Source organism: Leiobunum rupestre, chromosome 8 (assembly GCF_980474605.1).
Source record: "Leiobunum rupestre chromosome 8, qqLeiRupe1.1.hap1, whole genome shotgun sequence".
Lineage (NCBI taxonomy): Eukaryota > Metazoa > Arthropoda > Arachnida > Opiliones > Sclerosomatidae > Leiobunum > Leiobunum rupestre.
The window spans coordinates 7,538,262-7,589,718 of NC_143391.1; the positions used below are offsets into that span (position 1 = coordinate 7,538,262).

General features: G+C 36.2%; 2 protein-coding genes across 2 annotated transcripts; one reads left to right on the plus strand and one right to left on the minus strand.

The window, feature by feature from the left end:
* Positions 1-43,627: 43,627 nt before the first annotated feature.
* On the plus strand, positions 43,628-48,096 carry LOC149932270 (uncharacterized). Its single transcript, XM_090156609.1, has 3 exons — positions 43,628-43,963; positions 44,052-44,224; positions 44,295-48,096. The coding sequence occupies exons 1-3, from the start codon at positions 43,730-43,732 to the stop codon at positions 47,935-47,937; spliced, it is 4,050 nt and encodes a 1,349-aa protein (XP_090012735.1). The 5' UTR covers positions 43,628-43,729; the 3' UTR covers positions 47,938-48,096.
* A 958-nt stretch (positions 48,097-49,054) lies between these two features.
* On the minus strand, positions 49,055-49,789 carry Cox17 (Cytochrome c oxidase copper chaperone COX17). The gene is made up of 3 exons (XM_090156863.1): positions 49,672-49,789; positions 49,413-49,513; positions 49,055-49,197 (listed from the first exon to the last, which is right to left on the minus strand). Exons 1-3 carry the CDS (start codon positions 49,678-49,680, stop codon positions 49,113-49,115), a joined length of 195 nt encoding a protein of 64 aa, XP_090012989.1. The 5' UTR covers positions 49,681-49,789; the 3' UTR covers positions 49,055-49,112.
* Positions 49,790-51,457: the final 1,668 nt, after the last annotated feature.

Genomic DNA, 51,457 nt, shown 5'->3' on the forward strand with positions numbered 1-51,457 from the left:
TTCGAATTCCCATAACTTCGAATTCCCATAACTTCGAATTCCCATAACTTCGAATAGTAGTTTTTTGGGTACGGAAATGCTAATTATTATTCTCAACTCAATGGTGAAGTTTGTTTTCGTTGTAAAGCTCTCTTGCGGAAGTGAATAGGAGAAAGCGTGTTGATTTCAAATAAATGATGAAAAAAGGACTATAATTAACGGAAATAATGGAAAGATTCAATAGGCCATATCATAAGTAACATAATAACAGTAAGTATGACAATTAACGAAATTTACAACGGAACTGATTTTCATAGCTATTGCGCAATCCAGATGTTTTATCAGCACAGAGCCCCCTAGTGTCTAAAACACGCGAGACTTCCGCCTAAGCCAAAATATCTGGTTTCCGATAGATCGGCGGAATATTACACTTAATTGATAAAATAAAAAATAAAATTCGGTGGCACGAGCCCAAATATGTTTTTTGGCACACGTGATTCGCACGCGGGTTTCAAAACAAAGGCAAAGTTCCTCACGACTCCAGAACGGCCTCTCCGATATTAGGATTATATTCTTAAAGAAAATTATTCACCAAGGACGGTAACTTCAAGAGAGTATCTTTGTCGCAAAAAGGTTCTGTAAGGAAATTAGAATTAAAGCAATAGAAAGTGTCCTACTTATTGTAGTTATGGCACCTATGGCTATATCTAGTTATATATTTGAAACTCAGGTATTATAAATATCATACGTCTATAATATTTTTCAATAAGTATATCACTTTGGAAAATATTTTACTAACGTCTCGTAAGAGCTAATCACAGAGTGACGTCATCATAGTACGAAAATCGCCCCGCTAGACCCGATAACGAGCAGAAGCAAAACGTCACCGAAGTCCATTATAAAGTCTCTCGTATCTAGCTCTCAGTAAAAGTTTTGCATGTAGAACATAGGAAGTGACAGACTTATGTAAAATATTATAAACTGATGTAAATATGTACTGGTGAAATAACATCACCCGAGTTCAACTGATAAATTACCTATACTTGAAAATTATCATTAATGATTATTTGTAATTTAAGATTAAATCTTGTCACATCAGGGCCGTGCCGAGCTTTCGTGGGGCTTCGATTTGCACCCCCGCCCCCTTGAACTTTTCCCGTGGGCACCTTCAACTTGCGGGCCCCCTAACAGTCCCTCATGGGCCCTTTTCAACGGGACAATGCGGATTTTGCCCCCCCCCCTTCCACTTTCCCCACGTCTGCACGGCCCTGTGTCCCATATCAACTCAATCTAATTATCACCCCGATAATCAACCCCGATCATTGCCAATTTATTTGTTGATAATTTGGAAGACGTTTTATGGACGATATTTTCTTTGCGTGGTCAGGCAATAGACAAAATTTAGACGCTTTTGACCAATCTATTAATAATATTAATTCGAAAATTAAATTTACTTTAGAATTAGAAAACTCTGGTTGATTATCATTTTTAGATATTAATATTGAGAAAAAACAAAATGGCTTATGTTTCACGATGTACCAAAAACCCACTCATTCAAAAACGTTTCTAAATTTCAATTCCAATCATCCTCACCAGGTGAAAACATCAGTGATAAAGGGTCAAAAAAGCCACATTGAGAAAATATCTGATAATCCCATTTTAGATAAACAAATTATAACTAATCAATGAACAAGCTCGGACTATCCTAAAAATTTGGTGACTTCTATTCTGAACCAAAATATAGTTCAAAATTTAAAACCAGTTGATTCGGAAAAATTAAAAACATTGGTTCTCCCATACATGAAGAACACGACGGAAAAATTAAAACGTATTTTAAAACCATTTGGTATAAATATAGTTTCGAAAACCACTATCACATTAGGAAAACAACTTTCAAAATTAAAACCAAAAATTTCCGAAGAAAATTTACGAGGTGTAATTTATGAAATTCCCTGCTCGTGTTCTAATGTATACATTGGAGAAACCAAACGTTCAATTACCGATAGAATTGAAGAACATAAAATTTGTATAAAGAACTGTGATTTGACAAATGGTATTGCGAAGCATATTTGGGAAAATTCTTAGAAGGCATATTTATTCGAAAAAAGGGTACTTTAAATTTAGATAGAGGCTGTTCAGAAATAACTTAATAGGTAGTTTTTTTTCGCCTGTCCCAGGACAAAAAGTGTAAACTTTTTACCCTAAAATGTTTTATTCGCCTGTTCTCGGGGTAAGATTTACCCTGTTCCGAATTTTGTTCGCTTGTTCCAGAGCTCAAACGTTACACTTTTTACTCCTCCTTGAAAGGAGGTGTAGAGGGACTAATCTAGCTTAAATATAAAACTAGCTGAGAAGCCCGCCTTACAGGCGGGCCCTCAGCTAGGGAGACCTTAAGTGTGTACCTCCGTGTACCTTCGGCGACGCCACGTTAGAGGCGCTTATATAGATTCGTCTGCTTAAATTTCATTTCACGAAAACATAACGGGTTTTGAAGCTTTTAATAACGAATATCCAATTGTTAAATGCTATTCAATGACTATAAAAGTTGCTTGATGACTTAGACCTAAGGTGGTGTCTTCTGTATCAGCCTAGCTGATTATTATTATTATTAAATAAATAAGAAAAATGAGTCCTATATTGATGATCTCACCACCGGTCGCCATCTTAAAAACAAAACAAATATATAACCTTTAACCTCTAACTTATCCCTTCTTACTCCAACTCGTTTTTTTCGTCAAGATAGAATTGGAATAAAATGACGTCATAGGGTTACACTTTTGAACCTGCTCAAAAAACCCAGATCAGGCGAAAAAAAACCACCTAATGTTATATAAAATTATATTTTTAATAGGTGGTTTTTTTTCGCCTGTTCTGCGTTACGTATTATTTTGTACCCTTTGACGTTTTCAGTATAGGGACGTCACCACTGCCTTAATTAGCGAAAACGCATCAAGGACCGAAAGTCCATTTCGAGAAAATCATTGAAATTCATTTGGAAAAACCATTTAATACGTTTTTGCTTAATTCATTCAAACAAATGCTATTTGCAAATTTGTTACTATCTAGTTTATACCAATTAATGTGTTATTGCACAGTAATTTTAAAATATCATGACTGATGACGCGTCTATATCTAAAAAATATTCAAGCTAGAAAGGTTTGTTGATTTAATAATAATAATATTTCGCAAAATAAAACTCTGCGGGCAACCACAGAGGCCTATACGTGGTGGTTAGATTCCATACAAAAAAGGTTTAAATAGATAAAACCAAATTTAAAAAAAATTAAATTTAACATAAGAAATTAAGAATTTTGCGGAAGCCAAATGCCAAAAAAGAATTCCGATACTCAAGAACGAAATAGCGGAATTGAATTCTGAGTGACATTCTCCCGGATTCCAGCCCAGCACCGTAACCAGGATTTGATTTCGGAGATAGCACACAATGGGAAACAAAAAAAGCCATACGTTTCGGGGGAGGTGGACTTGCCCCTTGGCCCACCCATCTGGCTATACCACTGCATGCTCCTCTCTATTTGAACTCTGTTTGAGCCCAAAAACCAACCTTTTTCTATTTGACTAGGCAAAAACCTAACTTTTCACCCTACCCCTCTAAGACCGAGGGGTAAGACAGTCTCATATAATCGGTACACCGAGTTCGTGCATTTAGCACTGTTAAAGGTACATATTTTCAAGAGTTCGTGAGTTCCATTTAGCACTGTCAAAGGTACGGCAGTTTACACCGAGTTCGCAGAGTGTCTTACCCCTCGTCTAAGACGAAGCACTTCATTACATACGTTCCTGATTTCCATACGTGACAAGTCACAACGTAACTAAAACCAAAAAAGAAATGCCATAGCACCCACTTAAAGGAAGAAACAACTGGACCATGATTATCCAAATTATAGTTCGACTATTCAAATTTGTTTAATGCTGGGAAAAGGGTGGGGCTACTACCTCTCTGCTGAGCGGCCTGACACGTAGTCACAGAGTGGATAAGAGATTGGCTATGTAAGGTTACAAGGTAGTCGATTTGGTACGGTTTTACCTCTATAGATCACCGTAAAACGAAATAGATGCTACGCGGTACCGTATTTCGACTTACTCGAATTCGTTTTTTAGTGTTTTTCGAAAGAGTATTTCATATTTCGTTTATACTATAAATATGAAAAATAGAATCAATATAGTTTCAAAGTTATTGGTTGTTTTCATTTTGAAAAAGCATGCCGTAAAACTGTTATTCAATTTAAATAAGCTTAATGTTTTTTTTTTGAACTAGCGTATTGACGTGGGATCTTTCGGGGCCCCCTGATCCAGGAACTCTAAGTCCGCCCCTTTGCGTCTTTGCGTAATACAGCAAACCGGAAGCTGTCAAACATGCATTGAAACCGGGTAAATCGATATTGTTTCCACATATTACAATTAAAGATTTTGTAAAATTGCCATGTTTAAATCGGGCGTCGAATTCGTGAGGCTACCGGCGAGCCGCGATCGGTGGTTTTTCTCACGCAAAGAATTGCTATTGCGGTTCAAAGAGGGAACGCAGCATCAGTTCTTAACTCGTTCCCCCCAGGTGTTTCGCTCGCCGATTACCTGGAAACCTTGTGCTAATTTCTTTTATTTTATTTTGGTTCACCATAAACATTCTATGTAACTTTGTTTAAGTGCTTAAAGTGAATAAATCTATTACTAATAGTACGAAGCGCTCTTCTATCACACGTTTAAAGAAGAGTAAAAAATTCGCCATTTTGGAAAATGACGACCAAAGTTATAAAAAAGCTACGTATTCACAAACTGCTTAATACCATAAGTAACATAATACTGTAAGTATGACACTTCCTATTCTCCTAATGATAAATTTATTGATGATAGTCTGTCTCGGCATGACCATATAAATCATTAATAATAATAATAATAATAATAATAATAATAATAATAATAATAATAATAATAATAATAATAATAATAATAATAATAATAATAATAATAATAATAATATTTATTTCGCTACACAAAGTTTGCAGGCAACCACAGAGGCAAAGCCTATACAGGGTGGTTACCAAAACAGTACAAACAATTAAAATAAATAATTTAAAAACAAATACACAATATAAATTATACCAGATATTAATTAAATTATAAATAAATAAATTAAGAATTTTGAAAAAGCCAATCCGAAAAGAAGACCAAAAATGTTGAATTGAATGAGAAGTGGCATTCTACCGGATGTCAGCTGGCAAAAGATTCCAAATCCGTGCACTTCTGAAGAAGAAGGAATTTTCTAAAGCCAAGCATCTAGCAAACTTTAGATTATACGTAGGGCAGGTCTTCCGGGTGCATAATGTCATTTTGTCATCTGTATTAAAGGTCGGTGACTTGACAATTTTCAAGAGTGTGACCATATCCGAAACACTTCTACGAACGGAGAGTGGCCAAAGGTGAAGATTTCGTAAGCGTTGGCTATATGGAATATGACCAGGCAAATACGACCGAGGCTACTTAAGGTAGTAACTCGGGAAATTACGCTGTACGCATTCCAGTGCTGCAATATCCTTATTGAGATAAGGATTCCAAACTGGAGACGCATAGTCCAGCACTGGCAAGCACATCGAACGAAAGAATGTGGTAGATGCAGGCGTAAAACCAGTGGTTCTACGAATAAGACCACAAAAGCGGTGAGCTCGATTGCTAGCGTAATTAATGTGGGAGGTCCACTTTAGATCTCTTGAAAAGACGACACCGAGAATCTTCATAGAGTACACACGGTTAAGTGGAACGCCATTAATATTATAGGAGACATCATCATGGGACTTCCTCCTTGTAATTACCATGACGTTGCATTTTTTAATATTGAGGGAAATGTTGTTGGCCACACCCCAATTGAAAATACTAGTGATGTTATCTTGCAAGTTCAAAAGATCCGCGGAAGATCTAATTGCGAGATATATATAGCTGTCATCCGCATACTGATATAGATAACATTTTGAAGTCAACACAGATGGCAGATCAGACACAAAGACGTTGAAAAGTAATGGTCCCAAAATCGAGCCTTGAGGCACTCCAGAACGCGCTGGAAGGTACGTGCTGAATTCACCACGATAGGTCACTCGTTGAAAGCGATTGGATAAAAAATCCCGAAGCCAAAGCAATACCTCACCAGTTATCCCGATTCTTTGAAGTTTAAAAATAAGCCGCTTGTGGCAAACGGAGCCAAAGATTTTGACCAGTCAAACGACACCACGTAAATGTCAGTTGGGTTACGCTCATCGAGAAAGGAAGACCACTCGTGGAAAGACTTCAGAAGCTGGTGCGTGCAAGAGCAACCCTTCGAAATCCATACTGCGAGGTAGGTATTAAGGAACTGTCTTCCAAGAACTTATTCAGCTTCTCGTAATCAATCGATTCCAGTAATTTTCCAACGACAGACGTGAGTGATATAAGTAGAGAAGGACTAAAACTTAGCGCTTTTATTTCCAAGATGGCCACCAAAACAACCCCCCCACCCCCAAAATATTTTCAAAAAATTTTTGTCCTTGGAAAAAGTCAAAAAAAAATTTAATTTCAATCTCAAATTTCACCTTGAAGATGATCTTTGACCTTGACGCCTGACACCTGTCCACAACCACTAAGCCTCGGTCTATCAAATCAACAAGTTTGGTCACGATCGGACAAGGTCGAACCGAGATATCGGCGGTAATATGTGACCCCACCAAATACTTATGTTAATTTACTTTTGGTGTCATTTTTTTCGTTTTTTCGTTTTTTCGCCGTTTAAAATGCTAATTAGTTATTTGCGAGATGGGGAAACGAATTCGCGACCTTCGCTTTATACCGTTGGTGGTTTTGGCCCCACCCAAAATACTTTAAATAATTAAACTAATATAAATAAGTTTTTCATTTTTCGCAAATATTTTATTATTTTAAAACAATGCTATTTTAAGTAATCAAAAAAACACAATTAGTTATTGTAATATTTAATAACTATGATATTTCAATATATTTTTTAAACACTTAACAACATATGAAACACTAACATTAAAACTAAAATCTAACAAAATTAAATAATAAAGAATTAAAGAAGGTTGTATAAATAATTTGAAGGCTTAAAAATAAAAAAACACAAATGTTAAAAATATTTTAAGTGTATAATTAAAAATAATTATAATTACATCAATTCGTAGAAGATATTTTGCCTCTTCGGTACAAAACGAGATGTCGGGTTGGAAATTCGGGCTAGAATTTATAAATATAAATAAATTAACCTATTAAAAACGAATATATCTAAATAAATATTTACCACAAGAATTCTTTTTGTTGCTCTAACATCGCACGAATAAAACACTGGTTTTTGGTCTTGATCGCTTCGGAAGTATACAGTTCGAGAATGTCTGAATTAAAACAGATCGAACGGTATGTTGTACAATGCCAACATGATGAATTTGATCTAACACATGAAGTTCAGACTTTAAATTCTTGTGATTCCACCACGAAATTTGACGGAGTATTACAAAGATTATACATTCTTACTACTCGAAGAGAGAGAAATTTTAAAGATCGCGGCAAAGAAAGTACAGGCTTTAGATGTAATTCACCAGACATCTTGATTATAGATTTCTCCTGGTAAAATCCTTTACATTGAGATTTTATAGTTTAAGCCTGACATATATTTTTAAAATTTAAAAATATTGTCTTTGGGAATAATTATTAATTTTTAATACAACTAAGGTTAACTAATTATCACTATCCTTCTTAAACCTGTTTTTATAAATTAATAAAAACAATTATATTCAATTTTTAAAAACAACCTAGTACAAAATGTACTTATACATTTTTTCAGTTAATATACTAATCAATTACAAAAACAAACATAAAATATTAAAGTTTAACCGATATTAGTATAAAAAAGTACATAGAATACATGAAAAAAACCAGAAAGAATAATAAATAATTAATGGGTCGTTTGATATAGGCGGTTAGGCTCAAGGGTATATAGCGCAAGAGATGAAAAACAAAAAAGATAGCGCAAGAGATGAAAAACAAAAAAGATAGCGCAAGAGATGAAAAACAAAAAAGATAGCGCAAGAGATGAAAAAAACAAAAAAGATAATAATAATAATAATAGAAAAACATTAAATCTAGTACAAAGCGTACTAATAAAGTTTCTTGAAAATGCGTTGGATAAAAAAGATGAAAACAAAGGATTTTTAATATAGAGAAAAAAGAACTTTACACCAATCCCAACATTAAATTAATAAAGCTAGTTAAAAAAGAAAAAAGTAGATTATGAAATATTAAAAACAACCTCCACCGCCTGAATTAAATTAATAAAGCTAGTTGATTTGGAAAACATATTTAAAAAACACTTAAACTTTCTAAAATAAAAACATTTAAAATAAAAAATATAAAACATTTTAAAAATTAAAATCTTTCACCAAAATAAACAAATTAAAAAATAAAAACACAAAAAAGTCTTTAAATAAAAAAATTAAAATTTTATAAGGTTTGAGTCCTATTTCAAAAAATAAATAGTTTTAGTTTTTTAAAAAAATGAATAAATTATTGTAAATACCTTGAGTCGCAGTTGGAAAAGTTGCCGACGATCGTTTAAATTTTGATTCGGTCGAGATAATTTGCAACTAAAAATAAAAATATTTATTTTAATTATTGTAATTATTTTTTTAAAAATTAGTATTCCTTACTCTAAAGTTGTAACTATTTTAACTTCTTGTCGATCCAAATCATTAATAAAAAATAAAACGATCATGCCTAATTCTAAACGGATGGTATATCTCGTTAGGCGAAAGTCAGTTGTAATAGATAAATGTTTTTTTCGAAAAAAGGAAACTTGTTGTAATTGAAAGAGTATCAAAAGATCACGTTGAAAGCTCCTACGATTTTTATGTTGACGGAACCATGGGATCTTATTTAAATTTTTATATAGGCGCATATGTTTTCCAATTAGGCGTAAAATTTCGTAAGAAAACCAGCCTTCAAGAGAGGATTGAGTGTGGAACAATAAGCCGTCAAACTCAAAAGCCTCGTGGGGACAGACAAAATTAACAGAATGAACGTCAAATAGACAAGAATTGTTATTGATTCTTCTAGAAAAAACCGAAGCGAAAACAGCTGGCGATAATTTGAAAGAATTTTTTATAAAGGGACAGGCAAAAACAATTTTTTTAAAGGGTTCTATTAATGCTTTACACTCAAGAAAGACAGTTCTCATACAGTAATTTTCAACTCTAATTGAAATATCGTTAATTTTAAAAAGGTTATAATTCCTAACTTTACGTAAAGCTAAATATTTTAGTGAAAAAGGGTTAATAGCGAGAGGATGAGAAATCTTACCAGAAACAGTCAAAACTTCGCGAGAGCCCATGGTTTATAAAAGGAATACGTTGAAAATCACGCTTTTATAAGAAAGATTTCAGAATATTTAATTTTTACATCCTGATTTTAACCTGTTTTAAAATCAAGTCAAAAGACAATTTTTTATCAAATACACCCTGCAGAAATATAATTTTATCCCTTCGTTTAAATTTTATACCTCGCAGAAATATATTTCTTCCCATAGAATTTTAAAACATCTAACCCTGTAATTACCAAAATTCTTACATCTATAATCGATTTTTAAAGCAAAAATATTAAAACTCTTAGGGCGTTGTCTTTTTTTGTCACGAAATTAAATATAAAGTCCTTCAAAAAAAATAATTAATAATTTTATATTTTTTTACATGTCTACATATTTAAATTGTTATTCACAAACAATTTTAAATACCGTTTACATACTGATAAATTATAACTGGGTTCTATCCTTGTAGTATTAATCACTTTAATATTCAAGGTTTTATATTTTGAAAAAAAATTAATGAAAAATACATTTGGTATAAAAGGGCAAAATTTTACTATTGAATCATAACAGGCTAAAATGGCTTCCACAAGTAATAGTCAAATCTCCGCGAGTCAGGTAGTTTCAGTTTTTGATAGGCCTGAAGAGATGTTATTAGAGTCGGACGAATCGGATGGGGACTATATTCAAGAGATTCGTCGCATGTCAAACATCGAAGAAATTGGAATCGAACAATCAGTGAAAGTCAAGAAAGGTGGAGTGTGTTACGAAACTAAAACTCCGAGAAAAAAAGCGAGCGACAAGGGATTATATCTAGATATCCAGATATATTCATATAAAAACATCAAACATCTTCCCCAAGATGAACTCTGGAAGGGTGATTATAAGAGGGTGAAATTCTTAGCTAACACCCTATCCATGGATGTTATTCGAATCATAAACTCAACAAACAGGCTGAAAAAATTAATTGAGCAGACGGAAGGAAAAATTGTTGTTCCACCCACGAAGGCAAGTTAAACTCATTAATTAATTATTCGTAATAGTAATTAGAATAATATTTTAGACCTGGAAACGAAATTAGAACATGGACGACTCGAGTGATTACGATTCGGACTCTCAATTAGACTTTTCATCGTTAAACAGTTTTTTTAATTATAAAAAGTTTTATAAAATTAAAAAATTAAGCCCTAGAAATTCAAAAAAGTGGAAATGTAAACAACTGGATATTGACCTAGAACTAATATACTTAAACGAAATCCCCACACATTTATTTTTTACAGTATTTGAAAAGATTCTGTCCAAAATTATCAAATACGTAAGACAAGAAGCACCCGGTTTCGATTTCCTCAGATTTGCAATTCAATCGGAAAATTTAGAACATCCAATTAACATTAAATTTATTAAAATTGATCAGTTAACTGTTTCTCGAATATTTAACCATATAGCTCGCGTTGCTCAATCGAAAAAAGATTTCTTACTAGATGGAGAAATTAAATTTAGTATAATTCTTTTGAAATCCCCACAGAAAATGGGAAAAAAAATTTTAGCTTTAAAAAACAGAGACATTATCGATCTTGATGCTTTCTTGAAATCTAAAGCCAATTTCTACTATATCAATAATATCGATAATTTGTGCGTAGCAAGAGCCCTTACAGTAGGAATAAAGCTCTGTGAAATTGCCGAGTACAAAAAGAAAAAACTTCCATTAACAAGTGTTCTTAAAGAATATCGAACCTTAACATACTTTCGTAGTAAATTACAAACTAAAGCCGCTAAGAAATTACACGACGATGTAGGAATTGCTCAAGGCGCTGTAGAAATTGGCGATATAGCTAATTTTCAATCATATTTAGCCCCAAAGTATCAGATAATAATATTTAACGCCACGGAAAATTTTCAAATTTATTTCAAGGGTTTTCCCCCTGCCGAACACAAAATTCTACTTGTAAAAATTGGCACGCACGTTCATTTAGCTAAAAATCTACATTCCCTTTGGGGCGGTGTAGCTTCATGTTTAGATTGTGAAAAAAAATTTTATTCTACCGCTCGTCGGAACAGACACCACTGTTTTGACACTAGAAATATTAAATGTAAAAGATGTTTAGGTCGAGAATTTCACGAAATTTTAGAAATTCCTTTAATTCGTTGTAAACTTTGCAATAGATATTTAAAACAAGGGGAATGTTATAGTTTTCACCTTAAAAATGAAACTTGCAAGCTTTTCCACAGATGCGAAAAATGCTGTGTTCAATTTGAAACTTCAAAAACTCACAAATGTGAAACAACTTGCGAGTCTTGTAAAATCGATCATCCTCCAAACCAGCATTATGTTAAACAGTCGACCTTTAAAAAGAATCCAAGATCCTATGTATATTTCGATATTGAAACCATAATCGAGAATAATGTGCATAAACCCATTCTCTTAGTGGCCCAAAGTGAAATTTTAAATCAGCCTGTGGAAACAACGGTTTTTGAAGGACAATATTGTGTAAATAACTTTCTCAATTTTTTGTTTCAACATGAAACTATTTTACTTACTGATGGGAAACGAAAGAGAAAAACTATTAGACCAAAATTTACCAACCTCATCGTAATGGCCCATAATCTAAGATCTTTCGACGGAATGTTTATTATTTCTAAATTAATTAATCATGTCATTCCCGAGGTTATTTACGATGGAGCCAAGATACTTACTATTTATATTAAAGGGGTAGACATTCGTTTTGTAGATTCTTTGAACTATGTTAGTGCTCCTTTAAGACATTTTCCTAAAATGTTTTCTTTGCCTCAATCTAAAGGATATTTTCCCTATATTTTTTGGACGAAAGACACTTTGAACTATTCAGGTAAAATTCCGGACGAAAAATACTTTGAACCCCATAAAATGAAAGAATTTGAATACCGAGAATTTAAAAATTGGTATTCACACAAACAGCTCGAACCGGTCTATTGTATTAAATCAGAATCCAGAGCGTATTGTCTTTTAGATTGTAATTTATTACGCTTAGCTATGCAGAAATTTCGCATCTTATATAAAGAACTAATTGAAATTGATATCAGTAATTATGGGGGTATTTCTCTTTCTGGGGCACTTAATAATGTATTTATCGACAAGTTTTTAGAACCATATACACTATGTACTATACCGGCTATCGGTTTGGCAAGTAGACAGAATCAAAGCGAGATTGCATTAAAATATTTATCTTGGTACGAGAAGGAAAATAATTTAATTTTGCAAACTGTCAGATCCGCGGCTGGGGAACAGGCTGTAGGTCCGTATTTTGTAGATGGTTACTGTGAAAATCCACCCATAGTAATTGATGTAATGGGTGATTTCTGGCACGGTTGTCCAAAGCATTTTTCTGGCTCGAGCTTTAATTCAATTGTCGGAAAAACATTCAAAGAAATTAGAGAAAGAGAATTAGATCGAAAAGAATTTATTGAACAAATATTACCAAACCACACATATATTCAAATTTTTGAATGTGAGATATTAGAACTGTTGAGAAAGAATGTCGAGGCGAAAGCATTTTTTAATACAATTAAAATTATTCCTAAAATTAACCCTAGAGATTCGCTAGTAGGTGGCCGTGTAGAAACAATCAAGCTGTATCATGAAGTAGAGCCCTTACTTGGAGAACAAATCCGATATTTTGACTTTTGTAGTCTGTATGCCTATTGTTTACAAAAAATGGAGTACGGTTGTAAAAATGTTAAAGTTATCACACACAATTTTGATTATGCCCCAGACGCGTATTTTGGAATAATTAGCTGTCGAATCCTCCCCCCCAGAGACCTCTACTTACCCGTTCTTCCATACCGATTTAATAAAAAACTTTATTATCCTTTATGCAGAAGTTGTGTAATAAATAATGATTACAAATGTACACACAGTATTGACGAACGCGCTATAACGGTAGTCTTACCCTCGGTGGAAATCTACTATTCAATAAAAGAATGTAACTACAAACTATTAGAAATTTTCGAAGTATACCACTATAGTATTACAACAAATGTTTTCAAAACATATATTGATATTTTTTTTAAAGCAAAAGTTAAAAATTCAGGATTTCCACCCAATATTAAAACATATCAAGAGCAAAAAGAGTATTTAGACGCGATATACGAAGCTGATGGAGTACGGTTAGAGCCTGAGGAAATTGTTGATAACCCATCCTTAAGAACTTCCGCGAAATTGGCGCAAAATTCGTTATATGGCAGAATGGCGTTAAGAATGGACAAATCATCAACTAAAATTATACATAGATACTCCCAATTAACCGAGATTATAGCAGACACATCGAATAAATTAACAGACTTTCATTTAATCAACAACGATGTTGCCATGGTAAGCTATAAAAAAAAAGTGAGCTTGCCCCAACTTTTCGCAAAGGTAATGTTATTGTGGCTTCCTTTGTCACCAGTTACGGTCGTATTCATCTGCATAAGCTAATTAATAGGCTGGGGAAGCGTGTAATTTATTATGACACGGACGGAATAAAATTTACACATAAACCACACGAGTGGCTACCCCCCCTTGGTGGTAATTTAGGTGAACTTACGTGCGAGACTCCGAATTCATATATCACAAAATTCGTATCAACTGGACCAAAAAGCTACAGCTATAAACTTGAAAATAATCGGACAATTATAAAACTTAAAGGAATAACTCTTACCAGGGAAAATTCAGAAATCATACATTTCGACGCCTTCAAACAAATGATTTTTGTGCCAAATACCGAGTTTAAGGTGAAAATTCCCTTTAACGTAATAAAAGATAAGTACAAAATGCTTTTACGTGTTGGCAACTTAAGTAAAACTTTCAAAAAGACTTTTTGTAAACGTGTGCTACAAGATAATATTTCCAGTGTCCCCTATGGTTATTTAGAATGTGAAAATGGCGAATTGTAAAATAAAGTTGTCTTTTAATTATAAATCTAAAAAACATGTAACAAAAAAACTTGCAAAACAGGTGTCATTTAACCACATAGTTATCGTAAATGAAATCTCTTCCGAAAATCGAGTAAATACTTTATTTTTAAATAACCTAAGATTTAAACTTTTAACTTCCAAAATTGAATTTTTACTAAAAAACGGGAATTAATTATTTTTTGGTGAAAGAGATATTATGATTTTATTTTTTTATTCAAAATGTTATTTTTGTATGTTATTTTGAAACTTTATATAACTGGTGAAGGGATGGTTTTGATAAGAAACATTAATCTTTAATAAAATAATTTTTTAAATTTAAAAATGTGTTTGTTTATTTTTTCATATATTCTATAAAACAGGCAATGTACTAACAAAATACGTAGTATGTTGTCTTTGTTTAAACAGTAATGTCTTATATAAAATTTCTTTCACCGTTTCGAATGATGGTGTCAGGCCCTACTATGTCGGGCAAGTCAGCATGGACGAACTCACTAATTAGATGGAGGAATGAATTAATTGATAAACCTCCTATTAAAATTATTTATTGTTATTCTGTTTGGCAATCAGGTTACCATGATTTATCTCAGTTTTTAACCGATATAGAGTTTATTCAAGGACTTCCGCCAATGGACAGCGAGTTCTGGGAATCAAATAGAAATTCTTTACTTATTATTGACGATTTAGCAGACGAACTTTACAAAAATGATCAAATTGCTAAATTAGTTACCGTAGACAGTCATCATTATGAAATTTCAGTTGTATTAATCTCACAAACCCTATTTCCTCGAGGCAAACAATCTCGTTTAATCTCTCTTAATATGTCATATCTAAATCTGTTTAAATCTCCTCGAGATCTAAGTCAAATCCAATATCTGGCCAATCAAATATCTCCAAATAACACAAAAATAATTAAAATGGCCTACGATATGGCTACTGGAGAACCTTACAATTCACTATTTATAGACACATCTGTAACCACTCCAGATAGCTTACGATTAAGATCGTACACATTTAATCAAATCGGACCACAAATGGTAGTTTTTTCCAATAATAAATAATTTACTATATTATTATCAAGTTCATTAAAGAAAATGACACCAAAAAAGACAGTACGTAAAAAAACTACTCCTATTGCAAATCCCTCTGACAGGTTTAAAACACACTATCCATATTTAAATTTATTGTATAAATCTAAAGGAGGGATACGTAAAAATTTATTAGCTAACAGTTCTCCAAAGCAATTAAAAGCCTTACAAACCGTTTGCAAAAACTTGAAAGGGGGTGGAATTATATTATCTAAAGCCAAAAAAAAACAACTTTCTAAATATAAAAAAACAATACGGTTCTTAGCCAGTCCGAAAATTTCGCAAAAAAAGAAGCGTGCTCTAATAATTCAGAAAGGTACGGGATTCTTCATACCGGCTTTATTAGGCTCTATTGTTCCTTTAATTGCCAATTTATTCAATAAAAGATAAAATGAAAAAAATGATTTTAGTTCCCGCCTCGAGTGTCGGACAAATATCTCAAGAAAATAAACAGCTTGTTTCTCCCCAGGAAACGTATTATAACTTATTAGATAATGAGTTGCAAAATATATTAACTTCTAATTTAAACAGCCGCTCTAAATTGCGAGAATTTCTAAAAATACTGAGCGAGGCCCGGGAAATGAGAAAAGCGATACCGGTACCTAAAGTTGAAATTACAAACTTTCAAGCCCCCGGACCTGTTGCTCCATTAAATTCCCCGTTCACCTCGCAAATTTATTCACCTTTCAAAACGCCCGAGGGAGTTAACGCTGGCGACGCTGCGGAGGTGCGTTTAAATACTATGACACGCAAAATGAAAGAATATCTCAGCGAGAGAGAAAACGAGCAGAGTAGAAAATTCCCGAGTCTCTTAAAAAATGTAGAATCTTGGAAGAGGAAAGCATCTACGCCGATTGTTAAGCAACAAAAGACAATTACCGATGATAGAATGTATAAACGATTAAATCGAGAAAATGAAATATTTGAAGAATACTTAGAAAATACCGATATTGGAAGTCAATTAAGCCAGGAAGATGATTGGGATCGAGAGCTGTCTTTGGAGGAGGGTGCTGTCGGTGGTGTTTCAATATCGCCGCAAAGAAAATTAAAATTACCATCCCCCAAAAAATCGCCAAGGCCTAAAAGACAGACCCGCCCTCCTTCTCGTTGGCAAGAATAATAAAAATGTGTAAAAATAATTATGTGTGAAATAAATAAACATTTTTTTATTTTAAACAAATCGATTTATTTTGTTTCCACTCTTTCATCAAATGAATACATATATTCAACAACGCTAAACTATCATTTCTTTTTAAATCGAAATTATACAATTCGTTAATTATTTTACTGTAAGAAATCCCCATACATCTCGAGGTTAGAAAATAAATCACATGTGGTCCGCAGTTTTGGCTTTTATTTGATTTAAATTTATGAGTATTGTGTCGAATACGCTTGCTATATCGCTCTAGCAAAAATCCATAATCACGATGTGATCTTCCTAGAGAACAAAAAAAGTCCAGAGTGTCGCCCGATTTGTAAACAGCGGTCCAATGAGACCCTGGAAGCGTATCAGGATCGGTGTTGATTACGAAACAATATGATTTTTTTTAATTGGAACTTTTGGTAATCTATTAGCGGGAAACACTCCGATAAATTTATCTCTCGAGCGGGGGTCACACTTAAGTATAGCTTGGATTTGATTAGTGTTCATCTTTTTCACGTCACTGTCAAAATGCATAATTTCTCATATTGATCTTTTGTTAAGTTGATTCCTCTGATAGATGGTTTTAAACTACCGTCTTCTTTTTTAAAATGTCGCACGTCAAAAGTTTCGTTACATTTTACAAGGTACGTGTCTCTTCCTAAATCGAAGGCTTTGTCGCAAATTCCAATATCTAAGCTGTATTCGGGACTTCTTTTTTTAAATTTCATCGCGGATGAAACTATTGTTGCGCTCACGCCAAATATTACAATCGCGAGACCCAGGAGAATGTGTACTTTACCCATGGCTAACAAAATGTTGAATAAAGACTGTAGCGTAAAAGCTCCTTTAATTATATTGCCGGTCAAATCTTTCACAATATACATACAGGGATCTCTCGTAATTACTCTATGAATTTCAAATATTTCGGCTGTAAACGTTCCCTTGTATGCTTTATCAAATGTTGTTTTTGCAACGGCTAATCGAACTTTATCCCCAATTTTTAAACTTGCCTTTCCAATCATACTAAGATTGCCATAGTTTTTTTCCCAAATTGCCGATTCATTGTTTTTATTGACATCTTTAGGGGCGATTCCCGTTGTTGAATGTTTTCGAGCGTTATAAGATTTTGCAATTAATGGTAGTTTATTAAGATAGTGTAAATCGCCGGTCTTGGTAATTATTTTAAAAATTTTAGATTTTACCGTGCGAACGAGTCTCTCGACCATAGAAGCTTTTTTCTCGGAGTACGTGAGGTAATGGTGGATGTTATAACGTTTTAAGAGAGCGCGAAATGGGGCGTTTCGAAATTCTGTCCCTGCGTCGGTACATAAATTAAGGGGTACCCGTTTTTTGAAAATCTCTCTAAAGGCCTTCACAATCTCGCTCGAGGTTTTATTTTTAATTGGCAGAATAAAAACGAATTTGCTTAATATATCCTGAACTAATAACGTATAGCGGTACTTTTTATTAAAAGTTTGTAAAATAGGGAGGTCTAATAAATCGGCCATAAATGTCTCATCAATCGTCGTTACATATAATTTGGTACGTTTAAAATTTAACCTCCTAGCTCTGTGTTGTGTGTAGGTTGGTTGTTTACTGAGAAAATTTTTAATTTCTTTTTCCGAAATTTTGGGAAATTTTTTTCTTAAAGTAACACTGTCAGAATAACTGTATGGGCTTTCAACATCGTAATAAACTTTACTTAATTGTTTGTCTGTTTTTGACAACACCATCTTTAAATATGTGAATAGAAATAATAAAAACAGATTATAGTAAAAGTTTTTATTTTAATAAATTAAATCACATTTTAAGTTTGAAACATTTTGTACAATATCAAAATATAATTGACTTTCTACTATTAAGGGATCAAGACCAAATTCCTTTTGGAATCTTACAACAATATGATCGTAGTTTAATTGGGGGATAGTTATTAATATCATATTTTCCACTCGGTCTTCAAAATTTGTGCTAAATCCTAGTTTACAAGAGACATCGTGAGCAATCGAAGATTTACAATGCGGATTCTCACAATTTTCGGTAATTTCAAACATTTTATCCGTGAGCTCATGTACAATTATGTCACGCATAATATTTTTTGCCGACAAAATTAAATTAATTTCCTGATCGATTGTATGTTTACAATGTTTTAATCTTTTCCACCCTGCTTGGTGGAGATTAAAACCATAATTTGTTGAATAAAAAAGATGATACAAATGGTTTTTTCCTCTGGCACAAGCGCGTACATCCACGAGTTTTTCCTTTTGTCCCTTGAAACAGTCGATTTTTATCTTTGAACCTTCAAGAGGAAGCCAGGTGTGAAAACTAGCAACTTGGTCTTCAAAAAAATCAGTTATTTCCTTTTCGAATGTGAATAGAGATTGCCAGGCTTCCAAATTCAGTTCAAATTCGGCGCAAGTGTCTAGTCGGTAAATTTTGATGGATGGATTTACATAACCTAGCACCGTTACTTCTTGTTTAGGTGAGAGACTGTGAGTTCGAGACATCTTTACCACTACGATTTCGCGAAACAACTAACCAAGCTTTGCCCTCGTTGATTGATTTTATTCCGTAATATACGTAACTTGACGCTCTTGGTTAATGACAAATCGGTTTTCGTATTCTCCAATAATAATTATGTTTTGAATATTAGTTAAGGGGGAAGAAAACTTCATTACCATACGTAAACTACCATTTCGTTGAATTGAGAGATTGTTAGAGTTTGCCGAGGAATCGTAAGTTAAATCAAACGCGAATAATGTATTACCGTTTTTATAATTTTCGTAATCAATACAATTACCAGAGTTATTTCCGATTAAATCCATTGCCGAGAATAGTGAATAATACGACCTAGTGTAAAGGTTTTTATTAAAATCTGGAGTTAGAGCAGTTTCTGGTATATTCTGGTCATCCAATGAAAGTTGTAAGAACGAGAGATTATTATGGTTAAATTGAAAGGGATTTTCTCTTCTAGATCCATTGTAAGCTGAATTGTTTACCATTCCGATTATTACACGATTTGGAATTTTACCTAAAAAAATATTTGACTTCACGAAATCGCTCGCGCCTGCTGAAATTGTCAGAGTTTTAACAACAGTTTGTGTTAGATCGTACAAAGCCCTCTGTTTGTGCAATATCGCATTATGTGCCAGCTGGAGATCTGGATTTACGAGAATATGTTTAGCAGTAAGAACCGCTTCTTCGATAATCAATCTATATTTGATATTAACATCTTCTTGTGAAATAATTATAAATTCCTCGGAATTTTTCAAGAGTCGAATTCTTAAATTCACTTTGTTTAAAAGAAATTTGTCTATTTTACAAGAGTCTACATGAAGTCTTCCCATATATTCACAAAGTTTCGATCCCGCAATATCTTTACTTCTTTTTAAAATTCCATTGTTTTTTTTATCTTTATGAACATCGTTAAACGCTAGCGTTGGGTCGCAAAACCCGTCTTCGTAATAGCCCTCGGCGGTTTTGTAAGATTGTTTGGCGCCTTTATCAAAATTTAAAACTGTTGCTAAATATGCTAAATATGGGTAGCAGTTGTTGCTAGATTGTACTAAAGTCTCATTCATAAACACGTCTATTTGGCTAAAAATAGAATGCAATGGAAGATTACATAATGATACTTTTTTTTCGGCTGCTGGAATATCTGTTAAAACACCGTTTTGTTCTTTTTTAACCCGAATTCGAATTTTAAGCATCAAGTTTGACATGTCAATATAATAATCCCCCCCGGGGATAGAAAAATCAATCTGTGTAGCATTAGATAAGGGAGCTATAGGGAAATAGTCTACAAATTTATTCCCCTCAATATTACCATTAATCAGGGGTTCGTTAAAAAGTTCGAACTCTGAACACATAGATTCAAATTGAGGCATAATGCTTTAGTCAAGAAAATCGGTTTTTGTTCTCTTGCGTTTTCTTTGCTTATTGCGTAATTTTGATTTGCGCTTCTTTACTCTTCGAGCTCCAGAGCCTTTCTGTGTATTTAATATGGTATCACCGAGACTGTTTAAAAGATTTGTTCGAGCAATTTTACTATTTTTTTTTAACGACTCCTTAAAATTTTGACCAGCAACAACATCGTCCATTATCCTTTTCCCCATAACCAACCCTTGAATACCGAGTGATTTAGCTACGGGTCGAAAAAGAGGTGTTACGAATCTTGCTAAACTTTTAAAAATTGACCCAAATCCACGTCCAGTCTGATATTGGCTTCCTCGAAAGATGTTATATCCGCGTCCTGTTTGAACATAATGATGATAATATCTTTCCATGATGAGCTTGTTTTAAGTGTACTTTAGACTAAGCATCCAGTCTTTTAAATATTAATTTAATAATAGTCTTGCCTGTTTTATATGGCAGGAGTTCACCGTAATCCGACCTTAAAGAAATTTCTATAGTCTGTATTTGATCGTAGAGAACTGGAAAATGGTCTAAAAAATGAAATCTTTCAACCTGTGCTCGATTTTTATTTTCGTTTAATTTGATAATTCTCAGCAGGGGGGTATTAGTGTGTCCTGTTATTATAGGTTGTATAATATTTGTATAGACATAAATTCCGGATATTCCGTGGTTGAGATCTGCGGGGTACATACCTATTTCGTTAAAAAGAGGCCTTTCAATTTGATTGTTTGAAAAACCTAACATTCGCCCGAGTTTGGGGTTATCTATTGGAAAGGTTAAAAAACTGTTTCCACCCAAACCTTTAACTGAAACTGTCGAATCTGAATTAAAATTAAACTCGAATTTAGCCCAACTCTGATGTGGCAATGATTGTTTCATTGCTAATAAAATATCATCAATAGTGTGGTACACACCAGTTGGAATTCGACAATGGAATTTGTCTACAATATTTAGTTTATTATTTTTACCATGTTCGTAATTGTGGAAATCAATATCACGTTTTTGTCGTCGACTATTCTCAACTCTGTTTAAATCGTTTCGAAAAATTATAAAATTAGCCGTATTATCTAATTCTAATCTAATTTGAAGAGGGTCTAATGGTTTGCTTTTATAAACTGAGGATATATAATCTACTTTGTACTCAATTTGTAAGAGGTCTGCTAGAGGACCGAATATTTTAATTTCCAGCCCACTCATTAACTCAATTTGAAAATAATAATTTCCATTTTCTTTGAAAATAAAAAATCCAGCCTTAAGTGAGATATGCGAATCAAAATATTTTTGAAGTTCATTCAAAATTTTGAAATGAACAGATAACGGTTTAAAATTCCCGCTTAAATCTTTATCAGCCTCGTAATAGTTTCGTTCAAACGTATAACTGTCATTTTTCCAGTTAGGGTGTTCGATTGGAATATTTTTATTGTACCTAAAATCTATAACAGATTCCTCATCTGACATAAATTTTTCCTCATAAACTTTTAAAGGATTTTGACTGCTAATTACACCATTTTGAAATTCTGGCGCGTTTATATTAAAAATATTTGCTAATCTCCCAGTGAAGGCAATTTGTAGATCTTTAGGGAATGAAATTCTTAAGTAATGACCTCGATTTATTTCTTCTATTGCGTAACTAATTTCGTACCGATTTAAAGGGGGGAAGTTAGTCGCCTGTTGAATCTCGTTTTTTAATTGCCTATGCAAAGATAATGGGATAATATTTCCAAAATCATCTCTCTGACCTTCAAATAAAAAAGGTTGTATGATTGATACGGAATAGAAAGCCCAATCTTCCTGCTCAAATTGCGGTATTTTTGTAGTCTCAATACGTATGTCGATAAAATTAGTACGAGAATTAAAAGTAATATTATTTAAATTATTTAACGGTCCAAATTTTTGAATACCCGTAAAATAAGTGTCTGGTGGAATTTTAAAAAGATCTGCTAATGGATTTTGAAATTTAATTTCCATTCCTACCGGTATTTCTAAATTAAAATATAAATTATCTTCATCATCGGAAGATATTGCGGTTTTTAATCCATCAAACTGTCTTGGTTTACATCGTTCTAATAAATCACGTATAATTAAGTGTAATGTGAACGGTTGAATTTCATTATTATATTGTCTTTCTCCCTCATATCTGCCCGCTTCAAAAACAATCGCGTAATTATTCCATTGTATTTGTTTAATAACAGGCTGAGATGGTGGATTAATGGGTATTGGGAGAGAACTTGGTAGATTATTTACTTCGGATGGATTTAAAACTTTTGGTTGGTTGACGTCTTCATTAATATTTAGAATTAAAGGTTCTGTTGGTAAAATGTTGTTTATATTTTCTTCTGGTTTCAAATTTGGCTTTTCTTCTAAATTTGTTTTTGGTTCAAGTTTTGGTTTTTCCTCTTGTTTCACTTCTGGTTTTAGTTTCGGTTTCTTGTTAATTTTCTGTTTTTTTCTCCTGGGTTGTGATTGTATTTCTTCCACGGGAATTTGTCGTGGTAAATATTTTTGTTGATATTTATTCACAACTAACGCTTTTTTAATTCGTAATTCGATAAAATTTGTTGCGTAAGTTAAATAAATAGTTTTAGCGTGATTCGAGAGAGGATAATTAGAAAGATAATCACTGTCGACAAAATCATTTTCTCGAAATTCCAGAACAGATGCTAGGGGCGATGCTTGAGGTATTCTTACTTGCACATCTTTTTGTAACTGTATTTTTAATTTTGAACTGTCTTCGTTTTCATCAACTTTTACCGTATTCATATGTATTTTTCCTTTAAGTGCTTGATTGGTCTCAATAGTTTTAGCAAACTCGTTGAGTATATTATTTTGAAGAGATGTTGGAATATTATTCTTATTTCGATCTAGATCACCCTCGTAACGTTTTGGTGGAATTTCAATTTTAATATAATCCCATTGATTTTCTTCGGGTGAAATAACATCTGACACGTGCCCTACTTGGAAATGCGAATACTCATTTGTTATATTCGAATAAGTTTCAGGAAGAATTATTTCTGCTAATGCGCAAGACCATTTTTCATTGTTAAAATTTAAAGGTTTTGCTAATTGTACTTTAAAGCTAGAAGGTGTATTTTCCGGGTAAATATCGGGTGATGCGTTCGAAGGTAGAAATACTACGAAACTTGACATCTTTATAATGACAGTTTCAGTTGGGCGACATCTCGTTTTATACTAATAAAAGATTTAGCGTGATAGATCGAAAGGATTGTGATTTGAACTTGAGACTGTTTGAATAACGTCCTGCAACGCTACCGATCTACCACGCTAAACCTTAACATGAAAGAGTTAAAATATCTATTTTTACGTAGGAAAAATAATCACAATATATTAGAAAATCAGCTTTATTTACATATTTTCAATCATTTGACAAGTTTGTTCAAGATTTTCCAAAACCTCAATGGGTGTTTCAACTTGATTAAGAGTTAAAATTTGATTATTTTTACAATATTCTTGAAAAAAAATAATAGCTTCCATCTGCTCATCAGATGGCATGAAAAGTCCGGTGGAAATACAATATTTGATTTCATTGTTGAATTTAAAGTTTCTTCGGACTTAATAACAGTTGTCTTTTTTTTACGATGAATTTTCTTTGGAGTTCCAATACCATTAACAAACTCGTTTAACCATTCTTGATGTTTTACGTTAAACTCGTTCAAATAATCAATAATTTGATCGTCTAATATTTCTTCTTTGGTTGTATATTCTGGTTTCTTTGAATGAAGACAATCGCAAACATCAATACGAATTTGATTTTTATAACTACTCGATAAGTGATCCATTAAGTGTTGTTTAAAAATTGTCTTGTCAAGACATTGTTCTTGACAAATCCCGCATTTAACACTAAAGTTTAAATTATCAAAGAAATTAAAAGCGTGTTTGCGACATGGCTCATTATAATAAAAAGGATTATCGTTAGGCGATTTGCATTTAATTTCTGGTTTCCCCATAAATAACTTCATTTTTTTAACCTTTAAAGAGCTCGATTTTTGAGACGTCTTACGCTTACACATATCCTTTGACTTTTAAATGTAAAAACAATTATTATTTATAGAAATAGTTATTATTTCAAGTTTAGACACGTTTATTAGCTGTTTAAAGTATTTTGGGTGGGGCCAAAACCGCCAAGGGTATAAAGCGAAGGTCGCGAATTCGTTTCCCCATCTCGCAAATAACTAATTAGCATTTTAAACGGCGAAAAAACGAAAAAACGAAAAAAATGACACCAAAAGTAAATTAACATAAGTATTTGGTGGGGTCACATATTACCGCCGATATCTCGGTTCGACCTTGTCCGATCGTGACCAAACTTGTTGATTTGATAGACCGAGGCTTAGAGGTTGTGGACAGGTGTCAGGCGTCAAGGTCAAAGATCATCTTCAAGGTGAAATTTGAGATTTAAATTAAAAAATTTTTTTTGACTTTTTTCAAGGACAAAAATTTTTTGAAAATATTTTGGGGGTGGGGGGGGGGTTGTTTTGGTGGCCATCTTGGCGGCCATCTTGGAAATAAAAGCGCTAAGTTTTAGTCCTTCTCTACTGATATAGGTCGATAATTTGAAAGATCGTTGCGCTTGCCCGACCCTTTGAAGACCGGCACAACATTAGCAAGCTTCCAACCAGAAGGCAGAGAAGACATCGATAGTGATAACTTAAACATTTTCACCATCGGGTCAAATATGGCAGGAGACATCAATTTAAGAAGCCTAGGATGTAATACCATCTGGCCCACAGGCCGATCCATTCTTCAAACGTTTCAAGGCGTTTTTTCTGGTGTCGAAACGGATGGTAGAGATAAGGCAGTGTCTGAAGTGCTAAAGCTTCGGTAGAAGAATTCACCAAAGGCCTTAGCTAAGGCCAAATGACATGATATTTGCCCATTCTTTACTTTAAACGAAGACGGTGGAGGGAGTTGGGACTTTGAGCGGATGAAACTCCAAAACCGCGTAGGATAAGTAGCAATGGTATCATGCAAATTTGACACAAATATTTCATGTGCACCTCTAGTCTTAGTTCCCAAAGTGTTGTTAAAATCCCGATACTTCTTCCAATCAAAATCTCTTCCCAACCATTTGGCCTTCCTAAAAAGAGAATTCTTCACGTGGCTCGCGTGAACAAGACCAGCCGTAATCCAGGGCGGACGCTTCTTTCCATGAATGGTTATACTCGGAACATTGTCCCTAACTCAATGCCCAAAAGAGATCAAGCCAAAGTTCCTAAGTCACATCAATATCACTTGAAGAAAAAACAATGTCCCAAGGAGCGTAGTACAAAGTGCCTGCAAGATCATTTTTCGACCGATCTTTGTAATTGAGAATAGTTCGATGAATTCTCTGAACAAAATACCGAGGTAAGTTCAGGCTTCCAGCAACCGCAAAGTGATCACAACCTGGTAGGCTGTCTCTAGTGTGAATCTCAGTGAGGAATCGTTCGTCATTTATGAAAACCAAGTCAAGGAAGTTATTTCCGCGTGTGGGATTTGTTATACCGTCTGTTGAAGTCCAAGGCCAAACACAGTATTGCAAAAAATTTGCTCCTGGGCTGTACAAAGGGACGGATTCGACCAGTCAACATGTAGGTTAAAATCTCCCATTAAGATGAAAACATCGTGCGGTGGAAGAGTCTCGTGTAAGAAACCAAGAAGGTCACTTACATCCTAAGGACTGACAACTCTCCGCGAGTTAAATCGGAACGTATTTTAAACTTTATTTTTGTTTCTGAAGGTAGTTTTGTTCGAATTTGAGACCCAAACCTTGCCCAAACGTGCTTTGGCTCTTATATACAGCCGTAAAAATAATCTTTAGACGAATTTCCGGTTAGGAATCCTCCGATTACGCAATCACCCCACGACAGACCATCATTAATATCATTAACGGATGTCTTTCAGTTTCATAATAATGGTTATTATGTTAGTTATGATATTATATATGAAATGCTATATTTTATTTTTAATAATAAAAATATTTTGGTACGCCCTTAAAGCAAAGAGTGTTTATGTAGTATCAGGGGATTTTAGCGTATTTTACAATTGTTCTCTTTCTGTAAAATGAATAGCATCGCTCTTCGATTAGGAAAGCCCCAAAATTTGTCATAATTTAGAAAAAAGGCTCCGTTGAAAATTCGTAGTTTTTAGGTTTGGCCCGAGGGGCAGTTCACTCCCATGATTAAATCTGCACTCTTGGTTGATTAAATCTGATTAAATTTGATGTCTGTAGCTTTGGCTGTATTGAATTTAATCCGATTAAGTTTAATGTCTGTAGCTTTGGTTGTATTAAATGTAATCCAATTAAATTTTTAACCTTGATTACTTCTGCACTCTAAGAAGGAGTGAACTGCCCTTCGGTTTGGCCTCGGGTTTGGCCCCGTTGGGCGCATTTCATTTCGCCGTCTAGCTTACCTGCAAAAAGTTCCGATTCCTCGTCTGCTTTTATTTTTGTTGACGTGCTTCGGTAAAGCTAAATTGTATCCAAAAAATTCCAAATTCGATTTCAAAGAACAAAATGAGCAGAAATGTTTGAAAAAATTAAGACTCGATGCAATGAAGTGAATAAACGACTACAGGCCAGCTCTTATTTTCAAGGAGTCGGATTCGACCTAACCTAACCTACATAATCTCAGAATGTTATAGAATTTTAGAAACGTGTGAAAACTATGGGAGACGTCACACTGATACTACTCTATTTCCCATTTTCTGTATTTTTGCTTGAAATACTTTAACACAGTAATAATAATCTAAACTACTAACGCCCCCATTTCAAGTGAAAATGGACTGCAATTTCTTGAAAACAATATAATAACTTACGAAAGTTAGTTCCTCCATTTAGATCCCCAGATTTAATTTTCATGGTACGGATACTAACAAGGAGAGTATCCGAGGTGTTTTTTTCTGATTTTGTTCGAAGTCGGGCGTAATGTAGGCCAATATGAAAATTGAAATTTACCAAAATGAAACGGTGCACTATCCATTGGTTTTGCCATGGCAACCGAAAATGTTTTTGACCACTTAAAACAGAAATGAGATTTTTTCCTTATTTTACCCAAAAATATTTACAACTTTAACCCAATAATGTTAAAATTTTCCCAAAAATGTTCCAATTTACCTAAAAGTGGTCGAAATTACCTATTTCGTGATTTTAATTTTTTTTTTAAATTTTCGTAGGTAAAACCGAAAACATGCCATGCTTTTTAAAATGGAGATTTTTTGTTTAAAGTGGTCAAAACATTTTCAGCTTCCATAGCAAATCGAAAGGGAAGTGCAACGTCTCCTTTTGGGAAATTTCATATCTCAGATAGGTCTACATTATATCAAAGATAATTTAAACTCGTTGTTAAGAAACTGTTAAAACTATGTAGAATGTTAAAAATAAGAATTAAAAGTTTCAAAACTAAATGTCAAAAAGATAAAAATTAAAGGTTTTCTTAAAAAGTATTTTGTATTTTTAAACTTGTCTTTCTGTCGTTAATGATGTATTCGTACACGTGGTCGAGTTCGACAAGCCCTTGTAATGGCTGCCAGATGAGACCGGGGACCCCCGCATTGTTCGCGGATGCTCCTTTTCTAGAAGGCCCAAGACACGTGTTAAGTGTCATCTCTTGGGGGGAGCGGAAAGCGAACGAGCGGGGTTTAAAGGGTATCTTCTGGCATTCAATGAAAAAGAACCACTGGAAATCGGAGAAAACTAAAGCATTGTAAAAAATAAAAGTCCTAAAAAATAAAGCAATATTTCTCGGTTTTAAATAGACTTTGTTTCACTAGTTATTTCACCAATTCGATCAAACGATAGTTTAGTGGATTGTTTCAGTCCGATTTGCTAAAATCAAACGCTCTCCTAAAATTAAAATTGTTACGAAAAGAAATAAACCGAAATTCTTCACTCGTACCCTAGATTCGAATACTAAGAGCTTTCCCATTGACGGTTTTGTTACCAAGCGTTTACCCTTTTCTGGCACGTGACCTCAGAAAAATCGGGCTCCATCGGTTGCGGTTAGGAGCAAACCACGGAGCGAATTGTTTCTGAGTTCCAGCGGGAAGTGGGTAAACGCTATCGTCAACGCGCGAGAGAGTGATTTCGAATCTAGGGTACGAGTTTAAATTATCTTTGATTATATACGCCCAACTTTGAACAAAATCGGCAATTAACACATCGGGGACTCTCCTTGTAAGTGCCCAGTTTGTACCCTTATTAGAGACTCTTATATTGGGATTATGGGATAATTACTTAGGTGGGGAATGAACTAGTGGCGACATGGAAAGTAATCATCGCCGATTAAATTCTATTCCGTCGCTAGTTCAATTCGCCACGTAATTATTCTAATTGTACTGCTCTAGCTTGTACCAAAATATTTTTATTGTTAAAAATTTGTTATTAAAATAAGCTGATTACCACTCAACTGAATAAAATATATGATTTAATATAATATCATAATTAACATAATAATCATAAGTATCACTGAACGACGTCGGTTAATGATATTAATGATGATCGGTCGCGGGGTGATTGCGTAATCGGTGGATTAGAAACTGCAAATTCGTCGAAAAAATGACACCTACGTATTATGTACTAGCCAAAGCACTTCCTTCAAACACCTGGGTAATGTTTAAAATTTGTCCCGATTTAATTTGCAAAAATCTGTTCGTCTAGAGGATGAATGGTAATCGCCGAGACAGACTATCATTAACTAACGTAGCATTGGGAGAATAGGACGTGTCATACTTATAGTTATTATGTATTAATATAAAATTGCAATTATAATTATAAACTAAAATTATGTTACGTTTTTTTAAGGCTAATATACTTCTCAATAATAATATGGTAGATATACAATACGTTCTAAAGTATTACTCGTTATGTTAAAATGTAGCTTTTTTCGCTTGACTTTTTCATAATTTAGGTCGCCATTTACCAAAATGGCGATTTTTTATCTCTTCTTAAACGTGTGATAGACAAGAATTCGTAGAAGAGTGCTATTTAAACAGTTAAATTTTAACAAATTATTTAATTATAGTATGTGGAATTTTGGATTTCAAGAAATTTATCGATTGACCCTGTTTCAATGCATGTTTCCCACTGTACTATAAAGGTACGATTGTCAGGAGCCACGACAGTCTGCCCGCGCGATTTTAAAAAGTCGTAGTTTTTAGGGTCTTGATATTGGTGTTTTTTATTTAAAATTATTTATCTACCGCAATTTATATTGTCTTAACATATTCTACTTACAAAACGTTGACATTTTTTGTAAGAATATTTTTGAAAGCTGATTTATTCAGTAACCGCGGAAGTACTCCATGACTAGCTCCTCCTAGGCTCCTACGACTAAAGTATAAAGAGCCCTACATTACCATGCAAAATGCGGGTGCATTTGGCCCTACCTGCCCCCCAATTCCGCGGCTCCTGCTTTTATTTAATTGTGTACTGTAGCTGACATGGATATTGAAAGCTTAATATGTGTTTTTATATTAAAAATTCATTCTTCTGTCCCCTTCTGACAGAGGACGTAAAACACAATGACATCTACATTATAGAATTTGTATTGTAACAATAAAATATGCTACCAAACAATTTTCTTATACTGTAATAAAACATCATATTTAATTACGACCAAAAATTAAAATAAAGGGAAAACTTCAGTCAAGATTATTTAATTTCAATAATCTTGCTTTAGCCACAAGCGGGCGTGACACGTAGGAGGTTTAACTCTGCATAGTGTAACTAAATACATTTCGGAGAAATGGGACTTCGGTGATATGAGCTTTCGGAGTAAAAGCAAGAATATGTCAATTCGGTGAAAAGGGAATTCGGTGATATGGGAATTCGGTGATATGGGAATTCGGAGAAAGGGGAATTCGGTGATATGGGAATTCGGAGAAATGGGAATTCGGAGAAATGGGAATTCGGAGAAATGGGAATTCGGAGAAACGAGAATTCGGAGATGTGAGGTCACTAAATACATTTCGGAGAAATGGGACTTCGGAGATATGAACTTTCGGAGTAAAAGCAATTCGGAATTATATCAATTCGGAGAAAAGAGAATTCGGTGATATGGGAATTCGGAGAAAGGAGAATTCGGCGTTGTGAGGTCGACCCGGTAGCAACACATGCCAAGAACGTCTTTTTTCACTTTTTTTTTTATAGAGCCGAGACTTGCTTTAAATAAATATTAAATAAGGATTTAAGCTAAGTTTCCACTAACGCGCGTCATAATACATTTTTAAAACATTTACACGTCTCAAATAGTCCGAAAGTAGAGTGACGCGCGCTAGAACATTTAGCCCATGGGCAAACTACTAGCCGGTAATCCTTCAGTTCAATTCAGTTTAGTTCACTTTTCCACTCCGAATTTGGTCCCTTTTAAATCAGGGAGGCTCACTTAAACTTTCGGATAAGGGGCGCAGTGGGGGGACATGGTGTGTGTCACCACGTTGGTCTTTTTGTAGGTTTGCGGAGCGACCACCAGCTGTCCAAGAGGTGTTTGGTGGCCTCCGTCGTCTCTGTTTTTTGTTTGTCTTCGGTTAGTCCAAGCCATCGGAGATAATCCGGGGATGATGGGGCTACTACCATAGGCATTTTCTCGGACTCGCGTATTAAAAGTTGCTCCGGCGTCAACGCCGGGCACTCTTCCAAGATGTGAGCCACTGTTTCTGACGGGGCAGCGCAGAGGTTGCATGTTGGTGCGTTCCCAAGGATCTCGGACTCCCTGGCTGCCGTTGGGAGGGCGCCGGTGCGTGCCTAGAACAGTAGGCAGCTTCCTCGGCTGTTGTCATATATGGCTTCTTTGGCTGGCTTTTGCTTTAAGGCGTAGTCCCGAAGGCTGTTCTTGCTACTGACCTCTTTTTTCCAGCGCGATTCGTTTGTGGCTGCGACGTCCCTCCATACCTGTTGTCGCCACAGTTTTGCGGTGGGGCAGGTTCCCAGGTTCGGCCGGACCGCGAACTTCCTGTAGAGGCGATTTGTGCGGCGGCTCCATTGCGTTCGGTGGGCGGGCCTATCGATATAGTCGTATACCGCACGTATCTGGCGATCCGGGGGAGCCTGTAGGCATGCTCCGAGGAAATTCATCTTCGCTCGGGCTTATCGTGCCTCGAAAGTGGACCAGCCAATCTCCCCTTCTATGGCCACGTTAGCCGTGATGGCGTTGCCTCCCAGGGACACCTTGCCAACTTCCCTTTGCGTTCGCTCGAGGATCTTCGAAGTTGTGGCATTTAGACACAAACTTTCCGTGGCAAACGTCAGGGCGGGGACGGCGACGGACTTCCACAGGGCGCGGCCCACCTCGTATCTGTCGTAAGACGCACGGCTCGTCGAGGAGATTGAACCTTTCAACCTATTCGCCTTCGTAATACGGGCCGCATTCGTAGCGTCGAGGTAGTCCTCGCGGGTGGATACTATTACCCCCAGGTATTTCGTCTCGTCTACCTCCGGGAGCACCTGGCCATCTAGGTAGAACACCGGTGCCGGGAGATCTTCCGGTAGAAGGGCTTTTGGTGTAAAGTTCATTATTACCGACTTAGCGGGGCAGAATCGCATTGCTTTTCCTTTGGCGAACGTCCCAGCCGTATCGAGTAGCACCTGGAGATTTTTCGCTGAGTCGGCGATGAGGTCGATATCGTCGGCAAAGAAATATCCCGGTATTGTCCTGTCTGACCTATCTGCCGATGGCCATCGCAGGTGGAAACCCACCCCAGCTCTTCCAGGACCAGTGCAAACAGAAGGGGCGATAGGGGGCATCCTTGTTTGACCCCAACCCTCACTGGGATCGCTTTGGTGGTGACATCCTCCCATTGTAGAAATACAGTCGCCTCGTTGTAAATGGCCTGGAAGTGGTCTATGACCGTCTCCGGAATGCTCACTCGTCGCATTGCGTCCCAGAGCACCGGGTACTGGATACTATCATAAGCGGCTTTGAGGTCGAGGAACGCAACATACATCTCTCGGTTTTCCAACTTCGCGGTCTCTATGAGGTTGGTTAGGACGAACACATTATCCGCAATTGATCGACGAGGGCGGAACCCATTCTGCATGTCTCCCATCACTCCCCGGGACTCCAACCAGGGGACCAGGTGATTAAGCCAAAGTGTGACATACAGTTTGTACACATTGCTCGCTACCCTTATCGGCCGGTGCGCGTCAACTGCTTCCGGGTCTTTGCCCTTTCCTTTGAAAATGAGACGGACCTGCGACTTCTTCCACTGGTTCGGGACATCGTTTGAAGTACGAATATCGTTGAATAGACTCAGTAAGTCTGCCCGAGCTGTTGGTCCCAAGGCCTTCAGAAATTCGTTGGGAATATCGTTCGGGACGACAGATTTTTCAGTCTTAAGAGCTTTAATAGCCGTGTCTAGTTCGTTCGCCGCGAACGGCATGAGTAGTTCATGATTGTCCCCCAGAGGTATTGGCGGTCTAGGAGCAGTGTGGAAGGTAGGAATTAGACTGAGCCAGCCTTCTTGGTTGCGGGAGAAGTTGTCCGTAATAATGTCCGCTATGTCGCTGTGATTCTTTCGCAGGTGACCGTCGGCACTTTTTAATCCTTCCGGCTTTGGTTTGCCGTGTCCGCCCTTGGACCGTTTGAAGAATCTCCGGAACTTTTTCGCCGCGTGACGGCCAGCAGTGTGGATGGCGTGGGAGGTCTTGCTGTTCACGTTAGCGGCTTTTCGCGCTCTTCGCGCCGTCTTCGCTGCAGGTGTCTATTTGTTGCTCCTATGGCACGTGGTTTCGTTTTCCCACATGTAACGTGGCCCGCGTGAAGGACCTCCTCTTCGAAGACATCGTACCGGTACGGAGTTTCCAATTTTTCAGGGCTACTTCGAGGGTGTTCGTAAACCGCTGCAGCTTTCCGTCATCCCGCACTTTCCACGTTGGGCGAGTTACTGTGGAGGGTGCCTTATGGGAGGGTGTGCCCCTATGTTGGCGCGGTAGAATTTGGAAAAACAGCGCCATCTGCTTTAATACTTGTCAACTAATTGTAGAGGGGGCTCGAAATAGCAAACGACTTCTGAATTTTAATATTTCATGTTGAATCGTACTGTTGCTGTGGTACAGAAATAACTGTTATTGATCATGTTACTTTCCTACATTTAATTTAAAATTTAATTTAAATCAGGCGATGACCCGTCTTACCAAAATTCAAACTACAGGTGATTCGCGCGTGATCTAGGTAATATTATTTTGATGGGCCATATATTAGTGGAGCGGTGGGGAGAAATGGTGGGTACATTATATCAGAAATACTCTACATGTATTTCCTGCTATATAACACACAAATTTTGAGTGGGCTCCTGTCCCCTAATCCTTAGAGCCGCGCGATTGGTCATATAAAGAAAATAATATGAATAATCAGCTAGGCTAGTATACCCAAGGTACCACCTTAGGCCCAGCTTGTGACTTTTAATGCCTTGATTCTGGTAGCCGGTTTATACTGCATAGGAGGGTTGCTCCAATAAAACTTACAATTGTTAATTATTATTTTTCAAAACTTATATTAGAAGTTTAAAGTGTCGTGGAAGTTGTGTGAGAAGATAAATGAAAGCACAACGCCCATGCTTTTAATTACTTCCACCAGAAGTTATAAAATATATCTTACGGGAGACGAAGGCTCAAGGCAAATTACATTAGGCACGCATTTACCGCCAAAACATGGATGTGTACACCACATCACGGCTCAAAAAAACCGCGTTAATTAATTCGCCAAACGATTAAAAATGTTAATTAAGCTTACACTCCGTAGGATATGTGCTTATTTATAACTCATACTTGCTCGACATAATAGTTTAAAAAATTAGCTTTATGGTGTATTTCGCCCCGCACTATTCTATCTTCCGAAACGTCTGTGAAGGTACATGTTTCAAAAGAATAACATTAGCAGTAAAAGAAGATGAACACATCTTTCGTAAGAGATATATTATACACTTCAGCTTCCACCCATCAAGTTATATTGCCATTTAAATTTATAGTAACTTACGGGATAATTTCCTAAATCATTTGACATAAATCTTTTGGTTAACTAGTTCACATCATATTTCAAAACTACCGCCCAAAAATGGTGCTTTATGTCGAACCCCAAAAATTTAATTCCTCTTGGAAACCCCTACATTGATTAGGAGTTTTACCTCTGCCGTAGAATTGTCAGCAGTTGGGGTTATGAGTAGAGTCAGAGAGCCATAACTCCAACTCCACAATTCCAGTGCCATATGTAGTTGGAGAAATCAGCAGTTGGACAAATGAGAAGTTGGAGAAATGAGAAATTTTTATGTATGCGGGTATTTATCCTATGTTTTTTAATTTGACTATTAAAATATGACGTCATATATTACGTAGGGTACGGATGACGCAATATCTGTGAAACAAACCGTTAGTGAAGAAATAGAGCTAGTGGCATACTTATGAGTAATTATGTTACATATGCTAATAGTACAATCAATCAATGCATAGGCCTAACAACCAAAATGTTTAAACATTGTAATTTCAATAAAATTTAATTTTAAAAAGTTAATTTTTCAAATATTTTGAAAATTATGGCATGTTTTCTGCATAGAAATCTCATAGGTAACTAGAATGCTGCCGCCTACGGCCGAGCTTGACGCCAGTTCGCCTTGAACCTTCAGCCAATGAGAGGCCGTAGAGTGGTTCCGCCAAGGAGGATAATAATCCTCCTTGGATCCGCTACTATAGCGGGAGATAGGTGACGTCATTCTCTCTGGTGACATTAAATTCTTGGCAGAACCACTCTTTGAGCTCTGATTGGCTGAGATCTGGCTATCGTCTGCCACGGCGTTTGGCCCATTTTCCAGTTACTGTAATGCGAAATATCAAATTAATAAGAAATATACCATCCCCTTTCCCCCAAAATAATTGCTGGTCGAATATTTTGGTGATTGGGTGATTCGGTTGTTGGTGTTTTACCTCAGGTAAGGGAAGGGCCCGTCCTTTTACCGGGAGATCTTTGTTTTTGTGGGATAGCGAGGAGATCACAGCGCCCCTTTGACCCCTTATTGATATGCCGACGTGTCTAAGACCAGTTGTTTAATAGTCATTTATATTTCTTATACATTATATATATTATAAATTATTTATTGTGTTAAAATATGCTTACATGTATTATACATATTTTTACGTTTATATTTATTCTCAAAATTGAAGAGTTGGAAAATAATACGCGAGATAAATAACGCGAGTTTTTTTAATAACGCGCGCTCGGACGCGAGCTAAAAAAAAGAAATAGTAACGGTTCGGAATTTGATTTGAAAAGGACTCCATTTTATGATCGGAGCAAAATAATTGATATTTCAACTAATTTTGGACGTTAAAGTCGTGTTTTGTTTAACCTTCGAGCTGTAAACGTGTTGACTTCAAGATAAGGACAGGAACAATCTATATTGGCCAATTCGTTATGCCCAACCATCCAGCGGCTACATTCAACATATTGTACGAGATACCATCGCCACCAACATAAATTCTGTGTTCCGCTGTTCCGAAACGTCAACAACGTCGCTCAGATTCTTCCACGGCTCCAACCGGACTCTGCCACTTCGATAAAGTTTCCGCAGTTCAACTGAACATTTCGGGATGAACTTTGTTAAGTAATGGTTGCAACCTAGATTTTACATTTCGTTAATGCCGCGAGCACTGGCCAGTTGCTTAGTTTGATAATATTTCGTTTAGTTTAATTAGTGTTTAGGTAGTTTTAAGTTAGCTTAAATGTTTGGTTAGGATATTGAGTTTAAATTAAATCAATTAGTGTTTGGCAATCTAACAACTGGCTTGATACGTTTAATAACAAATTTCTCCTAGACACCAATTTAATACTGAGGACCCTCGCTAACCCCACCATATCACGTTACGCGAGTAGTCCCGGGCGTATTCAGTCATTATTATTAATTGTAGACGGGTACCTTAGGGGTTCGCTTAAGTCGATTGTCCCTAGGTTGAGATCTCCAACATTCGACACCCGCGCTACAATTTGGGGGCCCAGCCGGGATCTTTTATGTTTAATGGAAGAGTAATTTTGTTTCCTCTTATAATTTGGTAGTCAATTGTTAGTTGGTAGTTTTTATCAAAGTCTCTCATTTCTCTCTGGTTGACAACGCAATGATATTTGTTGCTATTCCCTATACGTAATAGGTGTGTGTGTGTGTGTGGTTTTTTTTTATTATTTTAAATTCGTCGGCTATTCCAGAAAGTTAGCTAGATTTGATTTAGAGTCCCTAACCGATTATCTGCATTTCCATATTTTATTGGTAAGATTTATATAGCTTTATGAGTGGTGATTACAGTCCCACTTACCTTGAATATTGCAAACGACAAAGAGAAGCTCGTTACCAAAAGCGAAGCGCAAATAGAGACGCGTCGAATACTCCCGTATCCGCGAACCCCGCTAGCTTAATACCTTGTACGATGAATACAAGTAGTGGTTCCGCCAATCAGGTCATCGCACCTATCCCAACGCTATCTCCAGCCGCAAGTAATGTTGCTACCTCGGGCATTGGTTATACCAACCCCCTGTCTCCGAGTAATGCTAGTGGTAGTGGAGTTAACGTCCCACCGGACGTATTGACCAATATTTTAGCGCAATTGCAAGCTTTAGCGACACAGCAGCAGCAGCTTCAAAACGCATTAACCCAACTCCAAAATGCAAGGCCGCCCTTAGCGCCTCCAGCGTCTTCTGCACCTGCCATGGGAATTATTACTTTACCGGCAACAATGCCTACTGTAACTTCGGCGCAACTGGCACTTTCTTCGGTTAGTAATCTAACTTTGCCCTTGGCATCGACAAGTGCATTTCAATCTCCCACGAACCAAAGTCCGTCACCATTGGCATCAACGGTTGCAAATCAGGGTCAAGCAATTCCACCGGTTGGTGTGAATCAAATTGTCCCATCCTTGGCTAATCTCAGCCTCAGTATGCCTAGCTCTTTATCGTCACAATTGGTAACAACTAATTCAGGGAACCCGATGGTAACCTCCTCAGTGCAACACTCTGCTTTTAATGTTCAAGGTCAAATGCCAGCCGCGCCAATGAGTCTGGCGCCATTTATTTTCTCAAACCCATTTAAAACTCCTACCTATTCCGGTAAACCTACGGACACAGGTCCGAAAGATTTTCTCAGACGCGCCAAACAAATGCGTATAACTAGCCGCTTAAGTGAGGACGATTTCCTGGAACAATGCATTCCGGCTATGTTAGATGGGGCCGCGCTCGACTGGTCTTGTGATAACCAGCCTTTTAGTTCGTGGAATGATTTTGAATCGGGTTTGCGCGCGCAATTTGAGCGTACAGCGCACGACGATCACGTAAAGGATAAAATTTTCGATCGCTTCCAGTACGCTCAGGAAACGGTTTACGAATACACTGAACAAATGCAAAAACTTTTTAGTCAGTTGAATATTTCCTTGTCCGAACGTGAAAAGATTAGATATGTAGAAAGAAACATGAGAGATGATATTAGAATTCATTTAATAAACCCGCGAGGATACGATACATTACGTGAACTTATTGATAGTGCTACCCAGGTGGAAAGAATTGAGAAAAAGCATGGATGCCGTAAGGGTGAAAATAGTTTTCAGGCTGAATCTGGCTCCTCGAGAAACCATGATTTATCAAGCAACAACACCTCTTGGGGTAATAGTAACGCTAATGGTTTTCGCAACCAGAACTCTCGCCGTAATAATCGGGGTAATCACAGTTTTAATCACACTAACCAAACTGAGCACCAAAACCATAATCAAAGCGCTCATAATAATACTCACTCGCGTGGTTATAGCGGGCAACAACCTAGCAACCTTGGTAGTCAGGCTCCAAACACTCAATCCATTAATGGTAGACCAGGACCATATTTCAACCCGAACTTGACTTGTTACGGATGTCAAGAAGTCGGCCACGCTAGAAATCGTTGTCCTAACCTTAGGAACCCTCCGAATCCGGTTCAGAGAAACGGCCTCTGCCGCATTGACAGGCAGCAGGCCGCCATCTCAACAATAAACACAACCCAATTAGCTAGCGCGGCAGTTTCTCCACCAGGGTACCCAGATATTTTTAATATGGGCCAAGATTTATTAGACATTTATTTGGAAACTGTTCCGTGCGTAGCCCTCATTGACCCTGGTTCAACACATACGATAATTCATAGTAGTCTCAAACCCTTATTAGAAAATTTAGGTTGTCAAACTTCTCAATCTGTTTTAGGCCTTCGTCAACCCGATGGAACCCTTTTACCCACTGATGGGGCAGTAACCGTCAATTTTGGTTTGCCTAGAAAGCTGGTAAAATTTGAGGCAGTCTACTGCCCAAATATTCCCTACACTTGTATTTTAGGGAAAGATATTTTAAGGCATACCGGCATGGTCGTAGACCACGAGTTGAGTAGTTTTTATTGGAAAGATCAGAGTAATCATTTATTGAAATTTAAGGGTGGAATTAACTGTAGTGACTCCTTTAGGTCAGGTAGTTGTTTTCACTTAAGCGTTCAGCAGTTAGTTGATGATAAACCACCATCTATAAGTATTTATCCCAAGGAAAATTTTAGTAACAATTCAATTTTCAACTTAGCAGTTACCGAAGGTTTAATCGATGAAGACGAACTTTTTAAAGCGTTAGAAGCCGCCCCGGTCAATCTAGAACAACGAGAAATATTAGAATCCCTAGTTAACAGATTTAAACCTATATTTTCTACAGTACCCGGACGCACTGATCGCGTTCAACATTATATTGATTTGACAAATGATAGGCCAATTTCGACCGCCCCGTATAGGTTCTCTCCCGCAAAGCGTGCCGAAATTGATAGAATCATCGACGAGATGATTACTCTCGACATCATTGAGCCCTCTTCTGGTCCTTGGGCCAGTCCCACTTTGTTGGTGGGTAAGAAAGATGGAACCCAGCGACTCTGTATAGATTACAGAAAAATTAACTTAATTACAAGACGCGACGTCTATCCGTTACCACGGATAGACGATATTCTCGATTCGCTACACAAACCCAACTTTGTTACGACCCTTGACATGCGTAGTGGTTACTGGCAAATGCCAATTTTTGAGGGTCATAGGGACATAGCTAGTTTTGTAACCCATAGAGGATTGTTTCGGCCTAAAGTACTCATGTTCGGCCTTTGTAACGCACCCGCTTCCTTCCAACGCCTAGTAAATTCGTTATTTTTGGATATGTCGGGACGTGGCGTATGCGCGTACCTTGACGATATTATTGTAGCATCTGCGAACTTTGAAACACACATTAAAACATTGGAAGAGGTGTTTAACCGGTTGTCAAAGGTGGGCCTAACTATTAAAGCTTCAAAGACGCAATTCTGCCAAAAAGAATGCGCTATTTTAGGACATATAGTGAACAACTCCGGAATAATGGTCGACCCAGCAAAGACTGAAACGATGCGAAATTTTCCAACTCCGAAAAATGTTAAACAGCTTCGGCGTTTCTTAGGAATGGCATCCTACCACCGACGTTTTGTTAAGGATTTTGCCAAAATTGCTAGCCCTCTGAACGCGCTGTTGCATAATGACACTCCTTGGAAATGGTCTGCTCAGCGAGAAAGCGCTTTTAACGTTTTGAAAGAGCGCTTGTCCTCAGCCCCGGTTCTTTGCACCCCTGATTATAATCACCCATTTAAAATTTTTACCGATGCCTCACTGACAGGCCTCGGAGGCGTCTTGGCTCAGCACATTGATGGTCAGCGCCGCGTTATTCAGTTCGCGAGTAGGTCACTAAGCGTCACTGAGCAAAAATATTCTACGACGGAGCGTGAGTGTCTCGGAGTTGTTTGGGCCATAGAGAAATTCCGCCCGTACGTCGAAGGCACTCACTTCGAAGTCTACACCGATCACTCGGCACTAAAATGGTTACATCGTGCTCCTGACCCAACAGGCAAATTCGCTCGTTGGAACGCTAGGTTGCAGGCTTTTGACTTCACGATCCACCATGTTCCAGGCAAAGATAACGTGGTAGCCGATGCGTTATCGCGGATCCCCGAAGGAGAAGTAAATGCCATCGTCGGTGTACCGAACTCTACCCCTATAGTTCGGTTCGACAATACAGAATTAATCACCGCGCAGCGAGCTGATGAAAAATTAGGAGCATTAATAAGATATATGGAGGATAATGAAATCCCAGCTAACGGTTCAATCAGAAATTGGGTTGAAAAAGTTGCGCCCCGTTGCGATATCCGCGATAGAATTTTATACCAAGACATCGGTAAAGCCAACCCAGTCGAATGGGAAACATTTCGAGTTTTAGTACCTACATCCCTACGCGCTAGGATTTTGCATCTTAGCCACGATATCCCATCCGCGGGACATTTCGGCGTCAAAAAAACATTAAAACGCATCCAAAGTCAGTATAGTTGGGATGGTATGACTCTGGATGTTCTCAAGTACTGTCGTTCGTGCGATGTTTGTCAAACGCATAAGGTTTCTCATCAGGCGCCCCCGGGTCTAATGAAACCCAGCGCTATTCCCCAGCCATGGGAAGTAATTTCTATGGACCTTAAAGGTCCTTACCCGCGTTCCAACCGTGGCTTTCGTTATATATTAGTCATAACGGACTACCTAACCAAGTGGATAGAAGTCTTCCCTCTGCGTAATGCGAGTAGCCCCGGGATCGTTCGACATTTAGTCGACGATGTATTTTCTCGGTTTGGACTTCCCGCAGTCGTTGTCTCGGATAATGGAAGTTCCTTCGCGTCTAAGTTAATGGCAGCTGTTTTCAAAAAGCTCCATGTTAAACAGCGGTTTACTTCATTTTATACACCCCAATCGAACCTCACCGAAAGGTTCAACGCGACTATAGGTATAAAAATTTCGGCCTATGTGACAAACAATCATAAAGAGTGGGATAGCGGATTACAGCAATACGCTATGGCTATGCGAACCGCCCCCTCTGAAACCACCGGATACACTCCGGCCGCTTTGATGTTCGGTCGTGAGCTCCGAACTGCACTCAGTATACAAAGCGAACACGATCCCGACCACTTTTTGAGCGCAGACGTAGAAAAAGTTCATTCTCTTAGGGTTGTTAAAGATGTAGCCAAAGCACTAGAAAACGCCCGTAAAAATATTGAGAAAGCGCAAGCTACTCAGAAGGCTTCTTACGATAAGCGTCATCGGGATGTCGAATTAAACGTTCGTGATTTAGTATTAAAAAAAACGCATTTTCAATCGAGCAACGCGGATAATTATGCCGTGAAACTTGCGCCGAAATTTGATGGACCGTACAGGGTGGCCGCGAAGTTGTCCAAATGGACATATAGGTTAGCGGACGGTAAGGGAAAACTTTTGAAAGGGACCCATAATATCCGCCAGTTAAAACCATATGTACAGCGAACGGATTGTATTTTAAGGGATTCAGATATAGATGGAAATGTCGATGCCCCTGTAGTTACTAGCTCCCCGGCAAGTTATGGTGTTCACAACCTTCGTCAACGAGACCCACAAACTGGAAGAGTCCGACGATAGTGTGCCTGGTATTTTTTTTTGGTTTGTTGTAGTTTCTAAAGGCCTGTTAAAATGGTGCACCAGAAGATTTGTAGTTATTTCATTTGAGCTCATATTTTTTAACTTTATTTTTTTTTTGTTTATCTATCACTGTTAAAAAAGTGGTCTCACGGGGACGTTCGACTTAAGTAGGGGGGGAATTGTAATGCGAAATATCAAATTAATAAGAAATATACCATCCCCTTTCCCCCAAAATAATTGCTGGTCGAATATTTTGGTGATTGGGTGATTCGGTTGTTGGTGTTTTACCTCAGGTAAGGGAAGGGCCCGTCCTTTTACCGGGAGATCTTTGTTTTTGTGGGATAGCGAGGAGATCACAGCGCCCCTTTGACCCCTTATTGATATGCCGACGTGTCTAAGACCAGTTGTTTGATAGTCATTTATATTTCTTATACATTATATATATTATAAATTATTTATTGTGTTAAAATATGCTTACATGTATTATACATATTTTTACGTTTATATTTATTCTCAAAATTGAAGAGTTGGAAAATAATACGCGAGATAAATAACGCGAGTTTTTTTAATAACGCGCGCTCGGACGCGAGCTAAAAAAAAGAAATAGTAACGGTTCGGAATTTGATTTGAAAAGGACTCCATTTTATGATCGGAGCAAAATAATTGATATTTCAACTAATTTTGGACGTTAAAGTCGTGTTTTGTTTAACCTTCGAGCTGTAAACGTGTTGACTTCAAGATAAGGACAGGAACAATCTATATTGGCCAATTCGTTATGCCCAACCATCCAGCGGCTACATTCAACATATGGTACGAGATACCATCGCCACCAACATAAATTCTGTGTTCCGCTGTTCCGAAACGTCAACAACGTCGCTCAGATTCTTCCACGGCTCCAACCGGACTCTGCCACTTCGATAAAGTTTCCGCAGTTCAACTGAACATTTCGGGATGAACTTTGTTAAGTAATGGTTGCAACCTAGATTTTACATTTCGTTAATGCCGCGAGCACTGGCCAGTTGCTTAGTTTGATAATATTTCGTTTAGTTTAATTAGTGTTTAGGTAGTTTTAAGTTAGCTTAAATGTTTGGTTAGGATATTGAGTTTAAATTAAATCAATTAGTGTTTGGCAATCTAACAACTGGCTTGATACGTTTAATAACAAATTTCTCCTAGACACCAATTTAATACTGAGGACCCTCGCTAACCCCACCATATCACGTTACGCGAGTAGTCCCGGGCGTATTCAGTCATTATTATTAATTGTAGACGGGTACCTTAGGGGTTCGCTTAAGTCGATTGTCCCTAGGTTGAGATCTCCAACATTCGACACCCGCGCTACATTACACGGCAGCATTCTAGTTACCTATGAGATTTCTATGGTTTTCTGTTGAGTTTTCGTTGGGGGTGGGGCTAAATAGGGGGGGGTGGGAATTTGTGGAAAATTTACTACCCAGCAGCAGCAATGGGAATTTCAACTTTCAAACATTGGACCAAATGGACCGTATGCGCCAATCCTCTCTGCTCATGGCTCACGCCAAGCAGTTCAGCAGGTGCCCCGCCCGGGATACTTCCGCGTGATGTCGGGATTTTTGCGATCTCTTCAGCGCTTCTAACATTGGAGCCGCTATAATTGTCTGTGACGTTTATTTGTTGTATTGGTGTCTAAGGCGCTCTCCAACACCATATCGTGTGACTCTAAAAAAAAACGTTCAGCAGGTGCTAGTTTTCCCGGCAAATTTCGAAGAACGAAGTTACTGTTATCTCAAGTCGTGCGCGGGCTTTCTTTATGTACATATTCTTTTAATAAATAAAAATTATTTTATTACCATAAAAATATTTCTTTTAACGATATCGTGAAAATCATGAGTGAATGTGCGATAAATAATGGAGAGGAAAACAGTTTAGATATATATTCAGATTTATTTGGCTGTGATAACAATGATTCTGATGAAAATGACCAAACATTGTTATCAAACAATGCACCAATTTTAGATTTGAATATTAGTTCTCAATCTTCTAATAGTGGTTTTCAAGATGATTTGTACTTGGATTTAATTATAGATGAACAGAAGCATCGTGACGCGGATATCCTTAAAGTGAGTATGATATCATGTACATATGATAAGAGGTTAATTGATCTGGTACCATTTAAATGTACCTAAAACTTAAATTTTTATCCCACAGAAAATTGAAAAAGATAAAAATGAGTTACGCGATATTATTGGTAATTTGAAAAAGGAAAACCGACTATTACAAAATAAAATAGGAGAATTGGAAAACAACATTTCAAGTTTATATAAAACTGCTCAAGCCGAAATTAATAGAAAAAGTTCTGAAATACATGAATTAAGAGAGCAGTTAGTTTCCATATCTTTCATAATTCTTTAATCACTTAAGATTTTAGCTAAATTTATTTTAAAATTTTAGGTTGGACAGTTTTCTATTCAGAAGACGACACAGATATAGTTCCAACTTCAAAGAAAACTCTCATTCAAAGGAAATAAAAGTTTTTAGACCTTATGAACCCTTAACTCCACCATCAAATGATGAAAGCCAATCAGCTGAAAGTTATTTAAATCTGGATGGTTCGATAGCGAAAGCCAACATTGACAGAAAAAAAACAGAAAAAACTAAACACCAAAGTCCAGTGAAACGTTCTATCAGAACAGAAACTATATGGGTAAACAAAAAGGCCAGCTCTACATTTGTGAAGAAGACTCTTGGTAAAGAAGGCATTCGGCGCAAAGGTCTGTTGGAGAAAAATAATGATGCTCGGAGACTACTCAACTATAGCAATGGCATAAGGAAAAATGTTACAGATTTAAATAAGACAGTAAAGTCCAAGAAGATTATTGATGTCCATAACTTGGAAAAGAAGATTTCTATTACAAGCAGCACAGATGATGCTAAGAAAGATGGCATAAAATCTGAATATGATAATACTAATTCATGCAATTTGAAAGACAAAAAGAAGCATAGCCTTAAACGTGTTTCGCCAAGAAAATATTCACCCGCAAAAAAAACTAATCGCAGAAATACTTTAACAATGATGCTTGAAATGTCCAAAAGAAAATACTCGCTTAAGGATAGGACCGAAAGTAATATGGGTAATAGAGGGGCAAAATACATTGACAAAGATGAAATGAAAGGTCCAACAGAATTGTCAAACATCAAACTCTGCCCACAAAATGAAGAAACTTTAAAGGAATTAAGTGATCCTCCTAAGAATGGATTATCCGTTGAATATGAAAAGTCTTTTTCTGAAAATAATGCGGAAAACATCAAAAATATAAGCTTCCACAAATCAGATAATATTACAAAAAAGGATGCAGAGAAGTGCTCTGTGGAGAAAGTTGATAAAGGTTCCAGTAAGACTGACGAGAAAGTAGAAAATTTTTCTTGTAAGGCTGGGGATAATGTAAACAAAGGTTCCTACAAAGCTGTAAAGGATAAAGCTGAAAGAATTTCCACAAATAGCACATCAAATAATGAAGAAAGATTGGCCAAAAATGAATATTCTAAATGTGATACCAAGAAACATCCAATTATCACTAAAAGAGATTGTAATTTTTTTTGTAGTAGTGTTAAAAGTAACTCAAATAAGTACTATGACAAAAACAAAATTAAATCCAAAAGTAGGAATAATGAAAGCTCTATAAGGTCCAAACCAACTTCCAAGCAACCTGATTGGAAACCCAAACTAAATTCTGATAGAAAAGAAAGGTTTTCGAGAGAAAAGACCAGAAGTGATTATGTTAAATCAGAGATAATATCCAGATTAAAGTTTGATAGTCGAGAAAAGTCTCGTAAAGAAAACATTGATAATGATTCTAGATTAAAGTCTGATAAATTTGTTCAAATTAAAAAGGGGCTCGGTGAAAAATCAGAAAGAAGTCCTGTACTTTATTCTCACAAGTCCATACAGAGAGATAGGTCAACCACTAGAAGAGAAATGCCAGTAATATCTAATAGATTGAAAAGTAGTAAGAGCAATGCTGTAGATGATAATGGGCCAAAAAGAAAAAAAGATATTACAGTAGATTCAACAAATATATCTGATACTAGCGGTGCAATAGAGTCTAAGAAACCAACAAGTAGAAAGGGTATTAGCAATGCGATACTGTATGAGAAAGCAACAAGTGAAAGGGATATTGAAGTAGATACTGGCTACTCTCAAAGTAACTGGGATCATATTACAACAAATTCAGAAAGAACAATTAAAAGTGACAATTCAGTAAATTTGGGTTGCTCAAAAAGGAAAGGGAGTTCTTCAGAAGATGTTGATCAACATCTGTCCAATAGCAAAATTCAAATGGATTCTGACCAGGCAAAAATTCCAGTAAATTCTGAGAGCCCAACTAGAAAAGATGAATCTGCGGTATATTCTGAAAAGTCAACGAGTAAAAAGGATATTACAGTAGATTCATATAGTTATCAAAACCAATTCAATATTGACATAGATTCTGATAAGGAAACGATTGGAAAGAAAACTGATAGCCTAACAAATAGAGTAAATTCTGAAAAGATAAAAAATGAGCTGACTACTAAAGTAGGACATAAAAAAGATAAGACTCAAAAGTCTGTTCAATTTAAAATGTGTCCTTTAATAAAACCTGATAAATGTGGTAGGAGTAAAGATAATTCACATAAATTTGAAAAGATTAATGAAATTTCAGATAATCCAGTAATTCCAAAAAAAAAAACTGGTGAATCTGAAATGCAAAAAAAAAATTCTGAAGAATCTGAAAAGTCAAAAGAAAATTCGAAGGCACCTGAAATGTCAAAAGAAAATTTAGGTGCATCTAAAATGTCTAAAGAAATCTTGGATAAAATTGAAATGAGGATGGAAAATTTTCATTCAGTGGTAAAAATACTTACGTTTCATTCTGATAAATCTGAATTAAGTAACGAGAATTCAATTAAAACTGAAAAGAGACCCAAAGTACATTCTGATAAATCTGAAATAAGTTACGAGAATTCAAATGAAACTGAAAAGAGACCCAAAGTACATTCTGATAAATCTGAAATAAGTAACGAGAATTCAAATAAAACTGAAAAGATACCCAAAGTACATTCAGACATGACCAGAAACTTTTCTGAACCTAATTTGGATATAGATTTAAAAGAAGAAACTGAAAAGGGTAAAGAAAATTTAAATATAATTGTAAAGATACAAAAATTGCGCACAGATAAAACTGCAAAATACCCTAAATCAAATTTTGAAAAGCTTGATTGGAGTGTTATATTAAATCCTGATCTAATTTTAAAAGATCCTAGATTATATCCAAGCAGAATTGGAAAATATCCTAAATTCAATTATGATAAAAGTAAAATTAATCTCAAAGTAATCAAATATGACAATAGCCCTATTTTGAGTTGTGAAAAATCATCATACAAGACCTTTAAAGATTTAGCAAAATACAATAGTATTGTTTCAAAACCTAAAACAGAAGTGAGTTTAGATAATAACACTCCCTGTGCAAAGAATTTTCATAAACAAATTAGCCATGACATTAAAATAACACCATCAGTTCATGAAATTGTTCAAAATTCTAATACAGATTCGATATGTGAAAATTTGAAGAATCCCGGTTCTAATACTCATGCTGCAATGCATGTATTAAAACCTAATTCCCCCGTGAGTAAAAAAAATTATAATTTGGAATTTGAATTATCACCTTCCAAAAAGAGTCCCAAACGTAAAAGGCAGTTGATCAAAGAAAATTTAGTGACTCCTCCTAAAGTTTTCAAATTAAAAAATGTGAGTCCTAGTAGTTCAATACAGCCAAGTCCAAAAAAGGCAAAAAGAATGGATGTATTGGAAGACATTTCTAACAACACTATACTACCATCAATAAATGCTAAACTTTCCCCTTCCAATGCAATAGCTACCTTCTCAAACTTTAACTCTGTGGAACCAATTTCATTTGTAAATAATAATACAATTGGTTCAAATACTTTGAATTGCTCAATAGGATCTAATTTAGAAATTCATGTAAATTCAACAGGTGCTGGACCATCTAACATTAGGGAAGAAATGGACAGTGATAGCGATTATTTTACTTTCTAATATTGTATTTAATAAAAATGTACTCCAGTTAATTGTATTTTTTAGTATTAATAAAAACTTTTAGATATACAGGCTATTAAGTTTAGTAAAGCTTTTATGCAATCATAAAGGTCACAAAAGAGTATAAATTAAAAGTTTACGGTTGATTTCAGTAGATTGGGTGGGGAAAATGATGATTGAACCAAATGCAGAGGTGAAAGTAATTATAAAACGGTGGTGGACAGCTATAGGGGTGAGGTTTTTACCAATGCCTATTGCTTTAGCATTCGTTGAGCTCACTTTCGATAAGGTGGCTAAGCTCTTTGGTATTAATGACACTGTGTCCTTGGATCAAATCATATGGTATTATTCTCCCTATTTGGTGAATCCCTTATGCTTACCACCAGCCGTGATTGCCCACAAGGTGGTGTTCTATCACCACTGCTGTGGTGCCTGGTTGTGGATGAACTGTTGGTTAGGCTAAACAGGGATGGGTGCTGCTGCTGATGATATCACAATCATCTTCACTGGAAAATTATTTTAGATGGCAAAGTAAGCCTCGATCTTGACTATATAGTCAAGAAGGCTAAGATGTTACTTTGTAGGTGTGAACATTACGCAGCCCAAAGGTTCAAGCATCTTGGTATTCATCAGCTGGAGACTTCGGATTTATTTAACAAGCTAGAAAAAGCGGATTCTCCGTTTTGTGTTGGATATTAGATTTTTTAAGACTTAAGGTCTGCTGCTGCACAATGGACCTCTAGTCGAAGTGTATGAATGGGCGGATCTCCTGCCCTTCTCCCCTCTCAATAAAAAAAAATTATTATAAAACAGAGTACATATGTATGCGTAGATATTTATATTTATACATGCAAGCCTGGGATCACCAATAGCACTTACATTTGCCTAAATCAAGTACAAAAACCAATGTTTATATTCAGTCCCAATTATGAAACTGACTGCGGAGTTCCTGGGGCCAGGTCAACACTATTTGCCTAATATTACCTAGCCATAAATCCCCAAGTTTACATTTAATCTAGAAACTCGAATTCATAATAATGGTACTATTATTATTGCAAGTTAGAACTATGAACCTGTCTTCAGGGAGTAAAAGAAAGGCAATACATTTTTAGTTGAAAGATGATTTTATTATACATGTGTTATATTAAATTTATTACTATGTGTAGTTTTTGATATCATATATTAAAACCTAATTTTCTCATGCACTCTTTATGTTTCTCTATTAAATCCTGGCAATTTTCTTCTCCTTGTAAAACAATACTGCAATTAAATCATTCGAGATATCACTTATATGATCTCTCACAGTGAACTGATTCATTAGTTATTACATAAGGAATGAACAAAAAAATACTAAGAACTTAAATACGTCAGTTAAAGTTAAAACAAAGTGTGCACTTCCGATATTTATAACTAGTTATCCAAGGATTCAAGAAATTTGGAAATAACGAATATAATAATAAGAGATACATGATTACCATTCGTCTCTTGCTATTTTTGTTTCAGGACAAGCGCAACAAGGTTTTAATTTCTCCTTTCCCATATCTTTGGGCTTTTCCACACCTGAGGTTCCCATTTGCTGCAAATTAATTTTATTTAGAAACGCAAATAATTTTGTTTGAGGAATAAAGTCCCTTATCTCCAGTCATTACTTTTAAATCTAAATCTTACAATAATTGTCAGTTTATACCGTTAATTAAATTGACATTTTATAATAATATTAAATATCTTACTTACTTGACCCATAATGAAAATTAACAAGAGAAAAATGGTTGGGAATAACACAAAATTACAAAGGTCCCCCAAATATTAGCAATTCAACTTTATGATGATCCGGTTTTAACACTAACGTCAATTTGCCAGAACAAAAATTCTGAAAAGTACATTTTTGGATAACGTTGGGGACGCGACACAAAAAATGAAGTTTGGTCTAAACTACAGATTTCATATTTCTCAAAAATGACGCGAGAGAGAATAATGAAATTAACGGTATTAGTACACCTTTAAGTGCTCTATCTTTTAAAATTAATTTTATTCTGGGAGCGCCATAATTGAACGAAATATCAATTACCTAAGCTTAACCAAAAACGCGCCGTTTTCGGGACCGAGACTGGTGTGGGGGTGCTACCTTTAACTTAGCACCCCCTCGGGCTATAGTTAATTATTTAGATTTTTCGGAAACATTTTTATTTAAAAAATTAACACGGTGCAATGAAAAATATCTGTGGTGCACGATAGTGCATAGCGGGTGCAATCTATTATGCACGTTAAAAGTATCGATATCGAGAGTGGGGGTGCTACCGTTAACTTAGCACCCCGTCGGGCTATAGTTAATTATTTAGATTTTACGGAAACATTTTTTATTTAAAAAATTAACACGGTGAAATGAAAAATCTCTATGGTGCACGATAGTGCATAGTGGGTGCAATCTATTATGCACATTAAAAGTATCGATATCGAGAGTGGGGGTGCTACCGTTAACTTAGCACCCCCACGGGCTATAGTTAATTATTTAGATTTTTCAGAAACATTTTTTATTTAAAAAATTAACACGGTGAAATGAAAAATCTCTATGGTGCACGATAGTGCATAGTGGGTGCAATCTATTATGCACGTTAAAAGTATCGATATCGAGAGTGGGGGTGCTACCGTTAACTTAGCACGCCCTCGGGCTATAGTTTATTATTTAGATTATAACATTTTGTATTTAAAAATTAACACGGTGCAAATTGAAGCATACGCCAGGACAAGAAAAGGGTTGATCTGGGATATTTGGGAAAACAAGTTGGCAAGCCAAAATATACCTCTCCTCGGAAGAGTTTCTAATTTTCAGTGCAACGTAACATGTATCGATGGTTCTGTGGTAGAAAGCTCGCCGATTGTTCAGGTTCAGGAGTTCTCGGGTTTTAATCCCGCCCGATACCAGTGGCGACGCCAGCAATAGGCACGAGTATCATGTGCCTACGTGGAAAACTAGAGGGGGCCAGAAATTTATTAAAAAAGAGGGCCCTATTTTTTCATATTGGTAAATTTTCCGTAGCCGAATTAATAGAGAAATTGCTGAAAAATTTCAAACTTGTGACTATCAACTAATGCACATATTTACTGCATTTAAAAAGGATAATACCCATTGTATAATACCAGGGGTAAGCGCGTAAGCAAAAACGTCGAGTTAGGGTTACGCGCGTGGCTAGTGATAGTTTCGAATAGGTAGGTAATAAGCCCTAAAATAGTTTTTTCCTGCTTCCTGGGTGCGTGCTTGCAGCAGCCTACTTCCAGGGGGTAGTAGGTCAAACTTTGAAGCCCTCTAGCGCTCTTTAAATTCGTCGCAGAGAAACGCGACAAAAACCTGCATACTTCTCAGCTCATCCCCTACAACTACCAGAAATTTCTGTACTGACTATTGAATCACCCTGTATATAAGTTGACAAAGTAACTTTGTTAGTTATAGTAGTAGTATAGTTTCAGTCTTTCAGATGGTTGTTCATACCAGCGAAAACACATGTTTTAAATTCGAAAATAA

Excerpts from the sequence above, each read along its gene's own strand:
- Cox17 (XM_090156863.1), bottom strand. Across the intron at positions 49,198-49,412 it reads AAAATAGCAAGAGACGAATG|TATTGTTTTACAAGGAGAAG; the intron begins GTAATCATGTAT and ends ATTTAATTGCAG.
- LOC149932270 (XM_090156609.1), top strand. The coding sequence starts at position 43,730 with ATGAGTGAATGTGCGATAAATAATGGAGAGGAAAACAGTTTAGATATA. Across the intron at positions 43,964-44,051 it reads GTGACGCGGATATCCTTAAA|AAAATTGAAAAAGATAAAAA; the intron begins GTGAGTATGATA and ends TTTATCCCACAG. Across the intron at positions 44,225-44,294 it reads ATACATGAATTAAGAGAGCA|GTTGGACAGTTTTCTATTCA; the intron begins GTTAGTTTCCAT and ends TTAAAATTTTAG.